Source organism: Sylvia atricapilla, chromosome 6 (genome assembly GCF_009819655.1).
Source record: "Sylvia atricapilla isolate bSylAtr1 chromosome 6, bSylAtr1.pri, whole genome shotgun sequence".
Taxonomy (NCBI): Eukaryota; Metazoa; Chordata; class Aves; order Passeriformes; family Sylviidae; genus Sylvia; species Sylvia atricapilla.
In genome coordinates this window covers 47,893,989-47,966,077 of record NC_089145.1, presented here as the reverse complement: position 1 = coordinate 47,966,077, position 72,089 = coordinate 47,893,989, and positions in this window count along the sequence as shown.

Below are 72,089 nucleotides of genomic sequence, written 5' to 3'. Positions count from 1 at the left end.
ACACACCACCATAATGCATATTTCTGTGAACAATAATCTGCATTTGATCTTTCTGTCTGTTGTCTCATGATCACATCAGGCTTCTTAAAATGTACTTTTCACTGCAAGAAAAATGTTTGAGAGTTGAGATGATTGATAAAGAAGTGGAGATAGTTCATTTCAGTCACCTAAATTTGATTTATCAAAACAATTTTTAAAATAAACTTTCTTCACTATATCGTCCATCTATGAAAGGTGTTATATTTGTGTATTTTCGAGAGAAATTATTCCTGTGAATAATTTCAAAACAGTTTTCAGTGTGAACACTTGATTGTCGAAATGTTATCCCTCAGAAGTCCAAAGGGCATCCTAATGGTTTATTTAAAGTTTATAGGTGAATTACTTAGACTGAAGGCCGCTAATGTTTAGATGTAGTTTTGAGGAAACCTAGACAAAATCTAATGACAATTATGTTCAGGAACATAAGTGCAAGCTGGTAATGTTACTTACAGATATGATAAGAAATAATTGGTTCCACAGAACGAACCTTTCAATATGTTTCATTAGCAGCTTTATTATAGAAACAAAATTAATTCCCATAAATAAACGTCCATTAATTTTGAATTAATGTTGCAAATATATAGCAATTATGTAAAGGAAGGTGAAGGGGAAACCTTATTAAAATAGCATGAAACATAAATAATAAAATAAATATTAATATCTTTAAATTCTCAGCTTCACAACATGGATCTTGATCCTGAGATAATAGCATTATTAATTTAATGTTTAATTTATAATAAATAAAATAATGGTGATTATAAACATGCATCTAAAAATCTGTTTCCCTACACAAAGAGTTTAGATTGTGCCTGTAGTCCCTCTAATAAAAAAAATAAAAAGTATGCAAATAAAATATAGTAATTAATCCAGAACATAAGTCAATAACTATGGCTTGTAGAGTTTTGCTTTGTCTTTCAGTACTTTTAGCCCACAGAATATGTTTATGAACAAGGTTGCAAATTCTGGGTTACCACTGAGCAATGTGATTACAAGACAGGGTTGCTGCAGTCAATGTCTTTTCAGTGTGATTTGAATCACAGAACAACTTGTCCCCAGCTGAATTTAAAATCCTAATCATAGTACTGACACTGGAAACCTGTGTCTAACAGTTACACCACTCCCCCAATCAGGAAAAAGAAATGTAGTATGTAATTATATTTCCAACAAACAGAGCTAAAAAATGAGCTACAGATCAAGACTTCTTCATAATGTATTGTCAGTAAAGCAATAAGAGCAAATGCATTTGAGAAAATCACAGTTTAATCCCAAACAATTCACACAGACAAAACTCATTGAGTGAGCAATTTGTAAGGATACATTCAGTTCTGGTTTATGCTTGCATGAAGCTTTTAATATACATGAAAAACCTATCATTTTTACTGTTCCCACATTTTTGTTTTTTAGCAAGTTAATTTTCTTTATTTCCACTAGAACTGTTGTTACAGCTTAAGACCTATTCTGCATTTTGCCATCTACAGATTGTACCTGTGGAGAAAAAAAGTTTCTATTTTAAGGTAAACATCATTGCCCACCCACAGATTGTGATGTTTGCTTAGGAAAGTTTCTTTTTTAAATGGAATGACCTTGCAATGATGACTGAAAATGTATAAAATAAGGTTTTCATCTCTGAGGGCCTGATTCTATTAAAGTAAGTGCAAGTGATTCCATTGACCTCTGTGAACTTTGGAAATTGTCCTAAATTGAGAAGGCTTTAATGTGTGTGAGTGTGAATAGATGAAACATAAGCTGTGATACAACTGGGGTGGAGAAAGTACCTTTTGATGATCAGAGAAGTTCACTGAGCAGCAGTAAGAGTCGTAGAATGAGTTAGACAAACATCTCCCAAGAATGACATAGGTGTGACTTACTCTGCTTTGAGAGTGATGTTAATGCCCCAGCATGATCTAGGAACCAAAAGACTTCAAAGGACCATTAAAGTGCAAGCTGAAGTATTTCAAAGAATTGCTTTTAAAATATTGAAACTATTAATCAAATAATAGAGTGAATTAATTTAAAAGAGTCTAGTGTATATATTTTATTAACAGGTATATATAGAACACAACTTTAAAAGTATAAATACATTTAAAAACAAACTAGTGTCATTTACAATCTTTTCAGCATTTCTTAACCTGTTAGGAAAGATTATTTGAAGGCAGTATGTTACAGCTGAATCTTGCCCAGGTCTCAACTGTTGCATTTAAAAGCAGCACAGATCTTCTCACCCCTGCAAGTAAGAATCTCAAAATGAACACAGGTTCAAAACAAGGCAATGTCAATCTGAAGCAAAGCCTTCTTATCGTTATTGAATTATGGCAAGTGGATGCACTTCATTTGTCATCCTGTCTTTGGGCTTAGATTAGGTCTAACCTTTAGCCTGAGTTTTACGTTGTGTGGTTACCTAAACGAGTCTGCTCTTGGTTTGTGGTCAGTTCTAGCTGTGGAGGTGAAAAGTTGAATCTTTCTGCAGTCTCTTGTCCAGACCCATTTCCTTTAATTCATCTTGGTTTGACATTTCTTTTTGGCCTTAGCATAAAAGTTGAAGTTATACAGTATCTTAAGACCTACTGAAGATCTACAGAAGGCTCTTCCCCACATTCCCTCAATAATTCTCTACATACCTTTCCTGATTTCAAGGTTAAGAGCAGACATCTCCTGACTTATATACACCTGAAGTAATAGCATTTTGGTCTGTGACTAGGGTCCAAGAATGATGTTGAATGATGTCTCGCATCCCAACCAGATCTTTTTCTGTAATTGAATAAATCATATTACACATAAAATTAATCTGATACATGAAATTAAAATGCAGGAAATTGTGAAATCCAAACTTCTGTTCTACTCATTAGATCTGCCTTCTGGTGACACTTCTGAAATTCAGAGTGCAGACACTGAGAATACATGAAGGTTTGAAGTCAGTAAGAATCAGGCACCAATCATGTTAGCTGCTGGAAAAATGCCAGGCTGCAGCCTGCTTTTGAATGTGTGTTAGTCTAGTATCATTCAATTTGAAAGATATTGACCATCACAAGGGGATTTAGGACCAAGTCCTGCCAACACTCATTCTGGTGTTCAGTGGCAGGTAAACCCACAGATTCAATGTGATTGTCATTCTGCCATTAATCCAAGCATAAATATTTGAAGGATCAGACCATTAGATAATAAAGGAGTGCTGTAGATTCCCTGAACCATTTTGATAAATATGTCCCTGAGTTACCTAGCTAGCACCAGTAGAGGCATCATCAGCTATGCACCTTATTGTGTTTAGCTCCATTAAAAAAAACCCCATTATTTTCTTGCCAAAAACAAGGCAAATGAAGTAAATATACATATCATCCAGTTTATTTCAATACTGGATTTCAATTCTTTGTCTTTATCTGAACATTTACCATTAAACTTTAAGATATCTCTGTAGGGACCCAGAAACTCTCTCCCTTCCTAGTTCATGTACTAGTAATACTTTACTTAGCTGCCTTTAAATGAAAAACTTCTGTCTCAGGTAAAATGAGGTTGTTTTTGTATTTTTCTTGACTATACATTTCAATATTGCATTTTTTAATAAAAGTACTAGGTATAGTTCTCTCAAATAGCCTCCTTTCAGAAAGTATAGAGAATATTAATGCCTCCTAAATTCAAGCCAGACTTTGAAATTTTAATTCTTCTATTCTTTATGCCATAATTTTTTTTTTAACTGGTGTTCTATTGAGTACCATTGGTCTCTTGAAGAGGGCAATGCTTCCTTTTTAAGCGATGTGTCTTCCAAAATTTCCAATACCTCTCTGGTAAGCAGTTTGCCAGAAGCAAATCAAATAATTTGGACATGACATGGTAGAGCTGTCTTAGAAGGACACATTGCTGCCCACACTTCTGTCTATTGTCCTGTGGCAATGGAGTTCCTTCCATTCTCTCTCTTAATCCTAGTTAAGATCTCTCATTTAATCCTTGGTATACTGTAAAAATAAATATTCTTTAAATAAATCAGTAAAATATTAAAAATTTAGTTCTGTGTTAGATTGTTTTGAGGAATATACATATATATATTTATATATATATATATAAATTGTAAATTATCTTAAAAAAATCAAGGAGAGTCTTCCCATAAAAAACCAAACCAAACCAAACCAAAAAAAACCACCAACCCAAGGAGCCTAAGGAAGAACTGTCAATCCTGCTGATTATTCAGCACAACCCCAAAGCAGCTAATCACAGTTTCAAGCCACACTGATGCATGATGTTCACTCACTGAGGTGAATATGATGGCTATATAGAAGAGTAGGTTCCTCTGTGGGAACTGCATTCCTGTGGGGATATTAACATTTGGAATTGCATTGAAAGTCGTTCTGTAGCTCTCAAGGGCATATGTCTGAACTTGTACGGAAGATCTCATCCTTGCATTTTCCCAATGATTGATGAGCACAGAGTAATGAAAATCACAGTATTTTTTATTGGCAGCCACTATACTGGCAAAATTTTATACTGCAAGCTCTTCCCATGAGGTGGCATGCATTCCACCCTCACTTGAATGTGGTCAGACTGTTATGAGAGGTTAAAACTTTCTCTTCTAATGGAAATGTTTTTTGCTGTGTTTACTCTAATTAAGAGCCAAAGCTGAATGGCTCCTTGACAATGCCTTGAACTCTCTTTTTTTTTTGTACTGAAGATGATAGTTAAAGTTATCTGCTCTGCACTTTAGATGAATAGATGAGAGAAAATGATAATGTGCTAACTGCTGACATCACTTACTATTTCAGTTCCAGGTTTCGTTAACCTTTGTGTGCCAGCAGTCCAGAGAACACACTGATGGGAAATTGAATCTCAGACAGCTTTTCTGTTCTTTCCTATTTTTTTTTCTTTTGTTCTAAATAACAAAATTAGTACACTATTATCAATGCAATAAATGGCAACATATTTTGACTTTATGCAGAAAAATTATGGCTAAGAATTGTGATGGAGTTCATTCATTGCCAGTAAGAGTATTAGGCCTAGCATGTGGCTGGATTTTGTCTTTTTTTTAATCTTTTTTTTATCTTTTTTTTTCTTTTTTAATGGTATGTTATAGCTCATTCCTCAAAGAGTTCTACTAATTCAGTGCAGTTACTCATAAATACTACATGTCACTGAGAACAAAAAAAAAAAAAAAAAAAAAATTACCAAAAAAATCAAGATACTAATGAAGGTGCAAAAAGAAAGACAAGAGACAGACCCCTAGGAGGGTATTTGTGAAATATTTGTCTTTTTTCTCCACCAAAATTTTATGTAGGGACGTGCTGACCTTTGCACCCAACCCCAAAAAGGACTAGATTTTCACAAACAAAGAATCATCTGAGTATGAATTCCATGTACCTTGAATGAATGATCAAAACTATGGAGAATCAAGACATCTGAAAATAAACAAGAAATGCACATTAAGTCAGTACTACATCCAAGTACTATATCATTGTCACTATCCAGGTACTGCTAAATGCAATGTATTCAACTGTCCTCAGAAAAATATTGATTAATAGGATGCTCAGAGATGGAAAGATATTTGACTATTCATCTTATTGCCTCTTTATCATGAATATTTTCTGTTAGAATTTGCAGCAACGTCTCCGGAACCAAAATGCTACAAGATGCTGAAGATGCACAGGAACATCTGTGAATCTTGTAATAAGAATTGGGCAGAGCAGATAGGATCTATCTAACCATATCTATTTGTCTATAATTCTTGCAATAAGTCTCATATAAAATGTTTTAAGCACTGACTGAAAGTATATGGAAATCCAAGCAAGTTACTCCTGGTCATAATAAGTGGACTTATTATGCATAGGTTGTACCTGGTTCTTTAAGAACTGGGCCTTTATTCAATAATACTTAGCTCAACTTCCATTTTTGGATCCCACAATAAGACCTGAAACACCTTGAGAGCACATGAGTGCTGCTACAGCAGGATAGATCATAAGAAATGCAATGGGCCAACATCCATGTCTGAGGAAAACCATTGTAAATAAAGCAGGTTTCTTGTTTACGTGCTCCTCAGAAAAGCACCAATGGCAGTGAAAACCTCTGGTTTGTCATAGGAGACTCTTAGACCAGGAAGATTGGTAGAATAGGGCAGACATACCAGATGAGAGTTTATAAAGTTTTTAATCGGTGAACAAAGGACATCCAATTCCAATTCAGTGCCTTTCACAGGCACTAATCACATTAAAATAATGTGGAGCAATGCTTACTATTGAAATTGTATCATTCAATATATCAGAGGAATACATTCTCTTTTCAGGATTTTAGTTTACATCCTGGCAGCAGAGCAAATGTGATTTCTTTGACTGATGGCTTGTTGCATTTGTGTGCATATTTAATCAACAATAGACTCAACATATAAACAGTCTATATCTCTATGGAGTCAGAGTCAGCCATACTCTGCTGTCAACTAAGCCAGGGTAATTCAAGAATAAATGCCACTGAAATCAGCAGAGTTTCTCTAGATTTACAGTGAGGTAGCACAGAAAAAAATCTGTTCCCTTTCTTTAGCTGTTGAAATACAATCACAGTGTACACCAATAATGACCCCAAATTAAAATCCCTGATCTTTATGTACATTGGAATTTCCTACATCTGCATTTTGACTTTAAATAAATTAAAAAGAGGAAAGGACTGAATTATGGTTTAAGATAAAGCTTCAGAATGATTCTAATAATCTAATTAATTGGAGGGCAGAGGGAGATTATGATTTGAGTTTCCATGGTACAGAGAGCACAAGCCTCAGTGGCTTATTCTTCTCTTTTGGGGGAAACAGATCCTGATAACTCCCTGACTCTCCTCAAGGACAAACCAGGTGCAGGAATTGAAATGTCCACTCCCTTCATCCTGGCAAGGAGGATTGCCAGAGTGAGGATGGCAATTTGCACTCACAGATAAGATGTAGCAGTGACTTCTCTTCCCCTCCACCTAGGAGGGACTATCTTTGTCCACAAAAAGGATGAAGGCTGGTCCTGAAATTGGACAACTTGGGCCCATCATTTATTTATTTTAGAAGTAAACTTCAGCTGGATTTTGTAGCATTTTCCCATGAAATTCAAAGTGCTCTAAGCATTTCATAGTTCTGCCTCTGTACATGCTTTCCTAGCTCAATGAGGGCTGATTCAATAAATGACTTTTATTCATTCCCAAGATTCACACTTAGCTATTCAATAAGGGCTTTAATGAAATGTTTTCATTGTAGCAAATAAATAAAAAAAAAGAGTAATGGGCATTGAGATATAAAATCCCATTTTCTATAATAAGGTCATTCAAACAAATCTAGCATGAAAGAAAGCAAGTACTCTGTGAAGTCCCAACAGGAACCTAAGTGGAGAGTTTAATTTACAGAATGGGTCTACACTTCAGGCTGAAGTACAAGGTCTTTCCTCACCTCACCCAAGTAGAGAATGTTAGGAACTGTTTACATATATTCCAGATCTTATTTCTGGTTACAGCAGGAGTTTCAACTATTAAGGCATCATCTGAACACAAAAATATGCTTTAATGGATGGACTGAACTACTTAAGAAGTTGCAAAATTAACCCTCTGTAGGGAAGTCTGAACATCTTTGAAATACTAGCTCAGCCATGACACAATTTTCTCTCTGGTAACCAGCCCTTCTTGCCCTTTTCTGACCCTATAACAGCCTGTCCTTCAGTGCAGATACTTATAGGTTTATATAAATGTGTGATAAAGTCTTGTGGCAATGCTTAGTTTTAGGACAGCAGGTTGGCATATATTTTTATCCAGTCTGTGGTATAAATCTCATTTGTACTGTTTTAAAAAGTCCTTGGTATTGACAGACATTGAGAAGACTGGACCAGAAAATATTCCTGAGTGTTCTGTTGTCCCTTTGTCAGAATACGAACTCAAGAAATTGTGTACAAGACTCAGGCTTGATACTACATTTATATGGGGACAGAAAACAGAACTCTGTCCTGACTTGAGAAGAGAGGATCCACAATTAATTTTCCTATAACTACCTCAGCTGGGATTTATTTACATCTTTCTGGATTCAGATTAGTATTTCATACAACATGCTAGCTATAGGCCCTTATGTGAAAAGGATTTTTATGCTCCCCCTACACCTGATCAGAGTTTAAACGGAATCTGTTGCTTTATCTTTGTTACTGCCCTTAGTTTAAACATTCCAGAATAGAAAATCAGTGCATGTCATATCTTTCCAAGGACTGGATGAATTTACTGAGTGTCTTCAATACTTCCTTCCCATTGGATCTTTAGCTTTCTAGGATGGCACTCCAAAATACTGCAGCGAATGCTGCAGGAATTGAAAATCTATTCCTCTACATTCTGACTTCCCTCTGAATCCAGATATTAACTGTTAACAGTGAATAGATGCCTAGAGTATTGTTGTAGGGTACAGCATTATACCATGCTTATGCCTTTAATGTGCTTATAGTGGGTAATGATCACAAGTTATATGTCAAAAGCATCTTTACCAATAAATTCAAAGCAAGTCTGCCATGTACTGCTGTCCAGCTACTTCATGTTTCAAAAGTGAAGGAGAGATCAAATATTCAAAGGCTAGAAGATCCTAACTTTCTAGTCTTGTAGCCTGACTGGCTACACATTTGTACTGGCTATACAAGTAGGACCCAAAGACTTAGAGAAAAGTGAAATAGATAAAATGGAATTCTCAGTCCTCCTTTTTTGTGATGCTCTGGCATTGTACTAATTTTTTCTGGTGAAGGCATCTGTCCTCATTCCAGACTGTTTTTCCAGCTGCCTAAGACACCTTAACCCTTCCCAGATTAGCTCATCATAACCACTGGAAAATTTGATTTCTATTCCTGCTTTGTCAGTAGTGTATGTTGCAGTTATTTCATCATCAGTTATGTCTTGAATGCCCATAAACTTCTGGTTATGATGCTGTGATTGTATTCCAAGAGTAGACAGATCTGTGTGTTGATCACACACAGAACAGTGTTACTCCACCCACACATGCAGGAGGAGGGGTCATACTAAAGTGAAGGGACTATTCACTTACTGTGGTAAAAATCTTAATGTTTTATTATATGCTGCTTAGATAGATATTTTTCTAAGGCTAGTTACACGTCTCTTTTTTTTTTTTCCTTCTACTTTATTAATTTAGGGATTCTCTATTTGAGGAAACTAGACAAAAGATTAGTCAGCATAGTCCATATTTCTCATATATCCAGGGTGATGTTGGCAATTCAGATGGAGTGGAATTGATAAAAGTTTTGTGAAGATGTCAGTTGGAAAAAGGTGGGGTTGCTTAGGAAGATATGTTATACTCAGCTCACCTCCCTTTCAGAGAAAGAGAACAACTCAGAATTTCTCAGAATTACAAAACCAAGGGCCATTTCTCAGATAGGTGAAACATTTCTCTATGTTAAGGCCTATTTTCCTTATGCATAATGAATGCTATTAAATTCTTCTATCTTCGGTATAACATAATCATCCTTCAGTATTCTAGCAAGAAATCTCATTGACAAGTTCCCTGAAATTCTCTAATGTCTTTTTTAACAGATTTTTTATTTGCAGCAACAGAAATCCAGCACACTGAGCCACTCTGGCTTTCATTCAGTTAGGCCGTTGCCAGCATCATTCTTAGTGCACAGTGTGTGCCAGTTCTCTTCTACTCCTTGGCTGATATACTTTCTTGCCTGAATAAGCTTATCACCTGCAAAATATAATACCTCTGCCTTCTCTCCTTCTTTGTTAGCCCTAGTAAATAATAACATTCCAGTACCCCTGGGAATTTAATTTTTTTAGGATCTATTTCTCTGTAGCAGTAATGTTTGCATTGACATTTCTTCTCCATATGTCCAGGTAGGTTCTCCTTTAATTTGGGGGCTTTTGTTTGTCTTTTTGTTTTGAGACCAAGAAGAACAAAACACACAGATTATGTCAGGATTGGTCGTGCTGTCAACACAGTGATCTCCTCATCTCCACCACTTTATCCTCCTTTCACTGCCTTCCAGCAAAAGTTACTGTCTGATTACTCCTCCCCTCAAAATGTTTTAATTGATTGCCAAGAACTCTGTGCATGGTTTCTTCAAGGTTGGTTATTCCCTGGACTAACTAAAAATATTGAGAGCATTCATACCCTCTGACTCACCTCTGGATCCCAGCTGTTGTGATAGTTCTGGATTGTGATTATATCTGGCATGTTACCAAATAATTTTATTTGCCTGTAGCTTGCACTGCTATGTGCAAAGAGCCCAGAAGATACTACTTCTGTAGCTCTAAAAGGATTTGAAAATGGAGAAGAAATATGCAAGTCAAAAGGATATGGTCTGAGAGTAAGTAGTCCCAACTTCCACTGATCTAGGCAATTAAAGAGAGGAGTGTCTTGGAGTACCTCTGAAAGGGGGCAGACCACTACCTAAAACTGTTGTTCACTGGCACCAAAGCCTTTGTTATGAGTGCCAACAGTCTGCACAGCACTAGAGGTCCTATTGCAAAGGACTGAATTCCATCTAAACACCTGATGCTCCTACTACAACCTCTTTTTTCTTGTGACTCACTCAAAAGAGTTCAGGTCTCTTCACTCACCCAGCACAGAGTCATACATGCAATATAGCCAAATATTTACATGCCATTCTATCTGCTCTTCAGATTTTAAAATTGTCCATCATTTCCTCTACCCATGTACCTATTATTCTGAGATCAATGCCTGACCTCAGATTTTAAGGTCAGAAAGAGCTTTTAGATCATCCTGTCCGACCTCATTTATGATTCAGAATTTATAATTTCATTCAGCTCTCCCTGCATGTGAAAGTATAATGCACATTCTTTTGTAATTGCTATGCATAACATGCAGCACTGTGTAATTTAACAAATAATAATAAAGCACATCCAAATGGCAACTCTATATAAAAGAAGGCTTGATTCACCTTGCAATATTATTGGCCAACTGAGAATTTCAGGCATTTGCTGGAAAGTTTAATGCAAGCTTTGAAATTTGGAAAGCATGCTTCTTTGTTAAGAAATTCTCCATTTCTCATCATGAGCTTCTCAGAAACCATTAACATTTTTATTTAAAGTAATAAGCTCAGAAGAAGGGGATATAGACATGAGATAATAGCCTTTGTAAAATCACTAGGTGTGCTGAGGTGAATCCATGGGTACTCAACATAATGACAGGATCATCAGCTAATGCCTACTTTTATAGAGTTTTAATATTCTAATCACTTTTCCAAGAAATAATCTTTATATTTAAAGGTATAAGGACAGTCTTAGAGCCAAAAATGTTAAAATAATATTATTTTACCCTACGAGTCTTGTAGACAATTAGTTTTAATAGAATGTAATACACCAATCTGATTCACTAAGACAGTGAGGTTTTCAGCTAAAAGAATTACAGAGGCTATGCCTGCTCATTATATTTCAGCTCTAAGCCAATTCAGCTTCTCTTTCTCAGAGTCCTCAGGCTCCTCTGCTTGGTGTCTTGATGTGGATGGCAAGGGGGACCAATGGTCCCTTGTGGCTGGTGTTATGATAAAGCCCCTCCTGTGGCTGAGTTTTCAGCATGACTGTGGAAGTCAGGACACACACATTCGACTCCAGACTCTCATATTTCATTCTTATACAGAAATCCTTATTCTTATCAATCTAAAAGATAGATATAAAGCCATGCCTGAATGCCAGAAGTCTTCAGGAAGTGATGATTGTGCAAGTTTCAGACTCTTACCAATGCAAATATCTGTACAGTGTTCTTAGCCTAAAATGAAAAAGTTGTTACTGTTAAAATAACAATTTCTTCAAGCACTGCTAGCTTCTTGTAAGGAGGAGATAGCAAAATCTTACTGTGGAAACAAAAAAGCAGAATTGGAGAATCCCAATATATAACCACATACTGCAGACCTTACTGTGTTAGAGCAAATCCCCACTTTGTCAGCCGTTTACCCCTTGCAGGTGTGAATTCACAGTTTCTGACAAGTAATACTAAACTCATGAAATTACTAGTGAGGCTGCAACCATCTAGCAAGCAACTAATAAATACAATTGTTAAAAAGAATGAGATATTTCAGAATAAGCAGGCAAACATCTCTCGTCATTTTGCAGATCCAAAGTTCATATATGTTTTCCAACAAGAAAGTTCCTTGCATCTGGGATTAGACTGTTTATGACAACATAAAGAAACATGACTAAATAAGAGGGGTTTATTAACTCTATTCTATAACAAACCTACAAATTCCTTTTACTCATGTGCTTCCAGATTTGATTAAATAGGAGCCATGGGGTTATATTCTGATTATGTCTGGCTGAAAATTCAAACATTTTAGGTATAATACTGAGGATTTTACTACTTTGCTTGTGAAGCTACTGAGATCCAAGTCTCCCTATATTAAAGTAAGCAAGAAGCATATTATTAGTCAAGTTACTTTTTCCACTTGAGTTGGCAATGTGATTTTACATTCCTAAGCCACAAGAATAAAATCTTAGGAAACTAAAAGCAACTAACAGTACATACTGGGATGCCAATGAGCCATAAAGGCTATATATAGATTTATATAGCAGATAAATATTATGCTGTCATTAGACAGCAACAAGGGTTTAATATTTGGATCCTATGTCAGATTTCTGTAGAACATTACTCTCCAGCAGAGAATACAAAAGCCTCTTCCAGAGGACAGCAAATCAAGATATAGCATCCAACAACCAGGCAGCCAAATCAACTACACATTTCAATGTTAACCTCAGATGGGATCCATTGAGAAATCTAAAGGGACTAAGAAAATTATCCTGATCCCTTCTGTCACTTCCTGGTAAACCCAAGACCCAGCAGTATCATCAGTTCTTGCCATAGCTGGCATTGCATTTACATTAGGTGCCTGGGAGAAGTCATCTCAATAGCTTCAGTATTTCTGCACTCTATTCAGCTTCAGCTCATGGTGGCTTCCTATTACAGAATTAGTGACTGTCTTAAACAATGAATTCCTCTTTGGGGCCTTTTTATTTTTCCTTTTATGGCAATTTGCTGTGGGATTTCCTATTGTTCCTTATGGTTAAATTAGGCAGATATGAAGAGACTATTTTTATTTTCAATAACCCAAGAGGAGTTAAGAGAGCTCATCACTGCAAGGGGAAATCTATTTTCCTTCCATTGAAGTGAGCTCAAACAAGACTAACTTTCCCTTTAAGTTTTTTATCCTTCCTGTTACCTAAATTAGTCTTTCTGACATGCAAACAAGATTCAAACAAACATCCTTTCCATCACAACTTTTTCCCCTGCAAATATTAAGAGTTCTTTATTTACAATATGTTGGTCAAAATTGTATTATTGAGATTTCTTCCAGACATTAAACAATATCCCTGTACAACCTTTGCTTCCAGACAGCTTATAGACTTCTTAGTAGTCATCTATTTGTACTTAATTTTCACCCATAGTGATAAAGATGCTGATATCACAGGCTTTAAGTTTGCTGGTGGCTAAATTTTGCAGAGTATCTTGTGTCTGTTTTTAAACCCATCTGTCTCCCAATGCTCTCTCACAAGAAATGTTCAGTTTGTGACTATTGCATAATACCTTAGCCATGTTTTATTTTGAGATGCAGTTTCTGGGCTGGTTTCCTTAGAATGTGGAAGCCTTGCAGAAGCTCTGCCTCTGTCATATGTTCTCACCTTCCAGCAGTGGAGTCATAATCCTTTCTTACTCTTCAGCATCCTCATGAACTTTTACATTACTTCAATAGGGAAGCATGAAGAGTCTGTACTTCAAGCATTTTTACCAAATAACTCCTGTTTAAAGATTTTGTAAGAGTTTTGAAGAGTACAGATTGGGGTGGGGAGACTCAATAATTTTGTTTTTCATGAAGGTTAAGGTGGATGTCAGGATGCATACTGTCACTGAGAGTACAAGTCTGTCTGCAATGTGGCTACAGCCAGAATTGCAGTAGTGAAGAAAGCCAAAGGAAAGCTTTCACATTTTAAAATTTGCTCCTTTCCTCAACCCTTCACTGTCTTATAAGTAAGATTCTTCAACGTTAAGTGCTGAGCTTATTACTTTAAGGGGTTAAAAACTGAACAAAATAAAATTAATAAAATGAAAATGTAAAATATTTTTATTTTGTTTTCAGGTTCTCTTTTTTTTTCTATGATTCATAAATTTTAGGGAGATAAAATCATCATTTGGTTTTCCTTTTTCATTTCTTTTTTAATCTACTTTTAATGTTATATCAGAAACTGTATCTGTAATTTTGATGAAGATTTTCTCATCGACTTCTTAGCAGTTCTATCAGCCCATACAGTACGTCCTCAGTTGATATATCCTTGTGAACAGCTCAATAAGAACTTCCTGGATAAGTATTTTCCCACTATTATAAAATGTTGGTTTGTCATCACAAAATCAAACAAGGATATGTTTTAGTAAAGACACTTAAAAATATGAGGCTTTATATTTTTAGTTAAAAAATCAAAACCCTGAAGCTTTCAAAAATGTGTCTTTAATATTCAGTTCTCCTTCACTGAAAAGTAATTTGAGAAAACTAGGAGAACTCCACAATATCTAACACTAGGCACATCCATTTTTCTATAGGAATAATAGACATGATGGTTTTAAAAATGCATCTCTTATTTCTTAGTGTGACATAGGCTGAATACTTGCAATAGGCAAGAGGGGATTAGGGCATTTTTTTCTTTTCCCTTAATCTTGTTTCTTCCAAAGATCAGGCTTTTCTCAAGAATGCATGCTTCTCTTAAGGGTACATAAACAAAAGGCAAATAGCCCTTGAGTGTGTCTCTTTCATGATGAGGTCAGCACTAGTTGAGACCTTTTATTGATCTGTTGAGTCAGATTGGAGAGCATGAAATTCCTCTTAAATATGATCCTACACCCATCCACACACTCCAAAATCTTTGTCTTCACCAAGCAGAAAAGACAGGCAAATATTTATGTAAATAAATATTTATTAAGGTTCTTTTGCTAGCATACACTGAGAAAACTTTATTTTCACTCATTTTATTTGTTATCAGAATTTCTTCATTAAGTCATTATTTTTATTACATACTGTAAAAGCATTTCAGCTCTTACACAGTTAATATAAAACTAGTCACTTCCAAAACAGAAGAATTTGGTTGTCTACATAAACACCTCCTTTCCATCTCACTATGTTACTGGCTACAATTATACAATTAATTTATTATAACCATGGTAATTTTCAAAGAATTATTATTAAATATATATAACCACAGTCATTTTGCTTAGATATTGGTGCAATTTAAAACCTCTGGGTTTGAAATTATTTTGAAAGTTCTGGAATTTTTCAGAGAATTAGGCTGAGAACCTGATGAGGTTTAACAATTCCAAGTGCAAGGTGCCACATCTGTATCAGGGCAATCTCAGACATAAGTACAGATTGGGAGAAAAACTTGACGAGGTCAGCCCTGCAGAGAAGGGCATGGGAGAAGTGGCAGATAAAAAGCTGGACAAGACACAAAAAGTACTGGCAGATGTTGTTGTGAGGCTGCTCTCTTATACATTTGAAAGGTCAAGGTGATGAGGAAAGATTCCTGAAAATGGGAAGCAAATAAATGGCATTCCTTGAAATTTCCAAGTTCCAATGAAGAACGAGGACTCTCCATTCTTGGAGATACTAAAAAAATGACTGGATACAGCCCTGGGAAACTTCTTCTGGTTGACCCTTCCCAGCATCACGATTGGTTCTTTCCAGTCTCAGCTCTTGTGTGATTCTGTGATATCCTGTGGAAGTTTCAATGCTAGAAAAGTCTGATAGGAATTTTAAATGAAACCACTGTGAACCTATCAGTATTTCCCACTTCAGGAGAAAAACAGAAAGAAAAAATTTTAAAAAAATAAAGGAAAAGAGAAAAAGACCACACTATCACCATCCTCTTGGGTGCCTCTCAATTAAAAGTTGATATTTGTTTGAAGTAATTCTTTCAGAAATTCCAGAGTGACTGAGACTATTATAAAACCTTTTGTTTACATGCATTAAATTACAACATTTTTCCAAGAAATCTGTTCTTATTCAGTTATTTACTCTCAAAACAGGTTCCTTGAGACCAGGGAGAAGACTGCTTGCAACCATATGGAATCCTCTGACCAACACAGCTTCCCTTTAGAAGTTCCCATCTATCTATCTTTTGCAAATGCAAATTAACCTGACTCCATAACACTTTCCAAGGCAGTAAAAGTTTATAATGCATTTGGAGGCCACTACACAGGAGAAATTAATACTTTCCCACTACACTCTCCCTTCTGTCTCGTCTCCCAGTGAAATTTGAAAAAAATTCTAATACCATATATTTGCATTTGAGCTAAAATAGTATTGGTTGTTACATGACAGTGAAAAAAAAAAAGAGTCTTGGAGCTGGAGCTAACTCCAGACATTTAGTGGCTATAAGTATTATACAAGCCTGTAAATTAAAGAGTGTATAACTCATAAACCCCCTCTTTTTTTTCTTTCTTTTTTTTTTTTTTTAATTGAAGCCAAATTCCACTTTCAACCAGCAGAAATTCCACACCCCCACTGCTCCATTGTTGGGAATCTCTGGAAAGGCCAGATGTTTGTGGCGGTAATTCAGGGGCTGAAGGAGTGCCTGAAACACCCACTGCCCTCTGGAGGAGAAGAGTGTGGCTGAGCTGCTGGAACCTTCCACCAGATCAGGCTGTAATGCATTGTATTCTTCTGTTGTGGTTTTGGCTAAGAATAAATGGAGATTGAAACTGGAAACTACTTAATGGTGCAAAAAATTAACATAGCCCCAAAAGGCTTGGAAATTTAAATCTGAGTTTGTGCTCACTGATCTTCTGTGGTGTGTCATGTTAATTCATGTCCTATTTTTATGTCTTATTATGAGAAATGTTGCTTATTATAGAAGGGAAAAATTTGTCAGATATGATTAATGCCTTCATGTCTAAGAAAGTAGCCTTGTAGCCACCCAGGCTCAGGGCTTAAAAGAAACAAAGTTTTAGGGAGAAATAATTTTTTCTTTTTAAAAAATTGACACAGGTGGGACAAAGAACACACTTTTCAGGCACAGTTCTTCAGTTTTTTAATTCCAAGCTATTGAAATGTGTACAGATGAAGTAGGGCACAAGTAATTAATATCTTCAATCATGTACTTAACAGGAGAACCAAATTAAAACTTAATCTATAACAACAGATTCCCACACTATGAAAAAACTGGAAAAATATGAATGATGAGCCATGACTTTAGTAGATGAGCAACCATGAAATGTCATAACTCAAGATTTGCAGGAGCAATTTCAGGTAAATGTAAAACATATTTTTCTTGTTTTGTAAATTTAACTTCAACAACAGGACCAAAAAATGTTTCCATATTTTACTTTTCAGTGCAGCTACGTAAAGTTAAATAAGAGACAACACTGTCTTATCACCATTATAAGACAAAAATTCCACACAAACTTCAGAGATAAATTTACTGCAAACAGCAATGGATATGGCTGGTCCTTTCCTCATTGTGGTAGATGGAACACAAAGAGCCAGCACAAATGGCAGGAAGCAAATTTGAATGTTTTTATAAAATGAAGAATTTTAACAATTGCAATGAATTAACACACAAGTCATTCTTGTGTGTAAAAAAAATCAAGGAACCCTTGAAAAAAGACAGATTAAAGAGTCTGAAAAACAAGATCTAGTAAAATTCATAAAGTCCTCTATTCCATCTAACAATTTAAGTCACCTTTAATGATCCTAACACAAAATATTAATAAACTGAAATTTGTTCTAGATGGGTCTAATATATAAACCAGATCATTTGAAATAAAACTTTCCGAGATTCATTCTCTCAAGAATGCTTTTTTTTCCTCAGAAAAGGAGAATGGAGAGCCATGAAAGCATTCGATTTTGCATCGCCAGGAGGAAGTCTCCCTGAAACTTTTTTTAATTTACTGTAAAAAAAGATGATCCTTAGCCAAGTTATGATGGAACATGATATACAGCCACCAAGAACAACAGTACCCCTTTTGCTCTCCTCCCCCAAGATCTGCATGTCCTCTCTGTCTCCATCCATGATACAGAGCTCTACTGAGGTATTATGGAATAGTCCTACACACACACACTCATCCTCCGTTTTCCATCATATCCCCTGGCCTTTTTGGACCCTCATTCACTTTGACCTAACCAACTTCCCTCAGCCCTCAACATCTCCCTGCACACATTCATTGAATATTTTGTGTCATTATCACAAAATTCAATTTTGCACTTGGGGGAAGTGGAAGTTAATGTTCCCTCCAGAACTGAAAAGCCTTGAGTGGGTCCTGGCACTAAATGAGGAATTGTATCATTCAGTGAGGAATGCGATCTGAAGAGCCCCATTTAGCCTACAAATCATTTACTCAAAAGACTACAATAGACACCAGACAGAAAATAGTATAAATACAGGGAAAAAAAAAAAAAAAAGGCAGCCTCAATTCTGCAAACACTTATGTGTGTACTTAATGTAATGTGGATGAATATTGATTTCAATGAGAGTGCTTATATGCATAAAGCTAGGCATACACATGCTTATAGGATCAAGGCCAAGATTGTTAAGTACTGCAAGCTGAGTTTTAAGAACTGATAAAGCAACTTAGAAATACACCAGAATATGTCAAGGGAATATTCAGGATGCCTGGTTTCAATACTCATGAAATGGTATCTCTGCTCTCAGTCTGAAATAAGAAAAATAATTTGTTAGTAAATTAATGACAATCACATAAAATTAGAATGTAGTATAATGTATGAGCAAAAGGAGGAAGCACACATATGTGGCTGAATAATTCTGCCTTCTGCTGGAATACATCCATTCCTGTGGCAGCTATTGAAAAATGCACAAAAACATAACAGTTTATGTCAAAGAGGTGAATGATCCTCCCATTTGCAACAGCCAGGGAGAACTGAAGTTGAAAGGGAATTTCTCACAACAGAATTCACCCTGCAAATATACTGACTGGGAGTTGCAAAGTCAGTGGGTGATCATTTCAGATTCCACCATACAGCTTGGTTTTAGTCTAGGTGGGCATACTGGCCACACAAATTCCTTCATGTTCTCTGTCATAGTACAATCCGAAATACTGACCCAACATTTTATCAAAAATATTTTTTTTCTTCAGCCTTCTATGGAAAAGACTGGATGTGAAACACATTGTGGAAATGAGCACTCTGGTTTCTGTTTAAATGCTCTCAGGGAGACTTTAATTGCATAACCAAAATGACAGTTTGGGACAGTGACTGGTAACTTAATGCTGGAGACTTTGAAAACCTAAGCCTTAATTCCCCACTCAGTAAGAGCATAACTAATTTAGCAGTGATGAACATGGAAAACAGACTCTCAGCTCAGCCTGAATGTTGAACAGATACTGTTTTCAATTATGGTGACTGCTCTGGTCTGCAAGGATCTTGAGTGAGAACACAATGCTTGTGAGCTGCTGGCTTGGCACTGGAGAATACTCCAACTCTCCAGACCATACAAGTCACACACCTAAAAAGTTTTTAGGACTATACCACATAATTTAGAAAGCCAAGCTGAAGGGATTTCTAGAAGTAGCTCGCAGAAAGGAGACAAGAGTCTTCCAGGGAAGGAGACTTGGCTGAGCACTGAGGTAATGTGCAGAGAGCCCTGTGGTGAACAGGCTGTGATGTCTCTAACCCTGAAATTAGGTGATGTAGACCTGCCAGACATGTAGTGTCCACACTGGATAGATTTCAGAACTGTCATGAATCTTCTCAGAATATGACATGATGAATTAGTGTCTCTGCAGATCCGGTCAGCTCTGCTAAAATGACTACCTCATGACTGTCGTGAAAATGGCATTTTGCAGGAACTTCATAAATTCCTCAAGAAGCTGTATGAGACCAGGATTCCTCCTTTCTTTGCACATTGCTCTAGGATGATCAAAATAGCAATAACCAAATACAGTGACAAATTTCTAGCTTTCTGTCTACAGAAACTGAGGAAATACCATGTCATCTACTGCACAGCCTGCATATTCCTGCCTATCCAGGGGCCTGTGGTGGCTGAGCACTGGAACAGGCTGTCCAGGGAGGTCATGAAGTCTCCCCCTCTGGAGATATACAAAACCCACCTGGACACATTCCTGTGTAACCTGCCCCAGGCGACCCTGCCGTGGGAGGGGGGTTGAACTGGATGATCTCCAGAGGTTGCTTCCAACCCTAACAATGCTGTGATTCTCTGACTACTGTAAAGGTATAGGCTTGCATTATTTTTCTTTCAAATTCTACTCGAGTGTCTAAAGACATCAGGAGTTCTTTACATTCTGACTCATCTTTTTCCTCCCTCTCCCTGCCAGGTGGCTGCTTCAGGACATTTCTAATTTTCCTTCTTTGGTTTAGCTGCAATACAAGTCAGTGACTGCTGTTTATCAGTCTGCAACACACTGAGTATCAGTGCAAGAAAGGGTATAGAGAACAAATTTAGAGGCATACTTTTTTTAGTATGTAAAGTGGCTATTTTTAAAACCACAACCTTTTGTTTATAAAGGCTGGTGTAGAACTGTGCTACTTTTCTTCTGAAGTTATGCTTTAACATGGCATTCTTTGCCCTGCCCTACAGTTTTCATCATGTCTTTCTATGTTCTTCAACAAAAAATGAAACAATACAGAAACATCTCAGAAATTAAACTGTTAGCCCAGACTGAACAGAAAGAAAAAAAAAAAAAAAAAACACAATTTAAAAACAAATTTGTGAACTTTGAAGATGTAGCTTCAAAATATAAATGTTTTAAAACAGATCTTTAGCTGATGAAAATCATCATGCCTCCACTGAAGCAAATGAAATTATGCCAAAAGACACCAGGCAAGTATTTGACACTCAGTTGTGTGCAGCAATTCCCTGGCCTGTGGCTGCTTTTAGAACAGTTGAACTGGCAGTGTGTCCAGGCAGGTTTTCAACTTGTCCGTGGAACTGCAAGGATTTTCTCACCTCTCATCCATGTGGATCTGCAGCCAACATCTTTAAAAATATATCCCCATCTCATTCAGCTCAAAGCTGTGTATAAGGCAAGCCTGAGATGAATTAGAGGCAAAGGGCCCCTTTACACACTTGAACTCTATGTGCAGATTTTGTTGACATCAGTGTGAGCTGTGTCTGCAAACCAGTGACCGCCTTTTGTTATGGAGTAACAAATCTTTAGCACACAGCCTGCTTCTGACAGAGTCAAAGTCTTCCTTTGAAAAAGCACATTCTTTCCTAAGATTAATGCAAAGATATCGACCAGCATTGCCAGATGACACGCTCAGAAAATCAGGATGCTATCCTGGACCAACAGTGCAAAGACCAACTGACAAGGACTGTGCAAATCTGGGGGAAAAAAATACTCTGCTTATGTGAAATATCAGGAAAAATACATCCAAAACAAGAACATCCAAATTTTAATCATGGGAACTAAAGCCTAAAGCTAACTAACTGACAGCAACACTAATGACAGCAGAAATGTGTCTGAGGTGTAGGAAAAGAGTAGGCAAGGTCATAATTCAAATTTTTTAACACATTCAATTAAGGCCATATTTTGCAGGAACTCATGTAAGCAATGTTAAAAGGATAAAATTTTTCAAGCATTCTAAGCATCCAAAAGCTTCTGTTCTGGCTTTGTGAATAATCAAAATTCTCAAATATCTCTATTTCCCAATGCTGAGAATTTTGCAGACCTGAGTATCACTCTGGACATTTCTTAAATGTGGACCATACTGTGTAACTTACTCAGTGGAGAAAATTCTGCTTTGGAGTCCAGTAAATAAATTCCAGTCACAAATACTTTCACATAAAGAAAATTCCTTTTGTTCTCTGAACTTTTAATCATTAAATGGTTAAAATATTGAAGGGCTACAACTATCACCACTGTGAGAGACAGTGTGAGAGAATGGAAGGAGGAGTGTGGTACTGCACTTTGCAAGCTCAGCAGTTCTTCAGATGTGGTCTGGCATGTAGTTCATAAAGTCAAGCAAATCTGCTCATTTCAGTCATTTATACAGGCACATGTGTATCAACAGACATAGACACATAGATGTAAACCCTCTGAAGAGTGAAATAAAGCAGTGTCATGCACATCTTTAGTAGATTAGCAGTAACAAAGATTTTAAGCCATTAAAAATTCCTTGCTTTTTATTATTTCAGCACAAAAGCACAAGCTGAAAGTTTCAGGTATGTTACAGCTAGGATAGATTTCCTCTAAGAGGGCAGTGATGATGATCACAGTAGAAAGCAGAACTTTCTACTTCACTTTGAGTTTCTCATGATTATACTTCTTTTTAATGGAATTTATAGCAGCATGATAACAGAAAATACTTTGATCCAAAAGGTATTGCTTCATCAGAGCAAAGTAATTTCATTGAAACAAAGGTATTTTGCATTTTATTGGTTGGAAAATTTTGAGGTCTCTCTTGTTAATTCTGGTTAGGGCAAGAAAAGGAAAAAAGCAGATGAAGGGGTAGAAAACCAGAGGAAGAAAGAGGCATGTGTGCATTCACATAGGAAAAATAATTTGGGGACACTGGATGATATGAAGAAGTAAATTCCAGAATGCTGAAATACAAGAAGAAAATTAAATTTTTCTCCCTAGACCTGCTTCAGGGTTTTATTATTGGAGTACAGGATTTCTGGTTCTTCTGTGTTGTTTCTTTCAAAAGTTCTGCAGAATGTGGGATTTCTTGCACCATGCCAGGCTCAGCAATGCTTTTGCAACCAGACATAGCAGAAATGTTAGATCAGCCATAACAGCCAATCAGAACAACTTAGAGATCATAGAATAGAATATTATAGTATCATAGAGTGATTGAATGGTTTGGGCTGGAAGGAGCCTTAAAGATCATCTAGGTCCCACCCCCCTAACATGGGCAGGGACATATCCCACTAGACCAGCTTGCTCAAAACCCCATCCAACTGGCCTTGATTTTTATCGGTGTATGACAGTAAAAAAATGTTTTTCAAGATCTGGGATGGGAAAATAGGATTTGCAGTAATGACTAGGGATTTTTTTATTTTCTTAAGCAACATGATGTCCCAACTCAACATTGAGAGATTTATTGACGATTATGAGATGAACAGGTATATCTCTAGAGATTGACAAAACCCTGTGATTTACCAATATAGGCAATAGATTTCATTTCCTTTTGTCAAATAAATAAGGAAATAGGCATTTTTAATGCCATAGAAGACAAGATAAAGGTAGATCTCTCTCTAAACTGAAGCTGTTATGAAAGATTTCAGACAGAGTGAAAATGTGTGTGACTTTCTCAGTCTGCGTGAAGCAGCATCTGATTTTTCACACTATGTCATGCCAGCTTAGAGTAATAACAAACTATTGTTTCTACAGGGAATGGAAATAGCATCTAACAATAACATAAATGCACCTTTGGCTCAAACGTCCACATTCACAACAGGCAAGTGTACAGAGTATAGCACAGGCCTTCTGAGGTCCGCTTTTTCCACCTCCTTGAGGCAAAGCAGTTATGTTGTACTGCCTAAAGTAAATGTAGAAACTCAAACCTTCTGCACTTTTAGCATATATGGGTCCAAGAGAAGCCTATTTAATAAGTTAGGTGTGATGAACCATGGAGATTTTTTCTACCTACTCCTCTTTCCATCTGTGCCAGTTACATGTTTATTCCACAGCTTAGTTTCCATGAGCATCATGTAGACATCGTCCTAGTCTTAAGTTAAGAATATAATTTTTAACAATGAAAAAGAACACAGAGAACATTCAGCAAAAATGATAGGTTGTGAACACAGCATGCTCTTAGCCTGAGGAGGTGGTTACCACAAGGTCACTGTGGTCCAGCAGCTGTGCAGAATTCAAAAAAAGCTGGGAATTTCTGAAGTGAAAAAATACACTGAGAAATATTATTGTATGCATATGTGTATATGTATTTTAAACACACACATGCATACATACATATGCATACATATATTCATAAAAGAAATACGTGAACAGTAAGGCATAATTCAGAATCAAAACCAGTCTCTATTGAGACTAAGGATGGCATTCCATTTGGATTGATTATTCCTCAGCTGCCCTGGTCTACTTTCTCCTCTAAAGTAGCCCACACTGATGGTTGAAAAAGATTACTTCACTTGTATTCCAGTTCCTAAAGGCTGTCAGCAAAAGGCAAGTTCTCAGACTTCAATTCAAGAACCTACCATGCTACAGTCTTCCGGCTTTAGATGCCATTCCTTGTGAAGGGGAAGAACTAACAGACCTGCAGTTTATGATAGCCAAAACCCTAGAGACTTCTGGCTGAATTATTGAAAGAATCATATATGGATAGAGTGGCTTGTGTTGGAAGGGACCTTAAAGATTATCTACTCCCACCAAAGGCAGGGATGTCGCCATCAAATATCATGTCTGGTTTCTCAGAGCCTGGATTTCTTCACGGTGTTGCAATAATTTCTTCATGGTGTTGACGATGGTTGGTGATATCACAGCCCTAGAAATCAATTTAGGAAGCTAAATTGATTTGCTAAGCCATGACATTCTTTGTAGCTCATGTTTCACTCTTCCATTGCACAGATCACAGGGCCAGGTCTCTGTTGCACAGGTGAACCTCAGGTGCCCTCTATGACATTGTCCCTTGCAGCATGTGACTCTGACACAGCTGAATCTCTGACACCACAAATTTCTTTCTGGCTAATTCAGAGTGCCCTGATGTCACCACCTAGGCAGGTGGGTAGAGACAGGCAGACAGTCCAGGGGGAGGAGAAGGCAGGGCTGGGCCAATAAAAGGAGCCACCATGAACCTTGCATTCCCCAGAGAACAAGGTGTTCCCCAGAGATGACCCTTCTCTTGGACTTCAGTCTAAGCTTGCGTCCAAGTAATGTAGAGATAGCATTTGAAATACACATAGTTTTCATGCAAAAACTTTAAACTTTACTGAATGTAACTAGTAAGAATTTTCAATTTAGTGTCGTGTGTAATTTTTCTATTTGATAAATTACTCTCTTTATTACCAGATTGAAGTCTCCCATAAACTAGCTGCAAATTATCTATTGATACTTTCTTTTTCTTCTGTTTCTTCCCCCTCCCCCCAATACAATTCTCTGCTGTATAACAATTGTATTTGCCTGGGACTGTGGAAAGAGTTAGGTAAATCAATTTTAAACAAACCATATATTGTATGCTTATATAGTTTCATTTCCAATAAATAACGGGGAATAGCTAGTCAACTTTACATGCAATCTTAATTTGAGTTTCATATACATAACGGAAGCAAGGAAAAATGGGACAGACTTGAGAAGGGAAGAAAGATTATATGGCTACAAGCACAGTGAGATGTAAATTCATTTACAAGGGCATCTGCATCTGTATGTCCAGTCAAGTGGCACAGTGAATTGCGAGGGGATTATTGATTTCAAAATGACTTAACTGCAGTCGTGCAGTACTGAGAATACCTTATTGCTTCCCTCAGCTTTATGTACCAATTTGATCATATTTTGTATATGTCTCAGCAGTCACACATGTAAGTCCTGAAAATAAGGTGATTAAAAGGGCAACAACCTCACAAAAAAACCCAAACCAAAGCAAAGCAACCAACCAAACAAAACAACAACAACAAAAAAACACCCACGAACAACAACAAAAAAACCCCCAGTGTCTCACCATACAGGAGCTCAGGTTTGCTCTTTATTTTCAAACATCCCAAATCACATACTAATCTCTTTGAATATTCTCTTGAAACAATTAAAATGCAACTTACAGCAATGCTGAGTAGAAGCCTCTGAAAATCAGGTCCCACCAAACTGGAGTCACTCAAAGAAATTTTTGTAACTTTTAAGGTTTGAATGTCTAACCTCTAAAGTCAACACTGATAAAACTTTCTGAATATGTGTACAATATGGTGCTAAGAGAATTTTGAAATGGTCCACTGCAAGCTTTTAAAACTTCCATGTGCGTCCAGGAATGATAACTTTTTAAAACTATTTTTCAAGTGAAGGAGCAAGAAACAGGCATCATGTCCCCTAACATTTGGATTAAAAATTTTACAGTGTCAGTAATTAAAATATCATGGCAAATTAAAAGCTGATAAAAGGCCACAGCTAAAGATTTATGTTCTTTTTTTTTTTAAGCTTCTTTAAGCTTTACCAAATGTACTGTGTTCCATGTACTTCATCTCTAACATCTGAATCCAGTTAGCAATGATTTTCAACTAACAGGGTGTTCCTTTGCATCAAAATGTGTAGCAGGATCTCTGTGTTACGCATGTCATCTTATGACAGTCAGTTAGCTCTCTTGCTGAAGTGCATTAGGAAACTGTTTTAAAGAGCTTGCACCTTTTGTCAGAATGGTTAAAAAAAAATCGACATTGTTTAACAGCCCTGTGTGTCTTACCGTTATACTCTCCACCTTTTGCAAAGGTCAGAGAAGTGTCATTTTGTGACTATACTAATTTATTCAGAAAGCACAGCTTAACTCTTCCTGTGACTTGTTAAAATCATGACAACACCATATCGGGTGGGGGGAAGCAGGATTCAAAGTGTAGACAACACACGTTTAGTGAGTAGATTTTTACTTGTGTCTTACATCAATCACTCCTGACATTTCCAAGGAGAAATCCTATCTGGACCCTAAAAATCTATTTCCTTTTCTCATGACAGCTGTGGTTAAAGCAGGGCAGCTTGTACCATGCAGTTCTTTAATGATGAAGGCAGTCCTTCATGTCAACTTTCTTGTTAAAGTTGCAGTTATCAGAAATATTCCAGGGCAAAATACTTCCCCTTCTATTTGTTCTGCGCACATTTCAAATAAAAATGAGGTTTATTTGGATAGTTTACAAAACTATCCCTGGAAGTCCGCTTTAGCCAGTAAGGAAACAAGCTTCAGGTTTCCCGAAGGTAAAGCTGGTTGCTTCTCAGCACAGCACCTGCTATTTCTAAGGAACAGAAGAGGAATCATAGTGCCAACTTGTCATTTGGAGTCACCCTCGCATTGCTTTGCATGAAGTGAATGGGACGTTAGAGTGGTTCAGTGCCTCGTGTTATATTAATGCTCTGCCCAGGGCAGTGCAGACTCAGATCTCATTAAATATGCTTGTTTGAAATGACTCAGACATTGAATAGTATTGGGTCTGTATTATCAGCCCTTACAGTAGGTCCAGAGGCTCATTGTCGGAGTTGTATAAATGCAGTTTCACTACCTTTCCTCACTTATCTGAGAAATACCCACATAGATTAAAATTAGAAATCTTCTGACAATGAATTATCTGCTGCTCACTCCTACCCATAGATTATGGCAAAAATAAAAAAGGTATATTTTTTTATTGAGTTAATAATTACCAAACTTTTGGGGAAAGAAAATTTATCTATCTTTATATTTCTGATATCCTTCCACACAGGCTTCCTTGTCACATGATTCAACATTCAATAACTAGACTTCAAGAGGTAAGAACAAGTACTGTCCTTCACTAAAAGTCAGAAAAACTCTCTCCTTTTTCTCTCCACTCTCACTAGGTTACTAGAGTTTATATCAGAGCCATCCACTGGTTACTGAACATTTTCCAGCACTTCAGTTTCAGAAGTTTTTTCTCCTCTTTATGAAGGGCACTGTACTTCTGTTGGGCCTCAGATGGGCTTTCAATGTCAACCTGAGGTCAAGTGTATGAATCTCAAGACAAGATCAGGACACATCTGGAGGACTGTGCATTACTGTCCTACCCTATTAAAAAGCAGCAACAACAACAACTGCTTAGGAGTTCCTGGGGCTGAGCCTGACAGAGAAAACAGATGGATCACACTTCAGGATTTAATTTTCAGATGTGATTCCCCCATGCAGATGAATGGTTGGCACAATTTATGATCTTAAAACAGGTTAATTTTGAAAAGTCAAATTCTGTTCTATGATGTACGAGACATCATAAGAAGCTGTGATAGCCTCTCATGTGTGACATATTGTACAATGGAACTGTGTGGTGCAGTTTCTCCGTTGGAAAAAACTCATGGAGCCTCCCTGTCTGTGTCACTTCAGGTAGCTGCTGACCTGGCTGCTCACCTTTCACCCATGCTTTGTCTTCTTCTACCCACTACAGCAAACAGTAAACCAAAACTCATCAACGTTATATCATCCTTATAGGTAACTCCTAACTGACCCATTTTTAGGCAAAGACAACTGAAAATAGGAAGCAGGATAATAGCTATGCAGAGATGATCAGGTTCTAAGTGTCTAGTTTACATACTTGCCTCCTTAGATGTGGATCAGAAAGTTATGTGCTGCTTATGGAAGAAAGCCAGTGTCTTTTAAACATTATTCATGAGAAAATTCAGCCTGCCAGTCAACCACATGCCACAGATGAATATAAGCCTAGGGCTTGCAAAAGGTTTTTGGGGTTTTTTTGGGTTTTTTTGTTTAGTTTGGTGGGGGGTTTTCTTTTTTTTTTTTTTTTTTTTTTTTTTTTTTTTTTTTTTTTTTTTTTTTTTTTTTTTTTTTTTGTGCTCAGATTATATGCATGCTCCCAATATAAATATGTAATAGAGAGGCTGTTTGCTTAAATACCCTCACCCCCCATACTAACACCTCCATACACACACACACACACACACACAGACTGTTCCATGCATCATTATCAGACCATAGGGGTAGACAGAAGAAGAAAAGGAATCCCTACATATTTGCCTGAAGAAAATAAGCCTATTTCATATAAGCCATAAATATACCCTGATGCATTTTCTGCACTGTATTTCAAATTAGATGCCAAAATGTTTTCTGAAGTTTCTGCTCATTGTTGGTAAGAATCTTTAAAAATCATCTTTTATTCAGGTAAATACACTTTTCCTGAAAGTTGTGCAAATAGCAATTATCAGACCACATTCTAGGTTGAATGGCATGCCTTTGGATTTTACAGTGATCCATAGGCCCCTTTGTTTCTGTGCAATCCTGACGAGGTCCCAGAAGCTAATGTGTGTGCTTTCCACTTTGGCAATACAGATTCATCTGTCGTGCACACCTGTGCAATGACTGTTGGAGAGATGAAAGCACAGAGGAGACATAAGCAGAGTCTGGATCTATAAAGCCTTCCCTTTTCTGCTTCAGCTTTGCAATAATTCAGCTCTCCATGACTCCATCCTGTTTTTACAGTGGCCCATGTGGAAACACGAACTATTGAAATACCCAGGTCCAAATCTGCAGTTGTCTACCTTTCAAGTAAGTCAAAGGAAGAAAAAATTCAAAAATAAACAAAAAGTATCCAAGAAACAAGTTTTTGCATCAGACTAAAGAAAAGGATTACAATTTTGTTAACAACAAGGTCTATCGGTTGTCACTTAGAAAAAAAATAACATTTGTCAAAGAATTACCATCTGGGATATAGAGTTTTTAAAAGTAATCAGTGCATGAAGAGTCTGTATGATCTTAACTCCGTTAAGTTTATCTAAGCACTAACACACTTTTAATGGATTTAAGGCTAAACAAGTCTATTCTAAGTATTAGCCATTATTCTTCATTTCCTGTTGTACCTGGTATTCCTTCAATTAGCCGCATATGTCAAAGTTTGACTTAATGATAGCTAATCTTCAAGCACTCTGTTAATTTTCTCTGCTGTTTCTGGATCAAGACAGAGAGCAGGGAACTACCCATTAGCTAATATATCCTTCAAGCTCAAAAACAGAAGAACAAAATAAAAGGGAGAAGTAGACTCAAATGATGTTTTCTCACTTCTGTGGGAAATAGCAGTCTCTTCTAACCACCTAGTGTCATGTAGTCATCTGCTCCATCCTGCATGAATTAGAAAGAAACAAGCATAATTATAAAGCAAGAAAAAAATAGTCTTGTTTATTCAACTGAAGTTAGAAAGTTGAAAATTTTAGAGCATTTCTTTCTTTTTCATTTTCCTATAGTTTTCCTATAGGATAAGGAGTATTCCCATCTAGGAGAAAAAAAGTGTTTAAGGGAAAGAACATCTGAGGTTTTGTTATGTAAAGGAAAGGACATCTTCCATATTTACAAGACTCTTGGTATGAAGTTTGCATGAACAAATAAAACCAGGAAAACCAAGGTAATTACATAACTCCCCCAGCTACCAGAGGGATTTTTCCTCAACTAAGTATTACAAGCAGCAAGTAAAATTTCCTTAACAAAGTACAATCTTTCCCACATATCTCTTGCAAGCCACTGATATCAACCCAGAACAGCTAAAGTCAAAGATCCAAAGGCTTACATAATCAAATTAATCTGTCTCTTCTCATCATAGGAATCCGCTCTCTGATATCTGAATGAACAGTGAAATACAAACATATATTGTGGATTAAGCATCTATATTTCACATAAACAGCAAGATTTGGGAAAACACTTATTTGTTTGAATGTTTGAAGCAATTGTTGTAGTTTGGGAAAAAAAAAATTAAGAGTCCACAAGATATTTATTAAAATTTAAAACGCTAATAACATTTCCTATTTTTTTTTATTTTTTCAGATGACATTTATTCTTCTCAATAATACTTATCCAAGAATGCACTTATATGTCAGTAAGATAGGATAAACATAACCTGCCCCTAACACCAACACAGTTTTACATTCATAAGTGTCCTAGTTCCCACCAGAACAGTTATTTTTTTACAGTATTCAGGCTGAGCCCATCAGATCTCTTGAGCACAGCATTTCTGCATTACACAGACACGCACTGTGCTGAGTGGGCATGGCCAAGACCCAAATGGTATTCCATACCATCTTAGGTCATTACCAGGGATTGGGAGGAAGGAATTCTTTTTTCTGTGTTCTGTGAAGAAATGTGTTCCTTTTCCAGTGGGGAAAATGTGTCTGCAGTCGTGTCAGGCTTTGATATAAACTTTTTTGTATATAAATCATTCTCTCTTTTTGTGCACTTTTGTTATTGATATATCCTCTTAGTGTTTGCATTCTTATCTCATTGCTGTTTCCAGTAAATTGTTCTTAATTAAACTTGTACTTTTTATCTTTTATCTTCAGTTATCAAGTCTATCCCCAGAGTGGGAAGGAGAAGGGAGGAGAGGGAAGGGCAGGGAAGTGAGTGGTGTCAGCTTTGAGAGACTCTTAGGTGCAGAGGGACAGGGGGTACTAAATTTGCATAATGTCATCCCTAAAGTCACAACAATAAGACACACATAAGTAAGATTTCTGAAAATAGCCAACAGTTCCAGGTACCCAACTTGTGACACTTAAAAATAATATCATTTTCAAAGTGCAAGTGCTGAAAGTGTTAAATTGCCTCCTTCCCTGAATCCTGGCCATGTCAGAACTGAGCTACCCTTAACTTATTATCTACATTTAAAATGGTGCTCAAAATCACTTTCAACCCAGTTATTAAAGAAAGCATGTTGTTTACAAGGCAATCATGGGTTGTCTGCGATTACAAGGTATATCATGGGTAGAACATTTAATGTTTAATTTGAAAATGACAGGCATAAGATTTTGCACACCTACATAAAGTGGTCTTAGAACCCCCCAATACCAGAAATAAGATGGAGACTTAGAGGTCCACATGACTGCATTTAATATAGGTTTACAAATATTGCTGAAAAAATATACCTGTACAGTATTTTCAGAATGTTTAATTCTCTTAATGGGCAGAAGCCACTTAGTGCCTTCAGCTAAATTTCTCAGCCAGTAAAAATAACTCAAAGTGAGAATTAATAAATACACTCCAAATCATACATGCTTTTTTCAAGTCCTCTCAAGAATTTTTCTTCCAACTAAGTAATTCCCACAAAAAACACTGTGACTTGCGCTAATTAGTTAAATTTTCTCTTCCCTCCAACCCCCCCACCCCATTTTGTGTTGAAGTAGTTGCTATATTGCAAAGTAATTGGTTCAAGGGTTAATCCCTGTCTTCCTTTCTGTCTCAGAGGCAAGAATGTACAAATATGTCCACTCTTTAGAATGTTATCACAGTGCCCTCTCTTGTCAAAAGTAAATCAAAAGGGACTAACAACAGATAAAGGGTGTGGGATCTGGTTTTTGTTTGTTTTTTTTTTTTTTTTTTTTTTTGTGAGGGGCAAGAAGGGAGGGAGATGTTTTGTTTCGGTTGGCTGTTTTCTGAGTGTTTTTTACACACCAGATTCAAATGTATCTTTCTCTCTGAAGACTCACTAAGCAGAGACACCTTAATGAATTGCTCAAATGTGTTGCTAAGCTGCCTACGAAGAACAGACATTCAGGAAACTGACACCAGTATCACATATGTTTCATAGCATCGCATTTTATCCTTAACCCTGAAATTCAATTATTTACTATAACTGGAACAATAATTGCAAGATTAATCCAGTTTATGATACAAATTAACTGAATTTTTCTGCAGTTGTTTAGGAAATTACAAACTTTTGAGTATATAAACAGTTGCAAATGCTGGGAATAATTCAAGGGCTTGTGAATAGGAAATTTCCATGAGAGTTATGTCAGATAAATTTAACAGGAAATAAATATAACTAAATATGTCCATTTTATTTTAGCACATAAAACCAGCAGAGTTTTCAACAAAAAGGAAAACTGTTTTATATTTGTGAATTCTCCAAGTTAAACTTGCCACAACGATGATGTGTAAAATGAGAAGGAAGATAGATAACATGGAGTGACACACCTGAAGGAAACAGCTCCCTTTATGGAGAAATGAGGATTTAAGGTATAGTCTTTTCCCCAGGTTTCTGTTGGAATACAGAGAGGTGGACATGATTGAAATTTGCATTTAAATGGAAATGGTTAAAGGTAAAGGCACAATGTTTAGAAAAATGAGAGTATCCATTTTTCTAAGAGGGAGGCATACTGTTATTGTATACCATTAAGGTGTCACAGAGCCTAAAAATGTTTAGAAATATTAGACACTGCTGCAGAACAAAGAACAGCAAAATGCCATTTGCAAATGACTATACACTGTGAACGAATCTGACCAAATACTACATCATATACAATTGTCTTTAATGTTTTCTGCTGCCATTACCTAATGTGAGTCCTGTTCACTAAACAGTAGAAGATGTATTAGATAGCTTTCTGATACTTTTCTACTGCAATATAATCCAGAATCCATTCATCATTCTATCCTGGTGATTTCTGCAGGTCTTTCTCCATAGGATGCCACCAGACCCTAAAATATTTGCCTGAAACACTTTCTGAGAACACACTGTGAATTTTAACTGTGTCACATGAAAACCCTGATGCGTTTCTGTGATACCAAAGAGGAGACACACATATTGCTAAAGATAATGAAACATAGAATGCAAGGAGTCATGTAACTCTCCACATCTTGTGTTGACTGGAAATTGCCTTAGTGAATATTTGTGTGTGAATCTGAGACAGAACCAAGAAAATGTTTTCAAGAGAAAAAGTAGAAGACAGAAAATTCTTCTCAGTCTTCCTTTCCCAAATGAGAAAGCAGCAAATAACTTTACATGTGCATGGAATCTTATTGATAAACATAGGCAGAATTATACAACTATTCCAGATTTAAGTGGAGAGTATAAATGTGTATATACATATTGATACACAGACAATAAGAGATTTACTCATTAAATCATCCTGTTTAAAGTGGTTTGGATCTTTTCACATCTAACTTTTTTAGGCAAGTGAAAATGATGAGACTTGCAAGTGTTTTGGTGTTTGACATTTTCTCACGATTATAATTTTTCTCCAGCCTTTTTCTCTCACCTCCTCTCACCTTCTCTAGTCTCTTTCTCTCACTAGTTTTCAGTGATGTTAACCCTCTACTTTAAAATAGCATTGTTGCAGCTAAAATGAGGAGGTACTGAAATCTCAGTCAGCAGGATCATTTTCAGAGCATTTATCTGGGAGAAAACAGAAAAGACCAGAGTTGTCTGCAGTAAAGCTCCAAGTAGAAACTAGTTTTAGCAATTGCAGCCCAGTTCAGGCTCATATTTACCCAAAATCTACTACAGGGTTTTAAGAGTCTTTCTTAACCTTTCTGAAACCATAAAGATGAGCTCCAACTTACTTACCTTTTTACTATACCAACATGATGGACTTTCCTGTTTTTCCAAGACAGTGGGATTTTGGGCTGATGAATATTTCTTCAAGAGTGACTTAAACTCCAGTGCCTGGGTGGTGTTAGCATGTCACACAGTGCTTCTCCCACCACCAGTTTCTCTCAGTCTCCCAGAGCCTCCTGATAATAATAAAAGAAAAAAAAAAATCTTGTCCATCATGGTGTTCACAATTGAAATAAAGGCAAAGGATTGATGTTTTATGATCCTGCTGTTGGGATAGGACCATTTTGAAGAAAAAGATTCACTTGCACTAGCTAAGACACCAGAATATATCAACAAATCAGTTCTGGACAATACCTGTAGGGTTCTCTATTCACAAAAATATAGTCCTGTGTAACTGAAGATCGACTTTAGCTTTTTGCACACTCAGCAGCAGTGGCCTTTTCAACTGACCATTTTTGCACTCATGTTACTATTAGAGATTGGTGTTACATGAGAGAATTTAGTCTTTGATGTCTTTGGCAAGGCCTTCAGAAAACAAAAACCAAAAGCAAAAAAAAAAAAAAAAACAAAGCAAAAGAACAATAAAAACCAAACATAAAACCACAAACAAACAAAAACAAAAGAACCCCACCATACTGCCAAAGACATTGGATCATTCGAATAAGTGGCAACACCTTCAGCAAGAATTAAACTTACATCACCATTGAACAGCCTGACAGAGGAGGTGGAAGTCCTCTTTGGTCTTTTTCCACAGACACAGGTGTCCAAGAGCTGAAAGGTATATATCTCAAGACTTTGCATTCCAGTTCTCAGAAAACTGCATACAAATACACACCATGGACACCAAAAAAAGTCAGACCAGTGTCTTTGTGATTAACTGTTTTGGTCCTTGCACAACTGGTTTAATTAAGGCTGACCGCTAGAATGAGTCATACAGAGCTGTAGACTCCTGAACTAGGTCATTATTGATAAGGAAAAACAAATAGAATAAAGGAAATCTTCAAATGAGCTCAAACAGATAGGCCCCCCAAAAGAGTCCACATTTTTATTTAAATGTCATGTATACCCCACATGAAAAGCCACATAGTTCAAATATATACATCTCCACCATTAAAGATTCTTTTTTCTTACACCTGTGAGTGTTTCCACTTCCCAAGACTTCAACTGTCTGCACTGTCAGGGACCAAAAATAAAACAGTAATTGAAATACAGATAAGATAGAAACCTTTAATTTACCTTCTCCCTGAGCAACAGGACCTTTCCAGCTGCATCTGATATACTTTTCTTTTTCATGCCTGGGCTGGTGCAAAATTATCTTTAGATAAAATATTTTAGGGATTTAGGGATTTTGTGTGCCTCAGGACAAAGGACAGTGTTTGTGAGAAGATCACTGCCCTCTTTTTGAGGCAAAATTCCACCCTTGTTGAAATTTCAGTGTAACACAAAAGTATGCCATTTCATTACCATACTATCTGTCATAGACTGTAGTGACTTTTACTAGAGGAGTGCTTGAACATCAACAGCTGAGTGTCAAAAAGAACTGGTAGTAGAAAATGACGTGTATTTTCCCAATAAATCCATTGGGCATTTTTTTAGCTTTTTGATTTTCTCATACAAGAGAATTTCTTTTTAGCACAATACAGAACTATATGCAAAACTCATTCCAGGCAAATAGGATTATGCCGTAACTTGTCTGCCTGATAGCATTGGGTTCTTCAGTATACATTTGTGAATCAATAAGGGATAAAACCAGAAAATGTTGAGAAGAGAGGACAATGGTTGACCCCTATTCAGGACTGAAAATAAAACATTTCTACTAAAGCATTGAATAGGTTTGAAATAACTCCTGGAAGCATATATTTTTAATAAAAATATATGTCTGCAAAGGTTTTCAGCTAAGCAAATACAGACCACAGTAAAATACTGTAAATATGATAAAACCAACTTTGAAGGATTGTTTTTTTTCCTGATTTACAGCACCTAATGATGCCAATAACTGAACTCTGCATAATGCAATCTATTTCCCAGGGAACATTTTCAGAATTTACTCTTAAGAAGTAGTTCTGTGCTCTTACTTAATTGCTTGTTTTATTAAAATCTACCTCTGCTGCAGGTAGCTAGATCTTTCCTTCATCCTCTGCATTTGGTTAACAAGATCATCGACAATCCCAAGTACACTATGACAAACACCAGTGCCCAGTCTTGAAGTGCAGAGGCAGAGTGATTAAGTAACTGTTTCAGTTCACTTCTCACATGTGTGCAATGCTGTATCTGATCAGAAACCCCCGGAAAAGTAGTGGGAAGAACAGTATTGAAGCATCTATGCTGAACTTACTTGATCTTTGCAGGTCTCAAAGCCACGATTTCTGATTTATTGCATCTTCTCATTAGATATCAGAGAAGCATCCCTTCTTCACATCCCCACCCAAATTCCTCCTTATTTCACATAATAGAAATAAGAGTGTTTTAGTTACAAAATCATTCAGAAAAGGACAATTCCTGGTTCTTTTTATTTGCATAGCACCTGGCATAGTAAAGGTTCCTTCTCTGATCAGGCAGTACCAAACCCATGAAAACCAAGACACGTAACAAATGCATGACTCCACTATCCAGGAAAGAAAGGCAGGAAGAGATTAAATTTCACCCAGCTTCTCAGCTGGATGGATGATGCTCCAGACTGCCTTACACCACAACTTCAAGTCATAGGAGAAATCAGAACATCCAAAATACTGTGATTTCCCTGTTTATATCTACATTCTTATTCCTGAAAATGTGGTCTCATATTATCACTTCCTCATGATGTTTGGCACTGAGTACTGCAGTGTTAGTACCTGGATAACAAATATCCCAGCTGTTTAAACTGCCTTAAGTCCTTCCAAAGAAAATCAAATTTCCTCCATTATTCCCTATAGCAACTATGACAAGGGAATAAAAGTAGGCAAAACGTTTTCGTCATAGTCTTCAGCAGATATCCCAGACACTATTTCAGTCACACTGAGTAAGCACTTCTGCTCAGCCTTCATTCATGCATTCCTCTTTTGGCCATAAAGCGAAGGATTAGGATGGAAAGATATGACTGGAGAAGTCCTGCCAAAGCTGTAAAGAAGGGAAATCCCTTTTCTTCTGATAATGCCATGCAATAAATGATTGCCTTCTTCAAAGACATGTAAACTACACACTTACTTATATACCTCATTTAACCTGGCTGTGTTGATTTTATAAATATTTATGCATCAAGAAACTCTAATTTTTTAAAAATATCAAATGTTAATCATGAATGATATTCTGCACTGGATCTATACTGCTTTGAAATTGGCGTGTTTTGACTCCAGGCTTCCACAGTTTAAAGCATCATTTTACTTTTTCCCTGAACCAGTCTTTGTTTCCTATTTATGTGCTAATGAGCTCCCTAAACAGTCAAAAAAGAGTCCTTGCTGATTATTTACATTTACTGAAAACTTAGCCTGTTAATAGCTGTAAAAAGAAGGAAAAGATAAAAAGAGAGAGAAAGAACAAGACACAATAGTAGAAAAATAGATAAAGTTGGGGGGAAAGTTTAGGGAGAGAAAAGAAAGAAAAAAGGAAAAAAAACAAAAAACAAATGACAGACTATTCTTCCTCCTGCTGTTTCAGTGATAGCTATTAATGCATTTTAAAGTCTTCCAGATTGGCCTTAAGAAATCAGTTATCGTGGTCCTTGTTTCAGTAGAAAGACCCATGGGAGCTATTAGCTGTAATCTAAGTTAATAAACTGTAAACTAACTTTTTTTTTTTTTTTTTAAGGAGGAAAAAAACCCGACAACCTTTGATAAAATAATTGCACCAGTTATAAAGCAAGCAAATGCCAGTTAACAGTCACATCAAGCCACTGGGGTGGAAAGCAGATATCCATAACCAGGCCTCTCCCAATGAAACTGTTTGTTTTCTCTTATTTAAACTGTTCTTTAAAAAAAAAAAAAATACTTTCTTTGCAAGCCGTAAAATGTTTGAATAATGTCTGATGGTGCTTATCCACTGGCTAAAGTCTCCAGTTAAAATGAAGAGAGGATTTAGGGCTTGATTCACAAAACACTTATCTGCAACTTATAGAGCCCTTTATGTTAGAGAAACAGGGCATTAGCATGCAAAAAGTAACAGGCACTCTGAATACCACTATTTCCTATCCACAGAATAAAACTCATCATGTGCAACTTCTCTGATATGAGCCACGGTCTCTTGCCTACATACGAGAGGGAAACAACGTATCTCCAAACCAGAGATTTGCGCTCTAGGGACACAGGTTTCCATTGCCAAATATTCCATTTTCTTCTCTTCCAGGCAGCAGCAATATTGACATAAACACAAGAGATCGCAATAGTGGCAACTAGAGGTGAGATTACTGCTGGGTTTTCTTATGATCCAAAGAACAAGAAATGGGGAAATTGCACTTTGCAAGCAAATTTAGCCTCTGTGTCTGAGAGGATCATGGAATTAAATTTGTCTTACCTAGATAATTCTGGCAAAATTAACTTTCTGGGATATTTTTTGGTCATATGAAAGCAATTGTTTGATAGTAAAATCACATTTTGATAAAAGTTTTGGCTTGAATGTAGCATTTTTTGGTTTTCTGAGTGCTATACCTGGACACTTCTAATCTTTTGAACTTCATCTGAGATAGAAGTGTCTTCAGAAAAGGCTCATTTCCTCTTCCTCCATGCCAGCTGCAAAGGAAGAAGAATTCACTTCTTTTTGTTTTGGAAAACTATGAATGGACTTCATTTATTTGGATATCTTGCACCTAGTCAGAAGGGGAGAAATCATATAGACATGAATGGAGTTCAATCCTACAGCACATGTAATTCCTCTTAATAATGGTCCAGCAGCACCTAAAAAACAAAAAGCTTTCAAATATCTCATTTGGAAATTCTCTTGGCATTAAAGCTAGGAAGGATTGCAAGTGAAAAGGTGTTACAAGGAAGAAGTGTCTTTTCATCACCAAAGATACACTATTCCTGGCATAACCTAAAACATTCATTTAGCCTAAAGCAACTCAAGGGATCCTAAAGACCAAAACCTTTTATGCTTTCCCATTTTCCTTAGCCTTCTTTGTACCCATATGTAGGCTGTACAGCCAGACCGATCTTGCCTTGCATGCTGCATATTTGCTAGACAGTGTCTGCCCAGTGCTCAGCCAAGGGGTTTAAGTAGTTTTTTCAGAAAGAAATGTGTCATGGTATGTTTTTTGGTTTTATCAGTTCTATGTATGCATTTGTTCCCTGCTTTTATGCTGTTTTATATAAGTTGTAATGGTTTGTCCCTTGTACCCCCATATTTACCCCTTCATGGTTTACCCCTGTTCTGGTTATCCATCAATCATTCAGTTATGTAACTCCTGGGTCCAGTCCATCACTTCGAAGCCTAACCGTGTGTCTAGAAGGTTCTAGTGAGGGCGTTCAGTGACTGGGCAGGATCCCTCCCTTGCATTTTGTTATTCCTCCCTCGAATTTTTGATTTGTTATATTGTTTGTCCTTTATGTACAAAGCCACCTCCTGTACCCCCTTGACTGGTCCTATGTTTTACCCTGCCCCTTGCTCCTCCCCTGTATTTAAGATGCTGCACAAAGAGGATCTCTGCTCTGACAGGGTTGACTCTCTAGTGGTGAGGTGGTTCCACATGGACATCAATAAACTCCAGCAGTTCTCACCCTTCAGAGTCTTTCCATCTCTTCCCCATCACTGCTCACACTTCCACGGGACAAAGGCCCACAGGACTGGGGAAGTATCCCAGGATACAGAACAGTACCTTCACTGCAGCCAGTGTCAGAGCTAGCCAGGAAACGTGGGACGGGACTCCCGAGACACCGCGACCACCACAGAGATGAAGATCAGAAATATTTCTAGCTGGGCTGCACCCATTCTGGTATTCCTGCAAGATACAAGAGCAGCAAAGTCACAAGTTTTTCTACATTGTTCAGACAATGAACTCTGTCATTCTGGGACCTACTCACCTGGATTTCACAGCCCTGCTGCCCTAAATGCAAGAGTTATAAAACTAATGCATAAAAATAAGTGCAGACCCTGTGGTTCATTAAAATATATGGAAGACTAATGTACCTCTTTTCCCTAACAAAAACATACTATACCACAACACATGAAAACAAATGTGTTAAAAGTATGGAGGAAATGTTATTTCTACTTTTTTCAAACACTATCTGCAGTCAGCCATGTCTAACAAATCCTGTTGCAGCCTTGGTGAAACACTGTTTGAGGGCATAATAGGGCAAGGGAAAATGGTCCTTATTCACTTAATTTTGGCCTCTAACCAATATTTTTTATTAGACAGCTACAATAACAAATGCTTTGCACTGAGGTTCTAAGCACAGAAAGTATGTATTTATGCCCTAAACAAGACAGCTAACAGGGCTATAGACACTTAATAGTCAAACTCTTCTGCTTACAGGCCCATTGAGGCCATACAAGCAGAACACCCTTGTCTGGGACATTTAATATCCAGAGCATATAAAATAAACTGGCCTACTCATACCAGGGGTAAAATTTTAAATCTACCCCTAGTCAGCGGTAAGGCTCTTACTGACTGTAATCGAGTCATGATTTCACTCCAGACACACAGGATGTGAAAGACCTGTGGTGACTTGCATGGGTTTAAGGAAAGCTGGAAGCATCTGCTAAGCCAAGGCCCTCCAATTCCCTGCAGCTGCCTTCCATCCAGCTTGACTCAACAGAAAACCCATCAAAACCAGTGGGGTCTTTCAATTGGCTGCTGCTGGCTGTGGATTAGGACTACAGAGAGAAGACCCAGACCATCATTATTCCTTACTAAAGTATCAAAAATTTTTCCTGTAATAACACTAATTTAATACACACTAAATATGGTTATACATATTTCCATCTGGCACATACCCTGTGGAAGCACAGCTCAGACTATGTATCACTCTTCCTGGGGGCTGAATGCTTTGCACTTCTTGTTGACTCGGGCCATTAATGCTAAATTATCTACCAGGGCCCGTTTCTTTTTAAAACTCCCCAGTCTGCAAGCGAGCATGTGGATTTTAAACTCCAGTTTGAGAAGTCCGATGTTTTCTATGGGGATTATTGAATTTTTACATCACAGCCAATCTGAGGGGTTCTAAAGCCTTCAAACAACTGACACCATATGTCTGGGTACAATGGAATCCACAGAATTATCAGGAACAGCAAAAATGTCTCATTACACACCGAGAGCTACAAACACATAACAAGTATATTGAGTAGCACGTATAGTTGCAGAGAAATTAATCGACTCAGATGCATACAAAGGGATTTCTAAAGTGCTAAAAGCATATTTCAGTGAAGAAATGCACTATGCTAGGCTGTGATTTGCAATATAATAAATAATCTTCCTAAAATTCACTTAACTTTCACTCTACCTAATGTGAGGCTTCACAGATTGTAGAGAATATGCTTTGTGTGACACAACATGAGAAAAAAAATGAAACAGTTTTTCAGGTCAGTAAAAATTGTTCCCAGAATCCTGGTAAATACTGCAGAGTGTATTGTATTTGTATTTATTGTGTTTACGTATTTGTTTGTTTGTCACATGCCAGCAGAATTCTACCAAACATTCACCTCAGATACTTAGCAATGTCTACAAAATTATAGCTGTGTTTTCGGGTGGGGAATGCAAAGTGACGATTCACATTTAGAAATCTGGTTTCACGAAAAAAAAAAAAAAGAAAAAACAGGAGAGGAAAGTGCTGGCATTATTTATTCACTTATTATCATACAATCTGGACTAAGTCATAGGAAGAGAAATTTTATGAGCAACTTAAAAATAGTGAGATATAAATGGAAATAATAACAGATAATAATAAATTGTAATTAGCAGTATTTTTCACTGTAATGTCATCTTTTAGCCACAATTACACAGTATCTTAAAGAAACAGGTTATGAATTCAGAATCCTTGAATATTTTATTCACACAAGTGAATGAATAGTTCATCCATAAAAAATGTGGGCATTCCTTTGAGTAAGTGCTCCCTAGCATGAAATATAGGGTTCTCATTTGGTATAAGAGATGAGTCCTCTAGTATTTCTATGTGGGGTATGTATTGCTAAACCTTACAGAGAAGATGAACAATAAAAAGGATAAGTACCTCGCAGATCTGGTTACAAATTTTTTAAAATGTGAAAGGTAGAAACTTGTACTGGTAGTGAAATGATAGCAAAATGCTTCCTGAAAGCATGTTAATTTTCATAAACACTAAATCTTTTGTAAAAGTTCATTGTATCTATTTAAATTTGTTTTTCATCATGTTTTTTTCACCAAAGGTAAACCTCTTTTAAGAATCTAAAATTTCTTTACAGAAAGTTCTGGGCTAGTAGTGACTGAGGTAAGAGTATTATCACTTACCTATTGAACAACAGTGAACAGTGATCTTTACATTGCCTTTAATGTTTCTTGTGTATTTTAATTATGGCAAAAGTCAAGTTTCTGATTCCAGACAGAGTAGTTTAGCCTGTAACCCAAGGCAAACCTTTGCCTTTCACACTGTCACTTTATATGGGAACAGTAATAGAGGTGAGCCTTGCAAAAGTTGTCTGAAATTACTGGGAAGATTGTTTTAAATTTTTTAATACAAATAATTACTATAATTTAGCTAATAATTAAAGGAACTAGATATAGATAGATAGATAGACAGAAAGATAGATAGATAGATAGATAGATAGATAGATAGATAGATAGACAGATAGATAGATAGATATAGCTAGAATTAGATTAATTAAATTAAATTTACATTGTATCACAAATGGTAGCATTAGTGCTACCACTAATAGGAAATATCACTTGGGGTCTAAACTGGTCTTGCTCATTCACAAAGGGGAAGCAAATAAAAGAAAAGTATTTGTTTTTATTTTTGCTGCCTTGTCTATCAAAGTCTTAATTTAAGACTTAAAGGTGAGCAGAATAAAAGTGAAGTATACATAAATGTTGAACCAAGGACCAGAAGTTAAAGACCTTATTGTCTTTGAGAAGTAAAGTTATATTTCCAATTTTTCTGATTTTCATGGCACAGGGTATGAAGAATGCTGTAAAAAATGGCTGTTCCCAAAAGATTCTCAAACACAGCTTGCAGTATGGTGACTTTGGGCAAGGTGAAATAACTATCAAGGCTACAGCATTTTACTCATAACTGAACAAACAAATCTTTTAGTGAATTTCTTAAAGATCTCAACATTATTTTCTTTCCCATTAGCCCTCTACTACTGAGAGTGTAAATTTAATTGCTGAAGGATAATTTTCTTCTTCCTGATTGCAGTTTGCAAACCTACTACAAACTAGTCATGAAAAAAACATCAGTTCACTCTCAATAGAAAACCTCAGTAGAGAAGTATTAATAGCACCTCATTTGTGCTCTGTCAGTAGGAGATGACTTGGGTTGTGCACAGCAATAAAAGTATTTCTCTGACCTTTTGTGAGTATTTTGAGACCAAAAAGGTAAATAGCCATATAACTCACTTGGCGAATCATAGGGGACAACAAAAATTTCAGGTTTGACCCTTGACAGTGAAAGAAATGCATATTCTTGTATGATAAGAGATGTCTTTATCTTTGGGCTGGGGATATTTTCCATTTGAATTACCTCTAGGATGTGGCTGGATTGGCTGCTAAGGCAGCCCATTGTGCCAGCAGGTAGAAGAAGGAAGTTCTGAATGGGCTTCAGGCTCAATATGAAACATCTCGGTCTCAACAAAAAAAATATTTTTTTATATTGACAATGGAACACCTTTAGAGGACAAGGTGACTGTGTCTGAGTCTCAAGCTTGATGCTTTGCCTATAAAGTTGGAAGTCCAGGTTTCTTATCCTCTGCAAAGTACACATCAACGACTCCAGCTTGTGATGTGCTGCCACACAGGTCAGAGAGGCTCTTATGCTTGCTTGTGGAACTGTGAGTGCAGCTTGGCATGCCGGAGATGGATGTTTACATTTTTATGGACCCAGACATCCTCCTTCCCTGTTACTGCCCTCCTGCAGATGCTAGTTTTTTCCCTCAGCTCATTACTGGAGTGGAGAGCAGGAGTTTAAGCATCTTCCCATTACAGAAGAAAGAAAGAAATCCATGACAAACCATGTAAAAAAGCACAAACTTAAAATAAAATCATATTGGAGAAGAAAAGTAAACATTATGAGTAGAGTTTTATCATCTTGAAAGAGGATGATGATGATCCTTCATGCAAAACGGGAACATACAAGATTCTCTATTCTCTGACTAGACCTTGATTCTATGAGAGGGGTTCAGAAGGTGACACACACACTCACAGAGAGGGGAATTTCCCTTGCGGTGACCACAATGAATGTGTTTGCTGAAGGAAATATAAACAGACAACAAACACCTGCATTTTTTTATATTCATAGAAAAGCAAAGCATAACAACAAATCTTATTTCCTTAGGTTCTAACATTTTGGAAGCAAAAATTTTTCAGTTCTAATTTGGTCTTTTCAAGAAGAGACTTTTGTTACCAAGGTTACTTTTTGGATCAAGATTAGATATCTGATTTACAGAAACATTTTTAACTATACTGAAAGTGCTGGTGCCTTTATACATTTGTTTTTGAATTTTAAACGAAGCTGTCTAAATAGCAGTGTCTAAAAAGTGGATTGCCTTTTTTGCCCATGCATTTGTGTTTCTCATGGCTTCTAGGATAATCAGTTGTGATACTGTAATTTAGAAATCCATCCAAAGAAACTGGAGAGCCATCAACCTTGGTTTAACAAACTTACTCGCACAAATTTACCTAGAATGATGGGGGATAGTTCTGAGAAATCGTACAAGTAATTCAGACTTTTTCCAACTATGCAGATACCTCGTTGCTATAAAGATATGATATTAAAGGATCACTATACCCTCTTAATTCTTTCTTGCCAAATCATTAATTTACTTTCTTTTCATGGCTCTCTTAAATGCAGAGGCAGTTTTGTAGGTACTTAATACTTGAGTCAAAGTAGTCAGTTAGCATGATTGTGCTAATTCTATGATGCTGAAGAGTTTCCTACATTCTAAAAAAACTTTCAGTGGTGATGAGGGTTTAAATAATATATTTTTGAATTGTAAAATAATCTATTATTTCAACTAAGAATTACTTGAGGAAAGAATAAACTTGAACTTTCTGGATTTTGATCTGGAGCTTTCAGAGACCAAGTGAACTCTTGGAAGGACACATGTTTCCATGAAAACTACTTGAAAATCATGTGGTAAATTTCTCAAGGTTTGATTTGTCTCCTTTTTCATGCTGCATAATGAAATCGTTTCTGATATCAAGACATGTTGCAGGTGGAAAATGGTTTCCTGCCTTCTCTTCCCACTAGCAACTTGTTCCAATAGGTTTCTGAATATGGAACTCGGTAAAGACTGCAAATTATCCATTAGATTGTCACTGTGAGACATTCTTTGCATATTGTACTTCATTTGACTTAGTTTACATTTTCCTTACAAATGTTTCCATTTTCAGGTTATTGTGGAGTATTGCAGTTTTTGCTGTAATCCTAAAGACCATGTTTAACCTAGTTTTTCTTCTTGTAAATTTACATTTTTCCTAGAAGTCTTTAAGAACCACTTGCCCTATTTTAAAACGAGCAATATTCAATCCTCACAGTACTTGAGTATCACTCATTAACACTTGGCTCAGCATTCTTCCTCCTTGTGCCACAAGTGACATGGATCATAAAACAGCCTGTAGTGGATCTGAACAGGATGAGAGCTATTACCCAATAGCTCTCATCCTGTTTTTTTATTATCTCACACACTCTCTTACACATCACCATGCCCAGGTCTATGTTTGCTAAATTTTTACTTCTCTTCCGGGAGGTTGGACAGAAGTCATAGTGGTCATCCCTTGCCATTTTGGCACTGGATTTTCTTTCTAGAATCATTTTCAGTCTCTACATAGTCTATATGCAGAAGCCAAACAAATGAGCAGCCACGCACTCGCTAGTTGTATTTAACTCCTCTTTGTTCGCTGGAAGATTCAAGATGTACTACTTTTATACAATCCAGGTGTTGCTAAAATTTACAGTCAGCCCATAAAGATTGCAGCCAGCAAGCAGCAGGCTTCTGCTTGAGAGTTCAAAAGTTCCGTTTCAGACATTCACCCACACTGGCCCCCCACACTCAATTGTCTGTTGCTTGTTTGCATTCAAATTTTAAACTATTTTTTTCACCTACGTGCCATTTTCTGACTTACTTTATCTGATGTGCTTTTGCTGACTTTCTCTGCATTGCAGTACTTAAGAAAAGTGTGAGTTAAAGCCATGTGTCTTAGTCTGATCTTGTATGGTCGAGAGCATTCTCCACATTTGCCTTAGTCAAATGAAATGGAGGATATTTTAAAGCTCTTAGAAAAGCAACAACCTCCATTCAGAGGAACATAGTTTGAGGTGGGGCTGCCCAACCACCACAGCCTTTCATGCTCCCCACAAGAAGAAAAGAACTTGACCCACTGTGTTTCACAACCTGATAAGAAAAACAAATTCTTATTCTGTGGTAAGATATGCTTGAAAGACCTGTGCTTCATACCTGTGTACTTGTGTGTTTGCAGTAAGACTGTAATTATAGGTCCAAACTACACTTCAGTGACTACCACTTGAGGATGTATTTGCAAATACTAATATTGCATTTACTAACCGAAGATATGAGAAAAAAGGGGAGGAAACCCCTACACGTGTTTACTTTCCTGATCATAGTTAGTGAGCGACGCCCAAGTCAAAACCATACAGGGCCACCTTTATCTGCACAGATAACTTTACATAGGTCTGTGGTCAAATCCCACAGGGGCTTTACTGAACCTCACTAAGAAAACATGTTCATGTTTTTGATGGCTAACATTCTTACCACATAATATTTCTGGATTTTCACTGAAAAATGTTCACAGTCTTCACTGACATTTCATTGGTCAAAAAAATGAAAACTGGGGAGCAAAAATTAAATAAAACACCCTAAAAAGAGGGGAAACTTACACAGAATGGGACATAAAAATTCAGGGCATCTATGTTTGATGTTATCATTTAAAAAAAAAATAAGAAGAGGGAGGAGAGAGAGATGGATGACAAAGTGAAAAGAAAAAATGCAGCAACTCTTTTATGTGAAGATTACATTTAAAAATAACCAACTAACAGTCTGCACTTTTCAAAAGACTGACGTCCTGAAACGCATTTAGATTGATGCAGCCTGAGCCTGAAGTTCTCTTGCTGAGTAAACAGTCAAGTGTTCTTAATAGGAATTGCAGTTTCTCGACATCTGTTGGGGAAAAGGGAATGGTGAAACAACAATTTAGATTGAGATTGGTTTTGTTAAATGCATTTAAATTCCAAGATTAGTGGTGTTCTTTCTTTTTCAATTAGCATTTACTTGCAGAAAGGTTACAGATGAAGGGGCTGAGAAAGAGTTCTTTGGGGGAGGGGGGTTAGCTCCCAGGGCAGTACAGAACACACTAAAACGTGTAATACAGACTAGCACAGGACTTTAACATAAACTTACAACTTATGCAAAAGTAAGTGCCTTTGAAAAGCTCTGTGAAGGAGCAAAAAAATTAAAAGAACAATAACCGTGACTTCACTTTGTTGAGCTCCTAAGCTGGAATTCATATATGAAAAAATATTATTATTGCCTTTCAAAGGAATTTTCCAGCCCATTCATTTTGCAATTCCCCATGCTGATTAGACTGTGAGAAGAATGTGACTTCTTAGGGGTCACAGAAAGGTAAAAAAAGAAGAAGGTATAAGAAATGCCCTACCTTCTTTCTGCTTTTCAAAAATCAAGCTTATTTTATGACTTTCGTCAAAAAAAGGAAGATTCTTTTAACCCAGTGAAACAGTTATTGCCATTTTAGGGAAAGTGCAATAATAACAAAATCTGGAATGTTCTGAATTATCTTGCCCTGTTTTGCATTGGAGCGTATGTCAGGTCTTGAGTCATTGTTCCAGAGTGAGACTGCTGCAGCTGCTTTGATTCCAGTGTAAAGATGAAGAGATGAAGAAAACTCCAAAATAATTACCATGCACAGGATTTTTTACCCCCAGTATCATACCTTTTTTCAGGATATAGATTTCAATCAATTCTTCCATTAGATAGAATTCTATCCTGTAGAACTTTTGACTGTGCTATGCTGCTTTGGCTTTCTAAGATATGTATCACTGTTCTTTTAAATATTTGGGATCTTGTTGTCATGTTTGCTCTCTTCATTTGGAACATTTGGGGTACTATTCTTTTTCCTTTCAAATCCTTGCACTTTATTCCTTAGCAACTTACAAAGCACTCAGAGTTGAACAAGGATTGTTCAGTCCCTGCTTGAATACCTTCTAAAAGTAGAGAAATGTAAAACAAGATAAACCTCAACTCATTTGGAAAACCAAATATAAGGAAGAACTGTATAGATGCATCTATTTTTTCTATCTCTGTAAATTCAAACAATATTTTAAATATTTCTTCAAAAGCATCCATAAATCAACAGGAAGTCCTCTTGTCTTTGCTGTTTAAATGCAAGAAGGATCATAAGAGGCAATGCTCATGTTGGCATCAATGAGATTTGTTTGGTGTTCTCTCTGCTGGTAAGGCAGTGTCATCCTACAGGAGTTTTTTTCTAAGCCTCTGTCTGGACACTTAATATTAGCTGAGATTGATTGCATTATTTATTGATCTCATTTATAATGTCTTGGAGAATTTAACTTAATGCTAATCTGACAAAGTACAGATGAAATAGTCTGTGGTGGTTAGCACACTGTACTTCATTGCACAGAGCTGCTAAAGGACTGGTGTGAACAGAAAGTATGAGCAAAGAAGTGCACAGTTGGTCCTGCAGAATGTTTAATTCTCCAACCACAAGTACATGTGAACACAAAAGACTTTACTGGAAACTGGGTTTTGGACTTGTGCTCTTTCAAATGCAGTCCCCCACCCCTTCCTTTCTCCTTCTCAGAAACCTTCACTTTTTTCTGTGTGTATCTCACAGACAATAGCAGTCATGTCCTCTGCATTCTGCTTAGCACCACGATTTCCAGCAGACCTCCCCATCATATGCAAATGCCACTCAGACTGCCGCCTCACTTTGCTGCCACCTCACTTCTGTTACAGCTATGCCCACGACGTGATAGCCTGGTCACCCACTGCAGAGCCAGGACTGTTCAGTGGGCGACAGGAAATGTTGTAGTGCTGGCAGGTCATGCAGGTGCCAGGGCAGGTGACACCATCAGAGGACCAGGCACACAGAGTTGTGGTTTATTTTGGAACAAACAAGTAGTTTTAAGCAACTACAGCTTCTCTTCTGCTGCAATCTTGATCCACACTTCAGAACTCTTTATCTATTTTCTTATATCTTCCGTCACATAAGCAAGATTTTTACTCCTGCAGCTACTTTTGCCACTTCTATATAAAATAAAGGCTGCAAGTTCATCCCTTTAATTATTTTGTTCAATGCAAATAGTCAAAATAATTTGCCAAAAACAACATTTAACCAAAAAAATGGAAGCGGCTAAGTTCTCTGTGATTGTTTTAAGTAGAACTAGTCTGTCTCATCTTAAAAAAACCCAAAGGAAAAAAAGAAAAAGAAAAATCTTTAAGCAAGGTTAGGATGAGCTTTCAATTTATGCATAAAAAGAAGTGATAAAGGAACTGTACCACATCAGCTGTGTGGTGCGTTGCAGCTATATTGCTTACACGCTTTTTTTTTAAAACTTCCATCCTGTTCTGGGTGCAGTAGGATTTATACAAGGAGCAAATCATAGTGTACAGCATTTCTGTCCAGACCTTGTAGGGAAAAGGCGATCCCTGGTTTTATCCATTTTTCTGCCATAGGACAATGCAGGTATTCAGCCACCAGAAGAAGTACAGCCACTGTTTCAGATTCAGGTCAGTTCACTCACTGCTTTAAAGTGGACTTTAAGTAAGCTGTCTGGATTGAGTGAGCATGTTCAAGACACAGTCCAGTCTATAGAAATGTTGTGGTTTATATCATGCCAAAACAGTCTGTGAATAATCTAAAGATCTAGACACACACTGACAGACAAATATTGCTTTGCAGGCAACAATCTAGGTGTTAGTAGCATGGCATGTGGTCCTACTTGGGCAAGAACAGTGTCCAATTTTGGATTTCTTCCTGCCTAGAAACAAGCTGAGCCTCACTGATGTTCCTGCAGCTGGCGAAGGACATACTGCTGGACATGAGATATTCTTGCCAGTAGCTCTGGAGATCAAGTCCTGATTAGGTCAGCTTTATTCATTTTAGACATACTGGGAGTCCTCCCAAGGAGAAGTTAGCCATGTGCAAAGATACTTAACTTTTTCTCAAGCCAGTGGCTCAAAAGGAGGAAATGTAAAGAGCTGAAAGATGAAAAACTTTTTTCCACATAAAGAAGGAGTTTTGGCACAAGGAGTTACATTTTTTTGCACAGATTCCTCTCATATGAATTGAAAAGAAACACAGACAGAAACGCCTGAAGAGAAGAAGCTGAGGAGGCAGAAAACTGAACCTGAATGAATCTGAATCTGGAATTTGTACATGTTGTCCCATTTAGTTTGCTTGGGGCTGAATTTATTGCATATTAAAGGCTTTAATCAAATGCTCTGGGTCATACGAATGTATTTTTAATGCTTTTATGGTGTGGCATGTTCTAAGGAAAAAGTGTCATCCCACATATATCACATTTGTCTAAATTTGCATTCTCCCAGATGGCCACATTTATTGACTTTGTGAAGTTAACTGTCTCTCCCTGCTTCCAGCCAATCAGGGTCTGCTGGAGGATCAAAGAAAGTGAATCCTTTATTGTTTCATCTACTGCTGAGAATGACCCAAAACCAAAATCTCTTGACATCAACACCCCCAAATGTCAGTCCCAGATTAGTACAGAGAGTTGCTGGCCCCATTCTATCTTCATTTTTTGCAATTTACATGAGACTGAAAAATATTTTACCTGCAAGCAGGAGCTCTTCTATTACTACCATGTTATCTGCAGCCCCCAATATTAATCACATTTAGAGGTTAAAATAAGCCTTCTTCACACCTGCTGAACAAACTATTATTCTAAATATACTAATTTATATTTATGTGAACCAGAACCCAAGCAAGTACCTAATTCTCTGCATTTCTAGAGACTGAACTTCAAACAAATTGCAGGAGAAAATTTGTTCTGGTCCTTCTAAGACCATTCTTTACAGCTATCAATCTTTCTTAATTGAAAACACACAAAATTCAATCAAATAAACTTCCTTTAAATGAAGCTAAGGAAAAGTGAACAACAAAATACCTGGGTAGCTGCCAATTCCTTTTCTAGTAAGTGTTTAATCATGGATTTTTTTTAAGTCCAAGTGTAATACTATGGAAATTTAATCATCATTTCTATTAGTACAACTGCTTAAGAGGGTCTCGAAGACATTGCCTTTCACTTTAGTTTGCCCTGTGGATAAGTAGAGCACTTTGGTTCTGTATTGATTTGTCTTTTACTGCACTGATCACCTTTCATTTTCAAGGATTCACCTTCCATTCATGAGCATTAAATCCCTATTTAAAAGAAATAATAGAACTGGAATGAAGGCTCAATAGGGCAATGATCAGTGGAAGAACCCAGATGACTTTATCTGGGTCAGAACTTTATTTCATTAGGTTGAACAGTGATTTCTTGCTTCCCCCTGCTCTGTCTCTCAGGTGGTGACAGGTCTTCCCTCTCCCTAAGGATGTGAAGACCAGCTGCCTTAAGATAAGATAAAAGGAAGGAGAAGGGAAAGAAAGTGCATTTGTAAAGGACACTGGTCTACACGTGCAGTTTGCAGCATATAAAAAGCCCCCTGTGTGTGAATATGGGCTAACACATCAGCACATGTCTGTTTTGAAATGAAGAGCAGCAGGTACATTTTGACACAAATTCAAATCAAACGTGTGCCTTTGATATCATACTGGCAAAACTCGATCATATGCTTTGCTAATCGAGTGTGCCGAGTCTCCTATGCTTATGTTTTTTGGAATTAAATTGCATGACTGTGCTTTGCTCTGTAAAATGTGTAAATGTGTAAATTATGTCAGGACAGATTGCAAATGCCAGTTGAAGAAATAAAAAATATGCTGCACTCATTGTAAAGAGTGCAGGGGTGTGGCCTGGGAGATGGTGAGAAGGGGTTAATGCCTCCTAGCAAAATTCCTGGAAGAAACAGATTGATTTATTAACTGTTATTTGTATTACCAGTATTAACAGCTCAGCTAAGAAACACCAGAAAATCCAGAAAACCCCATTCAGGGCTTAGAGCTGGCAAACTGTATTCCATCAATAAATGTAGAGTCATGGTTTCTACCTGGAAGGTTTTGTTGTACTGGAGTCAAGATAGAATAGGTGAATGTAGTGAGCAAAGGCAGAGCGTGTGAGTGAAAATGGCACTGAGTTGAATGTTGGCCCTGGTTCAAGAGAGCACTTAAATAACAACTTAAGACCATTCCCTCTAAGAAATAGCACTTAAGCAGAAGCTTATGCACATTAATGAACAGAAATGTGCCCTTAAAACAGGGCCAATGTATACAGCTTGCATGATACTTTATATTTACATATATGGAATTATTTGATCATCTTTTAATGTATTTTAATTATATTTTAAATATCCAGTTAGGTCAAATTCCCTCTGCTCCCTCATTGTTTATCTCTTTTCCGAGTTTTTCCTCCCTTGAAAAAATTACTTGGGGTTACTGTCCAAATATTCCCCTAGACTAATATCAGATCTTATTTAAAAGAGATTCTGAAAACCAAGGATTTTATTTGAAATCAGGGAGTATACAGATCTCAACAGATTGCTTCCTCTTTCAAAGTTTGATCTTTCTTATTTTAGGGACACAACAAGTATCTGTTCCCATTTAAATCAGGATCAGCAAGAATTTGTCCCTGAGTTCAGCTGTATTAGCATACATCCCACTGTGCCGTGGAATTGTCACCCAGGAGTGATCTTGCACCTCTTAGATGAGATTCATTTAAATAGGTATCAGATGACTGTGCTGAAGCAGATATGAGTTGATTGTGAGATCAATTTAGGCATATGTCATTCAGAGCGCTGGGAATAAATACACTGATTTTACTGACTGTCTTTTTTAGTTCCAGCTATTTATTTAAGTGGGTCATGTTTAACCTAAAGAGTTATATAATCATTTCTGTGCCTTTATTACTGAATGTTTAATATTTTATTGTCAAACATATTTTGTAGTTATGTTTGAACTTTTTGCTTTGATGGCCTGAACATCAGAACGGTACCTTTACAAGGAAGGGAAATGTATTCCAAGAAAAGGCCATTTGCTATAAATAACCCTGACTAGATGCAACCTAGTATTACCAAATTTCTAGAAACTATAGATTTAAATTTCTCAAGGTTTATTTTTCAAACAATGATGGGTAGGTCTCTATGTGATGATTTTCATTCACCCAGGAACAGAAGAGACTTGTTGCTTCACAATTAGCTTCCAGATTGGTGCTAAAAAAACCCCTTCAACAGAGCCAAATGTCCATTTGAGCGCCTGGACATATGACCTGGCTCTGCATTTGAGAACTCGGATCCACACAAAATGTATAGTACCGAGCAAGAGAGAATACTTATGTTTAAGGTAAGGAGGTTGAGGGTAGCATATGCAGCTTACAATTATACAGTATAAAAAATGCCCAGGAACTCTCCCTCTACAGTATTAAAGCCTGGGTATTGTCCACAGTCTTGATATTAGAGTCATTGCCATACATTTCATTCAAGAAAAAGAGAGAGAGAAAGAAAATATGAATAGTCACCATTAGAAAACATGCATATTGTGAGTGTCTTAGATCATCCTGGAGGGAAGTGCTGCATCTCCGGGAGATAGATTGGAACTACTGAACATGCGTCACCTCATTTCCAGTAACCAATGAAGAGCATCAGCAGCCCACAACTTCAGGGACAAAGGAGGCTTTGTCCTCTTCCTGCACAGTCTGCCATCAATCCGATGGTCTGACTGCTTAAAGACCAGGTGCTTCTTGCCATCCAGTTAAGGGGAGGGGGGAAATCCCCATACCATTAGATCCAATTAAGGTAAGGTGGCCCTATAGTAATTTACCAGACCTATAATACGATATATATTTCATCTTTTATCTTCAATTTAGGTAATGTAACAATCAAGCTGACTATCTTTCTGAAATACATGATTATGTGAAGAATATTTCATCACACATTTCATAATGTCAGGCGATTTCTGTTAACCTCTGGAGTCTGAGTCACGTTATGGCTTTGGTTATTACGTATTGCCTATGCCAAACCCTGTCCTTTCATTATGACAGGCTGTTTTGTTTGACTCATATCTTAAACCTACTCTGCAGTGCTCCTCTCTTCTTTCAGTGGGGTTCACCAGCTACCTTTGGAGTTAGCTTCATTTTAAAAGAGGAGTTGGATGAAGGTAATGGGAATGCATGGGAAAATGTTATGTCACAGAGATTATCTGAGCTACTATAGTAATAAAAATGTATTTGCCAAGGATGTCTATTTAGGAAACGTTATAGAACAGAACATTTGAATAAGTTCAAAAGGCTATGCATCTTTTTAGTCAACCAGAAATGGCTTAAGTAGAGAATTTCAAATATAAAAAGAATGAAATTTCTTTCTAAGGAAAGATTTTGAAAATTCGGATATTGTTCAAACTGCAAAATCTTGCAGATTTCAAAAACTCTAAGAACAAATTATGTCAGCTTGGTCTAATCAGTTACTTTATATTTTCATATTATAATTATGTGATGGATTGTGGCAGAGAAAAATTTAAAAAAATCTTTTCTAAAAATGACACTTTGAAATTAAAGAACAGAAGTGCTTTGATTTGAGAGCACTGTGATTTATTGGGATTTCCACGCTTTCATTTTCATGCAACTTCACATACTTGTATATTCATCTTCTTTCACACAGCTTTATATTTCAAATGGACCACATATTTCAAAAGAAAATAATATTGTTTCTTACATCTATGCTACCTTGAATCACATTTTCTGTTTTTCTACAAAATCTAGCATAATATTTGCCTTTGAAAATCTGACTTTTTGATGGTTAACAGGTCCCATTAGATTATTTGGCCCTTCAGCCACAGGTCTGGCATCATTTCTCTCTTCTCAGAACTCCATTTCAGATTGCTTTGACTAACGTAATTTATTGGTGTATTATTATTAACTAGAAATATCTACCATGTTTTGTCCCTTGACCAAAATCATTAATTTCTCTTGACAGCCTTCAGGTGGCACTGAAGATGAGAAGGAAGAAAAAAGGGATATTTTTTTCCCCCTTATAGTTATAAACCTACAGTTGGGCTTTAAAGAAAAATTGGTTCTGTTCGTATGATCAGTAAACTAAAAGGGACTATATGGAGTTCTGTGGCTTCACATATGCATTCCCATACATTCCCCTACAGAAGATGAAACATGACACTTCCTTTGTAAAGGATCCAAGAATCCTACCCCTAATCCATAGATTTCATATGTATGTAATCAACTTTTATTGGTTTTGTGAGGATGAAGCTTCCCCTTCCAATGTGAGCACAATACAAACTTTGACAGTGTCATTAATAAAGAACTGTCTGGCTCAGACAAACAGGGGAAGTTTATAAAAAGCTTTTCTCCCTTTGCTTTCCGTGATATTTGTGTGGTGTACTCTTGCTATGGCACACTTGCTGTGTCAGACCCCAAAATGCAAACTGCTTGGAAAAAGAGAAAGCTGGTGCTGTAAAAAACCCACAGCACAGCTTAAAAAAGTTGAGGGTTTCCTAAGTACCTTTTTCTCCTGCTGATGATAAAAAACCTTTGGGGTCACGATAGCAAGCCTAATGAAGACAATGGCAAAGTGCCAAATGATTACAGTGGCACTAAATAAAGTCATTTGATGGGAAAATTCTTAGGACTGGTTTTTGAAGCTTTGATGGCTTTTCTTCAGAAACTCAGGTTATTATCTGAAGACGAGAGGGACCCAGTTTGGAAATTCAAATTTTGGGTCTCTTTTTATCCTGAAAAATGTAATCCATCTTTTTAACTCAGAAGCAGGCAGAACAGTAAACATTACAAAATGCCCTCAAGATTTTTTGGAGGCAAATATTCTATTTGGGTATTAATTCATCCAGACCTCCAAATAAAAAATACCAGGCACTGGATACTGTTCTCAGCAAATGGTTGTTTGAATTGTGAGCCAACAAAAAACACAGCAAAGAAACACTTCTGTTTTCCAACACAACACACTCTTTTCCTTTCACATTCACTAGGATTTTTAAGCTATTCTTACTAAATACTAACCACATTTAGGTGAAAAAATATAACTTTAATTACATTCTCACCTCCATTGAAAGATAATATTAGTGATTGTTAATGTTGCATAAGTAATCATGTAGAAGTCAACTAAGTAAAAGACAGTATTTGTGGGGAAGTCTTTCTAAGTTATATTTTCCTGCTTTTCTATATAACTTTCTGTATTCCAAAGATCATAGATTTCATGGGTAACATCTTCACCAGTGTACTTAATATACTTACAATATATGGCTTCACCAGTGCACAAAATTGGATGGTAACTCACAAGCTTCTTTGTGAATGTTTTTTTAAAAATTTCCTTCATCTTGAAGACTTTTGTGAAAATATAAATTTATTTAGTAAGTGGAAACCTGTATAGATAGTCTTTCTTAGATACAGTCTCAGTGTTTAAGCACTTTTCTTGTGAAAACTTTTCTTTATATTCAGCTGAGTTTTCCCGTACTCTTAAGTCTCTTATCCTTTTGCTGTAAGCTTCTGAGAAAAAACATACTTTGTTTTCTCTGTCTTCTCTTTAGCTGCTTCTGAGCTGCATGTCTGCTCTAGGAGGATTCCCTCTTTAGCTTTTTCTTCTGAAAGTTTAACAAAAATTCTCAATTAACATCTCCTCATTTTCAGCTCCATCCCCTTTATTAGCTGAGTGACCCTCCACAGGTTTAGTGTTTCCCTTCTGAAACTTTATCTTGACTGAATATACAAGCACAACTGTCATACATCTTCAAGCACCTGTTTCAAAATCAGTATTTATCAGTATACCTCAGCTTCTCTGGAGACCCTTTCATGATCTTTTTCTTCAAGTTGTTTCATCTAACCCTCATTTTTATAGTTCATAGTTATTCTTCCTCTCAAGAAAATAGTCTTCTTGCTGAACCTTTTTCATATTATTCACTATTTAATAGTTGCTACAGATGTCACTCAGAACACTCTCTTTTTGATCAGATTCTAAATTCTCATCCTCTGATTCACAGATGTGGCAAAACATTGAAGCTCCCTCATCTCAAATGCAACTTTTATAATGAGAGGACAGCATGACCCCACTTAGCATTGTAATAACTGACTGATGATACTGAGTGGCCCATTTCAGTTTGAAGGTTTTGAAAATATTGTCCATTGTGGGATCTTGCAGTGTGCACAGAAATGTGGAGGAACTTTCTATAATTAGTTACTGTTGAGAAAATAATGTTGATAGGATTTTAATTATTTTGACTGATTTCTACTACTGAGACCTAGGGCTTTCTTCCCCTTATCTCGCTCTGCAGTTTGGACAAAACTGAGGGAGTGCACATGGCAGCTAAAAGCTGCAACAATTTGAAACATCTTAAATTAAATGAACAGATGAATAAAATAATAAAGAAATTTAAAAGGGCTATTCAGTGGCCATACTTTTGTGGATAAATATTTTGTGAGTGCACCCCTTCAGTTGTACGTTCACACAGACAAACAAATGGAAATATTTTCTACTTTGTAATAGTCTAGGGAGAAACAGACAAAATATAAAACATATATATTGCAATCTCCTACTACGATAAGTTTTCTAAATATAATGATAAATACGGCCCACATAAAAGACAAATAATTTTAATTTTTTCCCCCTCTTCTTTTGTTTATTTTTTACAGTTTCTTTACCTCTGACTTTAAGACCACAGTGGTCATCTTCTTGTTAGTCATGTTTCTGAGCTTTTCACCACTTACACAGTGTAAAAAATAAATTCCTTTGAAAAATCAAAGACTTCGAATTTCTGCTTTCAGAAAGTAAGTTAGAAGTTCTTTATCTGTACGCATTTAATCTATGTTGGTTTAAAAAAAGACTATGCACAATTGAGGAAGCCATTTCACTAATATTAATTACTGGACAACCATAGAAAGGCACAGAAAATATCATTTCCCTGAGATGGGAGTTAGAAAGAACAATTGGTACCAATTCATTTGGGACTGAAAGTTTAATCTGAGAAATTTATAATCTCTTTCTACAGAGCAAAATCCTTTTTACATATGCTTAACATCATAGTTCATTAATTGCCTCAGAAATCTTTTTAAACTGGGTGGTTTTTTACACCATCCAGACCTAAACTGCAGGGTTCACATTATCTGAAATTCTCTATGACTTGGTATTATTAATTGTAGATTTCTCACATTAGTGAAAAAAAAATCAACAAATGACACACCTTGCTTCAACAATTTTTCATTGCCATCAGACACCAAAAAGCCTTAGCACTACCAACTTGATCAGCATAGATTATTAATTATGATACTGCTGGTACAGTTTAATTTAATCAGAAAAGAACATCAAGGAGTCCAAGAAGTAGGGTGTATAATGCAATTTATCTTTGCCTTGTACTGATACGGATAACAATGATTTGCAAATTGGTTCAGCTACAAATACACAATTAAAAAGAGATAAATATCAAAAGATATGCCACATTTTCAACTCAAAGCCAAAAGTGCAGGTCTTAATCTTAGTAGTCAGTTTAAAAATCATGAGTTAATTCTTCCTTTGATGTGCACGCTTAACTCCCATTAAAATTAATGGAGGTTACACATGCTCATTGAGGAAGAAATAGACCCCATAGTGTGTATATTCTTCAAATAATAAAGATTTGGTAATTACTATATTATTTGTTCATTAATTTTCAATTTATCTTGTAAATGTGCACTCTTTGTGATCTTAGGTCCAATTATATAGAGTAATTTGTGGCAAAAGGTCTAGTGGAGCATTATCCTCTTAAAGGACATGCAGTTTTATAGCACATATTGACAATGCTCTAATTCTCAAACTATATCACTTGCAAAATATACCAAAACAAGAAAATTTGACTCTAGCAGTAAAATTCTTCTCTGTGTCATCCATGCTCCCTTTAAATCACTTTGTATATTCTACTGCTTTCAACCATGTTTAGAAAGGCCATTTTCCTTTAATTAGTCAGTAGCCAAAATCAAGATTTTTAAAACATCTGCTGATAAAATAAATACAGAGAATATCTATTTATACACTGTTTGCACTACAAAGAAAAAGTAAAAGCTATGGTCTACAGCTACCTGACTGCACAACAGGCAGAGAGACTGTGGGTCTGTAGATACTTTCTGTTTTACACACTTCCTATTTTCTAAAGGGTCCTTCCTCTCTTTGATTTTTCCTCTGTCAGCTTCATTTCTAAAACACCCAGTTACGCACTGCATAAGAGAGCTGGACTGTGCCCCTGTGTGACTCTTGCCAGGCAGAATGGTGCCTAAAAGCTCAGCACAGCTATGGTCAGTGTTAACCCCTGCAGCTCCCTTCTCTCACTCTACAGCTCACCATACACTCACAGACACAATAGTGAATCCAGGCCCATTACAGCGGGTGTATGAGAAATGAGTTGGCTGGTATCAGACTAAGTCAGAATAGGCAGATGTGCATGTAATAAAACTCAGCATCCTGATAGGAGATGTTGAGCATCCCCACAGCCTTTTCTAAACAGGGGACCAAATGTTCTAGAAAGCAATTAGGGTATACCCTAATTCCTGTTGAACAGGATGAATCTAGCTTTGTTTGGATTGCAGTTCCTTTAACACAGATGTTAACTATTTTGCTACTTCTATATACTGCAATGTATTCTAGATAGCTCTTTGAATATAGGTATTTTCATTCTGAGGCAACAGAGACCTTCATTTGTCTGCTCTGTAGATACAGACATTCATTATCCCAGGAACAGCCTACCTGGCTTTTAAAGACAGCAGTCCAAGGAGCAGTTTACAGGTTGATTAAAGTTACAAAGTCAGTGCAAATGCATGGCAATGATCTAGGATTTCAGGCCCAAAAAGGGACATTTAGACAATTCTGACACTAGCATTTCCCTTTGATCTGTATCTACAATGTATCTCTGCAGAAAAGTTCTGCAGGTACAGTGTATGCTGGGGAAGCTGAATGTAGGTCAATGAGATGCACTCTGCTTTTTTAAATAAAATCTTTCTGCAGAAAATGCATGATTTCCTGTTATGACTGTAGACTTCACATAGAATATCATACATTCATTTTTAAAAAATTGCTTTCCTACTTGTGCAAAAAGCATTCATATTGCTCAAGGTGCACAAACACGCATATGTACACAAGATTCTTTACATTATATACTCATTTATGGATAATTTCTTTTCATGCATTTACCACCACTAATTTGTGGCTGACATGGCAGACCACATAATTTCAGAATGCCTATTCTTGAGCAGTAAATGATGTTAGCCAAAAAGGTTAGACAAAGGGCTCAATCCAGAGAAGACTTGCATACCTAAATCCTGTCTAACGCTCAAGTTTTGATCTTCAAATCACTAGCTCACTACCACCTAAGCTTAGCAAGACCAAAGCCCGTGAGTGCCTAGCTTAAGCCACAAGATGGGCACCCTGGTTTCCTGACCTAATGCTAAACTGTTAGCTGAGAATCCTGCCAGGGCTTCTCAGGAGCACAATGGGGACTGGAAAAAGGACTGGAAAAGAACATAACAGGTCTCCAACACTCTGATGGGGCTCTGGAAGTGCCTAGCACTCACACTGACTGTTCAGAGACTGTTCAGGAGACCAGTGTGCTACTAGTGGGGAGGAACTGCCTACACAGTTCCTTCAGGATAGAGTTGCCCTGGAATAACCCTCAAACTGCTTTCCTCTGGGCAGCCAAAACCTTTTGGATTTCCCTAAATGCACTTACTGCATCAAGCCCCCAGTAGAAAACAACTGAAACAAAGTCAGGAGGATCAGGGAGAGCAAAACGGCCAGGACAGACTGTTCCACAGTCAAATGAAAGTTTAAGCATTTGTCTAAACACGGAATCATGTGAGACTCATAGGAGAGCACTAAAAAGTGAAGATTTCTCTAACTCAAACTTCATGTTAATAGCTGTGACTGGGACCAAGGGTTTGGAATTTCAGATGAAGAGGTTTTCAAAATAAGAATGAGCCACTGGAAAATGCATGTGGGAAAATGCCGTCTGTTACAGATATTCTCCTAGATTTTACAGTGTGAGAAAGGCAGTAAGTTGGGACAGATCAAAATGGATGAATAATAAAATAAAGACTGAATATATTAATAAAATTTATATAGACTCCTATGCCATCATTCCCTTGATTTCTATTTCAGCCATAGAGGAGGAGAGGGATGTTCTGCAGCTGGAGATATTTCTTCTCTGAGTTGGTAAACCCTTGGTTGGGTGATGGCACTAGCTGGAATTATTTCTATTATGGCTGTGCTGCACTTTGAAGAATTGTGTTTCGGAGGTCACAGGCTGGGTGTGTGCTGATACTGTGTTAGGACACTGTGCACCATGAAAAGTACCTGGCAAACACAGGCTCAAGCTGAAGTAAAGGGAGTTTTGCCATGGCTTAAATTGAAGCCAGGTTTCCAGCCCTGGTGTCAAAGAGGTTCTTTTCCCCCTCCTCCAGTTCTGCGACAGGCGCCGGCTGTGTGCTCAGTTTATCCCAAGCCTATCACAAATATAGCAGTGCAGACCTTGTTACCAGCAAGCTCAATTACTGCAATACCCTCTTAGTGGAGCTTAGAGCCAGGCTGCTCTGCACTGCCTGCTCTGCACGGCAGCACGTGTGCTCAGCCCTGTGAGCCAGCAGGAGCACTTAACACCACCACACTGCATTCTCCATGCTGCCAGCCTCCCAAGTGACAGGTTGATTTTAAGTTGGTTCTTTTAGATTTTAAAGCTTTAAGTAATAAAGGCTCTGGCTATGACTGATCCCCTTCTCTTTGAGCCCTGCCCTAATGGGGAGCTGCGTTCCCACGCCACCTGCTTTTCCTGGAACCCTACTGTCACATCGCAGATCTGCAGCAGATTTTGACTTTTCTGTGCTGAACTACATGATGTATCTCACCCCCGGAACCTTCCTTTCCCGTCAACCCTTTCCATTTATATACCACACTCATTCCAGTGTTAGCAGAACCTCACAAAATTATCACTGCCATCTCACAGACTAGACAGGTTTTTGATGGAGGTGGCATTAGAGCAAGTTAGCCAGTGTGGTTTCGTGGTATCAGGTACTCACTTTTTCCCTCCTGCAGCCGGAGAAGAGGCTTAGTCTTTTCATTAGACCTGAGGTAAGATGAGTTTCATTTTCTGCAGGCCAAGAGAAGACAAATAGGAAGTTAGAGCAGAGCATCTGACTCTGTTAATACATCCTCTAATTTAACTTGCTGTAACTTGTTTGTGCAGCTGTTGTACCCTTGGGTGATGCTGGCCATTGTACTTCATTACTCTATGCCTCTTCCTCCTTCCTCTGCTTAATGGGGCTAATGATGCTTCCTTTGTAAGGCACTTGTGAACCTAGGGATAAGAAATGGAAGTTTCAGAAAGGTATTATTAATTAACATTTATTAGCCTGTCTGTGCTCTAATCATCCCACTCATCTTTCACTGTACACACTCCTTTTTGTTTTATTGCAGCTGTATTCTCTTCTGACAATTAATATAGTTATTTGCCCCATGATTATTATTTTTTCTTCCTCATTCTTTTTTCACTTTAAAGCACAAATTTTTTTACTTTGAATTCCAACATGGTATGTGCAATTGTATATTACTTTGTTGTTACTTTATTTAATTTACTTTAATTGCTGTTAATATTGTCGTATATTTTGACATTTAAATTAATAAAGCTAATAATAATATAATAATAATAACAATACACTTGTTTTCTCTCAATTTTAAGACATGATCCAAAATTTACAAAGCATGGATGCCTAAGGTTAGATAATTAACCAAAATCCAGTTCTGGAGCAGTGAACTCCAAACTGGTTTTTATGAATTCCATCTAGGGATTCAAGGTTTAAATGCTAGGAATCCATGTTTGAAAATCTTGGCTTTAATATGTGAATGTGAGGGTTTTAACACTGGCGGGAATGAGAGGGAAGGGTTGACTGCCCTTTCTTCAAGCACCTTTAACACAAGAGGCCAATAGGCACCCCAGTATGGAGTGAGCAGCTTATTTTCTGAGCAGGACCACTCAGTGGAGCACTCACTCAGAGAAGCAGAATGGAGGTTTAATACTTTAAGGCCTGATGTGACCTTCAGGTGCTCAAATTACCATCTCTTTATACACCCCCGGTTAACAGTCAGTGGAGAGAAACAGGCACCTGCAGGGATGACTCAGCCCACCTAAAATCTGAGTCACCCTGTGGAGGCACCTTTCTCCCTCTCCCGTTCAATTAGAGTGGGTGCCACCACTCAGCACTCAGGTGTCTCCCTTTAACACCCATGCTGAACTGTGGGGGATGTTGGCCCGGTCACATTTAGTTTCTTACATCTGGAGTCCTTAGAAAGATGAGACCAATGTTTACACAAAGAAATAAAAAATAGCCATGCCAGAGGTTGTTAATCTTTGTGCTATTTATCCAGCTACCTATGTATTTGCAATACTTATGGGTACTGTCTGGCTTTGATGTGCAGGGATTTACAGATGCGACTCCATTAACATTAGTGGGAATTGGGTGCATAGATCCAGTACATCAAGATGAGAATATTTGGTAATAAATCTTTTAATATGCATGTAGCATTGACTGAATAATTTGAAACATTTTTAAAATCCAAATAAAAATTGAGTTTTCTCCTACAAGGGAAGCTACCCCCAGAGACAGATAAGTGGAATCTATCTCCACATAGTAAGACACTGTGTGATTTCATATTGTACATAGAATGATCTTTTTTTTATCTTTATTGATTACTAGAAGCGTAATATAATTAAAGGTAGCAAAATGCTTTAAGGTTTTTGTTCTCTGGCAAAGAATCAAGAGTTCAAAGTAGGGTTCCTGTCTTATTATTAGAGCACACCCTAAGAGACAATTATTTCCAGCAATTCTCTCTTTCTCCTCCTCCCCTTTTCATTTCCGAATTTGTGATTTTGGGGATACAGAAGAAAACCTCTGTTTGTGTTAGTATGAATTAGTGATGTGTATATACAAGAATAAAACCTCTCCTTTCTTTTCACAACCACAGGTATAAAAGAGGTACCTATCATTATTTCATTAATGATCTGTAGCAGTATTTTCTTGCCTTCTTGGTCATATGTGTTCATGTATATATGGATACACACACACACATGTAGATAGTCTCACGCTTGAGTTTTCTGTAAGCACTGCTTGTGCCAGGATTATGAATACGAGAAAATAGAAAAGACATTTAGAAACCATAGGAAAACAATTCTTTTGGTGTTTGAACTGCAGTGTTATTCAGATGTATATAACTACTGCTGGGTGGGGAAACTGCAGGAAATTTGCCAAGGAAGAGAGACAAGGGGAGGCCATCAACAAGACAGAGAGAAAAAGACAGAAAATGCTTTTGTTTGCTGACTTGGCTGGTTGATTTGACTTGAAAATAATAATAGGCCCCCATTCTCTCTCACCAACCCCCTCCCCTGATTCATCGGATATAACATAATTGATTCTCACTGGAGACAGATTTGGAATACGTGTCCTGCTTGTTGCTATTGTTTATGTTTACACAGTACATTTACTGCTAGAGGAGTTTTGTTCCTTATTTACTCACTGCCCTGTTGTAAACCCTACTGCTTTTCCAGCTGGCACCAGTTCTTTTCTTCTCACCTCACACAGTGAGGTGAAGAAAGGGGGAACTGCACTGTCTTGGGGGACCATGAGAGGCTGGGGTTATCCAGGTTATGACATTCTGCATGATGCAGGAAACTGACTCCTCACTTTTGTCTGCAAATTCCTTTCAGAGTGTGTGGCTTGTATTCCTTCTTTGTCTTCTGCCTCCACAGTGTGCTAAAACTCAAAGGCATTATGAGGATAAATTTTCACACCTGGCACAGGAATCCCAATAAAAGGTCATAAATTTTGCTAACTACCCATTTAAATGGGGGACCTTTGGACGAAGAGATGATTACGGGCCAGAACAAATAATTTCTTCAGGTCTGAGCACTACAGGGGAGGGCACTGCATCACAGATCACCCAGCGGAGCTGATCATGGATTGCCAGACCCTGGGTGGTAGCAAAGACTCATGGGGGACATGTGGCAGGCATCACGAAGCAGCTTTGAGAAAAGCAACAGCCTATCTGTTTCCTTCACAATCACACATAGTCATGAGGTAGGAAGAGACAGCTATGGGAAAAGAAGGAACAGGAAAGAGAGGAAAAAAGTGCACAGAAAGAATAGAGAGAGGAGTAGTCTATGCAGGGTCTAAGGAAGAAAGATCAACAAAGACTAAAGCAAAGTGTGTGGCTAAGATGATACGTTTCAGCAGAGGAGCATTATTTTAAAGTACTCCCAAAGTTTTTATGGCTCTAGGCCCCTATTTCATCTTAATTCATCCTTGGGGATAAAGACTCAGCTGGATGGATCTCAATCACTCCCTTCCCTTTCTCACCCCTTGTCATCATGTTCTCTTCCTTCAGTACATTTTCACCATGGTTAGAAATTCTGACTCTCACTCCCCTTCCCAAGCGACTACCGTGGCGCCCTTTGGAAGGTGCGCAGTGCCCTGACTCCCACGGAGTCGAGTTCCATTGGAACTGCTGGTAGTGCATTCATCAGCCATCTGTCATTGCAGCTGCTTGTTGAAGAAATCAACTTCTTTTTTTTTTTTTTTTCCCCTTTTTTTTTTATTTTTTTTAATACTTTGACTAGGAGGGGGAAAAAACCCTCAACCACCAAAAATTAAACAACAACAATAATGGCCCGACTGTTTCCTTGACAATCCAAACACAATCTGCTGCCCACAGTCTCAGAAAGTATCATTGAGGAAAAGCAAAATTCTCATGGCGTGTTAGATTTGAGTGTGTCTGCAGGCTTTGTTTTGTTCTCCTTTTCAGTAGTAGGTTTAATACTCTCTTCCGACAGGAGAATAACTCCTGTGGAGTATCTCTGACTCAAAAAGACTCAGCTATGGCACGTCAAAATTTATCAGCAAGTTGTCAATGCAACTTTTAACTGAGAGACTCAAAAAAACAAGAATGCTTTTTAAGATCCCAACATGTGTTTTTTATTATATTGTATTTTCCACGATTGAACAAAAACATTGCAGAGAGGTGATAAAAACCATGCAAACATAGGGTAATATTTAATAGTGTCAGGAATCTAGGCTACAGGCCTCCCAGCTTTCCAGTCTCTCTTCAGTATAATATGATTTCTTTTTGGTAATTGTCTTATAGTGAAGATTAATCTATCTTCACTTTATTTTTGTCCTGAGATCTTTATACATTCACATTTCTGGGTCCCAGGTTGTCCTGTCAGTCCTTGTTCATGGCTATTTCAGTGGTGACACCCAAAGAACCAGAGACCACTACACCTCCAAAACCAGAGCCAGACAGTCTCAGCAAAATTTTTGTACAAGTGTGAACAACATTTGAAGCAGAGTTCACAGATCCTGGAAAGCAGAGTGGTGTCCACAGGTGTCTGCACCATGGCAAGTAATCATGTAAATTTTTTCCTTTTCATTTATTTTGCATTTGGACAGAGGGGAAAAAAAAGGTTATCTCTCTGTGTCTCCTCTGTAGGCAGCTAGGAGAGAAGCAGGATATAATGAGAAAGTTAAGTGACTAGTAAAAATAAAATACACAAACCATTAAAAGGTTTAAAGGTTAGGAAAAAGAGTGCCCATGGCATCTGTTTTAGGTCAGCACCTAAAGAGTTTCTTACAGGCAATATGGGAACTCATAAGAAGCACGAACATTGCTACATACAATACAATCTTTATCAAAAACTAAAAGCTCGGGGAGGGAGGTCATGGCACTTATAGTGTGGGAACATGAGTCTATCAAATGAGAAACCTGTAAGAGCAGAGGAAAGCCCTGACATGGCCTCTCAGGCTGGTGGCACAGACTGGTATGTTTGTGTTCCTGGACAGTGCATCTGGCACTCCTGGCAATAAAAGCTCAACTGACAGGTTTATGTCTCCACCTATACAATACCACTGCACCACCGCAAACCAATATGCAACATCACACATATTTTATATTTCTGTGTACCTCTTTTTAATTTTCTCTGGAGCCACAGAGGTACAGAGAGCTTTTCTTTCCTTCTTTTTTAAATTTTTTGTTAATGCAAGAGAGCGGTAGCCTTCTAGTCTTTCTGATCAACTCCTGGCAAAGATGGGGAGAGAGGCAGACTTCAAATCCAGCACAATAGTTGACTTTTTACATTTTATCAATTTCTTTTTCAGTTTCCCATATTGAAATTCTCAGCCATTTGATTCAACATATGTAGTAGAGAGGGCTCAAAATGAAACAGAAAGTAAACAGACCTCATTAATCTTAAAAAGGCTTCAGATTTTTATATAAAGCTATCTTATTAAGATAGATAGGTATTTCCAGGTGGGAATTCTTCAATGATTTCTTTCTTTATTAGGTGACTGTTCTTCAAAATCACCTGCCAATAATTGAGAGTCAAACTTAAACACCTGCTGAAATCTCCTGTGTGTGAAAGAACATAAAGCTTCCTCCAGGAAGAAACTGGCTTTGAAACAGGAACAAGCATTTCAAATTGTGACTTTTTTGACTGTTGTTTTGGAATAACCAAATGTGCATGCTTTGGAGGCCTCTGTCATGCAAAAATCCAAAAGCTCCATTCAGATTGACTAATAGTCACTTCTCCTGGTTATGACAAGATTTTTATCATGCCATCTCTACAAATCAAAACCAGTCTTCCCATCTGTGCTTATGGAGATCCTGCTGAAAAACAGAGAGGAGATATTTGTGGATTGCAAGTGACGAACTTAAGCACAAGTTTTAACTTTTGCACAGGAAAGATTCTATTAACTCAAAACCTTTCCTAGCTTGCATGTTTGTCACTTTTCCCTGCAAGGCATTTCTATTTGTCCATGGAAGACAAAACCTTAGCTTTCAAATTTTGAAATTCTTAATTTTTATTTTAGATTTATTTTTAATAATTTTTTAAATTTATTTTTTAATTTTTGGATTTGAGGTGGGAGATGGGGTTTGTCAGATTTTATTTTAAGGTCATCTAAATTAATAGTACAACCTATACCTCAACTTCCAATCCTTTTGCTCAAGGACAGTTCACATGCTAAGCCTAACTTTGGACACTGTTTATCTTTCTGAATTTATGGGTAAATGAGTCTTAGATCGCTATTTTTTCAATCTTATCCTGTTATTTGTCACCTAAAGGTTTATAGAATTTTCAATTTCTTCTGTACAGAATTTATCACCATCTATGTGTCAGGATATATGTTCTTATATTGAAATATGGAATAAAAGACAGTGTAGAAGAGTAGCTCAGAGCTGAACTACCCCAGAGAGCACTACTCCCAAACTAAAACAAAGAAAGAACTCAGTCCAAGCTGGAAATAGCCCTCTCCTTGCTCTTGAAGTGGGTAAATTGCCATGTGGTTATAATTCCAGGTACTGGGTGTGAATGATTTCAACAGGAAAATAAAGATTTCTTTTTCATGTTTTTCGTACCTTCTTTAGGGACAAGAGACAGTTCATACTCAAGAGAAACTTTGTATATGAGAAGACACAATCCAAAGAGCTAGCTGTCCAAAAAGGAACTTCTAAGTGCAGGAATGACAGTTTAGGACCTGAAAATTTCTGTAAGCAGAGAAGGGAATGCAATATAAAACCAGTCTAACCTCAGAAAGAAATGAACTCTAATTAAAGGAAAGATAGGTCAGATTTCAGCCAGAATGCTTGTCCATCTCCTTCCATGATCAACCTTCGTTTCTATATTGCTAATATTCCTCAGCATGCCAGTCAAAGTCAGTTGGGAACTGAACATATGAGTCAGCCAAAGCCATTAGTGCAGATTATCAGCCTTTTGTCAGAGAAATGAGCTAAGTCACTGCATGCTGATGAAGAGCTTTATAACTGCAGCCTAAAAGCCACATGGAGGAAAAGATGGTTAATTCCTGCAGCAGGTCCAGCTTTTAGAAGAGTTGAAGTTAAGAAGAATCTCAGCCCAAGCTGTGACTATTATTCATGTTTTATTTGAATAATCTAAACAAATAAGACCAATGATTCTGTGTCCACAGCTTCACAGCTACAGTGCTGTTAAACTAAAGACCAGAGAAGTAGCCTGCTCTAGTACTTACACCATAATCCTTTGTCTTGTAATATGAAGTATTGGAGTCTGCACTTAATGCACAGGTACAGCATCACTGAATGCTGGGGAAGCAAATTATCTGGTTTTTTATTTTTGCATTAAAGAATCATACACATGAAGCAATGAGTTGGCCTTTTGGTCTTCCACAATAATTTAAACAAGTCTATCCTGTTGATTTAACATATCTTCAATTTCTGGAACACTACTCAGCACATATCCACAATCAGGAATAACTTGCAAAGTGGTGCTTAAGAGTGTTAAGCAAAGCACCTAATGGCAGCCTTAGAGCCACCCTTACTACCAGGAATCTGCTAGTGAGAGTGGAAATTGTTACATGAACTTCTCATCAAGCCAATATACTAAGCAGGGAGGACCAAGAGGGACTGGTGTTACAAGGGATAGTGGTGCCCCAGGTACTGCTAACTGCTTTGTTTGTTGAGGATAAGTTCTTCTTTAACCTTCTCTTTACTACAAACTTGGTACTACAGGAGGTTTGTTTGACTTAACATGAATGAAGTATATTGTTTTGGCTTGAGAGGCTGTTGTGTCATTGGCATTGTGGTTTTATGCCATCACAAAGTTCCACTCAGAGTGCACTCAAAATGCAAATTTTCAATTAAATTTCCTACATTCATGACAATATGAGCTGGTAAAATTTTCTTTTTTTTTTTTTTTTTCCTACTGTACCAATATGAAAACTTCATAGCACTGAAATTAGGAGCTAAAGACCTTTTCCAAGTGTTCACAATTATTTTATCCATATTTTTAATATTCATAAAAGTGGCAAGAACAAAGTGAGTCAAATTTGCATTTCATATCGCACTAAAGCTACTCCACATATACACGATAACACATCCTGAGAACAATGAGATATCCTGTCACATGTGTGCATTTTCTAAAACTGCACAAAAGGAGGATTTCAGAGATGCATAAATTAACTTCCTACCTTTAAATTATTAACCCAGGCTTTTCCTTGAATATGAACCAAAATCAAAGGACAGTTTTCCCCCACCCTTTTGCTCCCCACATGAGGAGCACACAAATTGTCAGTCTTTCCTCACTTGAAGTTGACGACTTAAGAATTTGAGTTACTTGGATAATAAAAAACTGTTTTAAGAATTTTTAATTTTTTTTTTACATTTCTTCTATTCATGGCATTTTTTGAGTGGGAGGCTGCACGTTGTGGCTATCTGTAAGAAGCCACTTCAGCTACCCTAACATGTTTCTTGTTGGAAGTGGGGAAATGAGCGCTTCATGCTTTGACATGTGGGGAGAAACAAAGCTCAAATCAATAAGTCCTTGAAGATATGCATGAGTTTTTATCCAGAATCCTGTCAGTGTTCAGGATGTTCCAAAAGTACTTCTTCACAGGCTCTGCAGAAACAGATGGACTTGTAAACTTACTCCCCTGAACTGCCCTTGGTACACCTGGCCCTCACTGGAGCTGAGTAGCCAGTTGTTACGGATGGTTACATTTGATATATCGATTGAAATTGCTTTCCAAATGTCAGAAATAGACAAAATAATCTGCTAAACTGTTCCCTCTGGCACATTTTTTTACAAAACCTGCAGTCGGGTTGTAGGTGCTTCGAGAAGGAGACAAAAAAAAGGTCAAAATTGAAGAGAAATTACTATGAAGTACTGACTCCCATCTAGCAAGAGGTGATAATAAAAATACTTTCTTAATCAATTCCTTTAGGGTCACATCTATAAATCTGAACTACATATGCAAAACGTTCTGTGAGAGAATGTTGGATTGATTAAAGTAGCAACCAAAGAAGAAACACTCACAATTGCAGCCACACTGGACAGTCAGTGTGGATGAACACTTTTTATTTGGCCAGCTAGTACCTTTACAGCTACTTTAGCTCTTACTCTATAAGCCTTGTTTGCAGGTTGCCCTGAAGTGATCTACAGTTATTTTTATAGTTGAAAAATGAGTGTTATGAACAAGTCAGTGGTACTGTTTCCACATAATCTTATGAAAAATCTAGGAAGCCAATAGCTATCATAAAGTACAAATGTGTGTGTTTTCCATAATTACACAGAAATCATGATTTAATAACCCTAACTTTCTACTTTAACAACTTGAAACCATCACACTTAACATGATCTAGCAAGATGCTGTATAACAATGCAAGAATTGCTATTTTCCCATCTAATTTAGACAAAGATCAGCAATAAACACATTCTAGACATTGTTCAGGGTTTCATACTTATCATCATACAAAAAAGTAATTGCCTTTTATTGACCTGAACTGACATGCATTTAAATCAAGTGAATCCTGCCAGTGATATGGGACCAGGTCTTAAATCCTTTATGTTAAATTTGCACTGCAGTCACTAGTTCTGTAGTCTATATTTGAAGTGATTTCTAAGAAAATATTTTTGCTCTGTTCAATAGTGCTTAGCTATGTAATTTTCATTAGTTTTTGCACATCATATTGACTCCTATTCAGAAATAGAAATTTTGCACTTTTCTCATATGAAATTGTTATAAATAATCTTGTGATGTCATCATGTCTCTTTGCTGGCTTGTAGGCCCAAGGATTGTGATAATGTATATAAAGACCTAAAGTCAAGGATGATTATGTGAACTAAAATGAATCCTGATAAATTCAGTTGTAATTGTCCACAATACTCAGATAATTTGGAGCAGAATAACCAATTGAAGAAAAAAAAATTTAAAAGTAACTGTAAGGTATCAACCAGTGAACTGTGCAGTTTGGGTGTGCTGATTACCTAAAGATATTTTCCTGGTAGCCTGAGACTCAACACATAACAAAATGCAAAACCACATCTGTTTGCTCAGTTTAAATTGATGCATGATGTTCAGTCAGCCTCTGTACTCTGCCAT